This window comes from Haliotis rufescens, unplaced genomic scaffold (assembly GCF_023055435.1).
Source record: "Haliotis rufescens isolate VD_foot unplaced genomic scaffold, xgHalRufe1.0.p SCAF_11, whole genome shotgun sequence".
NCBI classification, from domain to species: domain Eukaryota; kingdom Metazoa; phylum Mollusca; class Gastropoda; order Lepetellida; family Haliotidae; genus Haliotis; species Haliotis rufescens.
In genome coordinates this window covers 24,317,604-24,389,692 of record NW_025963791.1, presented here as the reverse complement: position 1 = coordinate 24,389,692, position 72,089 = coordinate 24,317,604, and the positions used below count along the sequence as shown (strand labels likewise).

General features: G+C 38.1%; 1 protein-coding gene across 4 annotated transcripts; it reads left to right on the top strand.

Annotated features, from left to right (window-relative positions):
* Positions 1-12,546: 12,546 nt before the first annotated feature.
* Positions 12,547-47,462, top strand: LOC124132782 (diencephalon/mesencephalon homeobox protein 1-A-like). 4 transcript variants are annotated; one of them, XM_046496905.2, is made up of 6 exons: positions 12,547-12,688; positions 38,774-38,955; positions 39,547-39,722; positions 42,618-42,948; positions 43,497-43,652; positions 45,268-47,462. In XM_046496905.2, the coding sequence occupies exons 2-6, from the start codon at positions 38,778-38,780 to the stop codon at positions 45,675-45,677; spliced, it is 1,251 nt and encodes a 416-aa protein (XP_046352861.2). In that variant the 5' UTR covers positions 12,547-12,688; positions 38,774-38,777; the 3' UTR covers positions 45,678-47,462. The 4 variants fall into 4 exon arrangements, with proteins under 4 accessions (XP_046352861.2, XP_048248396.1, XP_046352860.2 ...); XM_048392439.1 differs by lacking the exon at positions 12,547-12,688 and adding an exon at positions 31,836-32,034; XM_046496904.2 differs by lacking the exon at positions 12,547-12,688 and adding an exon at positions 37,673-38,057.
* Positions 47,463-72,089: the final 24,627 nt, after the last annotated feature.

Genomic DNA, 72,089 nt, shown 5'->3' with positions numbered 1-72,089 from the left:
CAGAATTCTCCCAAGGAAGTCGATGACGAAATTTCAAACTAATCTGTTGATCGGGGTGATGATAATGTAATATCCTAAGAGAATGTACCTTGCTGGTGTACAGAGTTGTTCCATACAAGCGTACTTTTAGTTAAACAAAAACTAAATAAGCTAATTGAATCCAAATAAATGTCCCCAAGCATGAGTCCCGTCACAAGGATGATGAGGCAAGGCGTCCGTGAAGTAGATGGGGTCACCCCTACTTCCAGTAGTCGTGTTTTTTAGGTGGACGTTTACTGTTTCAGACATTCATTTTGTGTGAAGATAACGACATCGCAATATCGAAAGTCATGAAGTGTAAAAGAAAATCTAGATCTTCTTTTAAGCTGCATTATGAATTTCATATTTAAAAAATAGTATCATGTATTGAAGTGATTTTCAATGTGCAGTAGAATTGCTCTTTTGCTTTCGGTTTCAAATGACAATTTAACATGTTCTAGCTTTACCGTGGTGTTTCAAATGCGCACTTCAATGTTATATTACATCACCTTATGGTTTCAAATGTTTTATTCAGAAGTTTTAGTTTGTTGTTATTCTTGCCTCGGAACATAACGCGTGTCGGCGAGTGTAGTATGTGATCGATGTCTTTAGGAGGTTGCCTATCACAATTCCAGATAATCGCCTTCAATCAAATCATCTCGCTTAAAGAAAAGCTTGGAATTTCATCACTATGCTCATTCGCAATTAATGGGAAACATTCACAGTAGTATAGCGACATTGAAAATCGATGAATTAAAAGACTTTCTCTACGTGAAGCAACTCTGGCTTGGTTCTAAAAAGCACTCTTCTATTATGACGTTCTACGGACAGGTCTTCATATTGTGGCGCAATACACTTACACATCAATGCGTGCCAATATAGTCAACTTATGTCAACACAGTGGTCCTTCGGGCTTCTTTACGCACACGAGTCGGAATTTCTGCAAGGATTGGCAAATATTTGGCCAAGAATTTTAAATGACGCTTCAGGTATATCGATGATCTGATATCGTTAAATAATAATCAAACCAAACCCTTCCACTGATTTACCCACCTTAGCTAGAAATAAGAGCCAGTGAAAGCCTCATCTGTTTCAAATTTAGATATATGCATAAAGATTCAGAGTGACAAAAGCTATCCGCAAAAATATATGACAATAGGGATGACTTCAACTTTCAAATAGTTAACTTTCCCTTTATGTCGAGCAATATTCCACCAGCTCCTGCTTTTGGTGTCTACTTTTCACAACTTTTGAGATACAATCGAGCATGCTCTTTCTACAAACATTTCAAATAGCGTCATACGACTCTTGCTTAGAAGTTGTTTGATTAGGTTTACAACACTCAAGGCCCCAGCACAGCTATTGTAGACATGGTGAAGACATTTCTAAATTTGACATAACCAAAAGTGATTTTGATTTTGCTTGAATTGTAAATTATAAAACTTCTATATTAGGAAACCTACGAATTCCACCTTCAACTCAGTTCGTTTTAATTCTTCAAATGAAAGATATTTTTTATTTTTGTGTTTCTTAAAACTGCCTGGCAAAAGAAGGTCGACACTTGAAAATAGGGTTGACCAAAAACTAACAAACGTTATCACAGCGTTACTAGGCTGAAACAGACGTCGAAGCACGGCAAAACTTGAACTCCAAAACACAACTGTAGTACCCGTATCAAATACATCACCACCGAATAACTATTTCCTGCTGGGCAATAGAAATTGTACAATAAGATTTGATAATTATATAAATACGTTTCTGGATTGAAAACAGTTGCTGAATCAGTGCACACTTAAGGTCCAAAACACTACTATGACACCCGTTTCACATTACCATCTAATAACCATTTCTTGTTTCATTTTTAGCTACCATCAAACATGGGTGTATACTTTCTTTTGCCCAACAGCTCAGTTTCTATGACACGGTGCCACGAGTGGTCTTCGACTCCATATCTACATGTATGATGAAATTGACTTACATACTCTTCACAGAACGAAGTGAGATTTTCCTGTTAACATCAAGCCTCGTTTTACCGTTCAAAATAAATTAATCCCTTGAAGTGTTCATTATGAGTGTCACTGTCCGTCCGACAGTAGGCAATGTCACAAACGACGATGCACGAAACATACGATGCACTTGAGTAAAGTTATATTATTTCAATCAATACTTCGTTTGTTTGAATTCAATTCCTTGTAATGTTTCCAAAACGTTATGTTTTCTTCAATGGAATGTCAACGGAATCCAGTGCAATGTAACTCAGCTTGCACGTCTAAGTGATGCTTTGGAAACAAGAATTCATTATAGCGCGATAAACCCAATAAGACAGCCATCTGGGTTTACTGCCGTCATTCAAAACATGACCCTACAGTTACCACCAAACAAACATTTCTTGTTTGTTTCATTTTAGCTGCCATCAAATATGGGTGTATACTTTCTTTTGCCCAGCAGGTCAGTTTCTATGACACGGTGCCACGAGTGGTCTTCGACTCCATATCTACATGTATGATGAAGTTGACTTACATACTTTTCCCAGAACAAAGTGTGTTTTTTCTCGTGACATCGATTTCTTTTTGCTTCAATTTTAGCGTATACGCGTTTTGCCCTTCAGTATATAAAATTATTTTGTGTGTTTGCTTGTATTTATGAAAAGGGATGGGATGTTAATCAAATATAGTTCATTGGGTAACATTAATTTGATTTTTAGGGGTGTGTGTGTTTTAAATGAATAGTGTGCTGGCAGTATAGCAAATAATTCATAGTTTGCTTTGTGGAACATATCCAAAGATAGTGAAATTTATCAGATTGTTTAAATAAATATTTTGTTGGATATAGCTGGGAAAAATAGATTGTCCTCAATGGAAATGCCCCCATCCCCATTCAAATCAAACAGATGCTCCCTTAGCATGTACATCTTGCACTGATGTACTATCATGTGTCTTTGCCTTTCGATACTGCTAAAACCGCCTTAAGATCAGAATTAAATGGTATCATGATATTGGCCGTAAGGTCATACTATTTTTCTTTGTTAATTTATTATGAGTGTAAGAATATATATCCCTGTCAATATGCATTGTACTTTAACTACTAAACGTAATATTAGAATGAGTGGTATATGACCCTTGCTTAAATTACCGAAAGCTTACCAAAGTTCCAAAGTTTCTTGTATCTTCTGAATCACATGCAGAAGATATCAAGATACTTAGAAATTTCTGCAACAGTCTTTGAACGTCGCTCTGGAACTACGAAAAAATGAAAAGAAAACATTTAAGTGGCGCGGTTGCCCGCCATTGTTTAGTTTACATTATATTGAGTAGTCTTCACCAGACTTAGGCGTGCTAAGCGCTTCACCAATACCCTTCTAAGCCTGGGAGAAATTAATTCAAAACGAAATTTGCTTCCAAATCATCTTACTGGCCTTTGTAATCGTTTTCATCCCCCGCTGGCCCACTCTCGATCCCTTTATCTAATCGACTATTGTGGAACCATAACTGTTTTCCTATTTCAAAAGAGCCATCTCCAATACACCACATCGGCTATGTTTGTTTCTGCTAGAAAATGAGTGTGCTTTGTTTAGGAATATCGGAAATTAGCGGCGTGATTTTCCCTAGCAGATCAAATATTTTGCAACCAACGATTTTTAACGTAAGCTGTTGACGTACGAATGTATTTGTGTCTTAAACGTGTCTTAACGTGTTATTAGAGCCTGTGATCATGGAGAATCTTAAATGAGAAAACTGAACCAACTTCATTGAAGTTAGCAAAGTGTGCAGAATCAATGACGAGCAAAGTTGGTAACGGAAAGCGCAATCAAACGCCGCAGTCTGCCGCTGTAAGCCCCGTTTGTGCGTTATTAAGCGGCCCTAATATCATTAGCTTAAAGATAAACGTTTGTACAGGGCTCGTGTGGGATAAGACGCGAGTTTGCACATGGCTCGTTAAAGGATTTACCATTACACGAGCAGATTTGTGACGAAAGCGGTTTCAGACTGATCACGGATAATTCTTGATTTCACTTCACGTCGAGGTCTTTACAGGGGAACGGTGACGTCTACCGTCACACGAGTAGCACTACCTGTATTCCGTATGGCCTGGATTAAAGGGTCGATAGTCAGATAATTTGATGAGGCAAATGGAAGTTTGTAAGCAGGGAAATATACTAAATTTACCTTTAGGTATTACCTTTGACTTGGGCTGTTCCTATGTGAGTATGATGAATAAAAACACCAAGGATATTCAAGTTTTTATTTTGAGAAGGGTCGTGTTAACAAAACTAAAACTAAATACTTATATTCTAAATTGGTAACGCCTGCAGTGTTGAAACTAGGGAATCTTAAGCCATACAAACAATTCCACTATTGCAATTGCATAAGCATAAGTGGCTTTACCTTCCCTCAAGGTGGGTTTCCGTGAATTTTCCGATTTTCCGATGATGTACAAAATTTGCCAGATTGCATTACAATGTGATACTGAGTTAAAGGGGACTGATCTCGGGAATGTTGGTATTCAAGCCATGTGAACCCTAATTTACTTTTCAGTAACGTTTAATGTTGTGATTTACATCACACCAGTAGTTCACAATGGACCCATGGCATCGTAACATTGTTCTAAGTCAGTAATTACAGCGTCTTGACGAAGATTTAAAAATGGGCCCTAGGCCCCGTTCCAAGATCCATCTAAGGCGCTACGACTGCGTAAGTCAAAGTGCAAGTCTGAGAGTTACGATCGTTTCAGAGATAGGATCGCTTTGTGGATGGGGCACTGGGCCAGCTTGCACGAAACAGTCTTTGCGCTGCCATTTTTGTAAATTCTTAAGATCGCGATCTTAAGCTTCTGCTTCCACAAAGTGACAGTAGGCTAAAATCATTGTTAGCCACAGTCAAAATTTACAATTGTAGCTATGATCTTTGCAGTTCCTGAACATGCTTGACAAAATGCGTGCAGGAGAGAGTATGTTTCAAATGAAACACCTCCTTTACCTTTAAACACTGACCTTCATTTTGTTAAACTATGTGATTCAAGTCTAATCCCGCCATTGTTTCACCCTTTGTCAATGCTTTCTTTATTCGGTTCACATTTAGAAATGTAAATCTACAATTAGATATAAGAGAAAGTGCAAATTATAAAGCATAGGCGTTTCTCATCGATCTAATATTGAGTGGGAGAAGCGGTTTTCATCATTAAATTTAAAATAACGATACGTATTCATTTAACAACGCAATATGCATGATAAAATATTTTAAATGTATGTTAAATATTGTTTTTATATTTTGCAAAGTAATTTATTTATTTATTAATACACTTGATCATCTTCAATATTAAAGCTAATAATTGATACCAGAGTAAATATTATTTGCATAATTCTTTCCTAATATATATATAAACTAGTATATCTAAATTATTAAAGCTAAATAATTGATGCCAAAGTGAATATTAATTGCACAATTCTTACTGAAAACTGATAACTGCCGATATTAACGGCATAACTTATTCCATTGAACAGAGAAATATATTTCAGATATTGACAGCAAAACTTGAGACACAAGAGATATTATACCATGTTAATGGATCTGGTATTTCTCTTTTTCTTGCGATCTAAGCTATGATCGCGATCTTGAAACAAGCCGTCTTGCAATCGCTCTAAGATCCGTTTGTGGAAATGGAGTTTAAGACTTAGGTATGGTGATTGTAAAGTTGATTGGGCGCGCCTAAGATCAATTGTAACTAGTTTTTGCTCTGGAAGACCAAAACTTTTGACTACAGTTGTTCTCCCAAGGAGCTATCGCGTCTTTGTCTGATATAAGAAGGGGCGGTCGGGTAGCCTGGTGGTTAAAGCGTTGGCTCGTCACGCTGAAAACCCGGGTTCGATTCCCGACATGGGTACAATGTGTGAAGCCCATTTCTGGTGTCCCCCGCCGTGATATTGCTGGAATATTGCTAAAATCGGCGTAAAATTAAACTCACTCACTCACTCACTCACTCTGATATAAGAAAAGAAACGTTTGGATACTTAAACGGCGTAAATGGCTCTTCAGCGAATAATAAAGTAAAATGTTTCCATTAGGTTTCATAATTTGTCCATTGCAACTATCAGAAGTTCAGCAACGTATCGATGTTAACGATTATTTCCTTGTGACCGGCCCATGCAATACATCGATAGATCGATCAGTCGTTACGCCAAATAACACGACATTTGACTTTTTGGTTGATGCAACAATGTGTTCCTATTTCACTGAGTTGTTGAACTGCTGTCACCAGTTGGAAAGGTATTGTTACTGTAAACACTCAAAACAAGTGCATGTGCGATTTTCTTTTTAGAGTTTAATCAGACATTCAGTATGGAACGCTTACATTTTGATTTGTGCCTTATATATAAGTAGATGTTCGTACATATTCTCTCTTTTGCAACATGTGTACGGCAATACTGACGTAATATTTCAACTGCGCGGTAAGAACATGTATGTTCTTATTTTCCAGTTACAAGTATCTTAACATGTCTTTAATTGGTAACGATATTATGAATACATTTATAAGCATAACTCGCTGTTGTGATATGGGGCAATCGGTGTTTAAATAACACTAAAGGTCATGGCAAATAGCAGACATTCGGAACTATCAGTTCAACTAAATATAAGCCTAATTTGTTTGTAAATATAGAGGTGTGTACTGATGGGTATACCGAATGGTATGCCGTTTGTGATATTCCTTTTAAAAATCTTTTCAATGATATATACTTTTCAATGTGAAGTTTACTTGATATACGGCTTTTCCCGTAGACGACTGGTCGGTCGTATGATCGCGAAACATACATTCAACAGCGTATGAACGACATATGTTGACGATCATAATTTTTTGAAGTAATGTATTACGACTTAGTTCTCAACAGAAATGTTTCATCTAATGAACATATGGTTGATATTTATTTGCTGTAACCAAACTACAATGGATAATATTGTAGAGAACATATGTTCGCATACACACGCTCATGTGATTTCTCGTTTTGAGGAACTATTCTTTCCGCGATACAGAGGTGTAAACACGAAGTCATGTTTGAACATCCTTCAAGGACGAAAAAAGGGATACAAATGATATAATCATGCGACGTAATTCACGCAATGTTTGACCCTCACTCTGTGAAGCTTCATATTCAAATAAACTCACACAAAGTGAAAGCTAGAGCTAAAATTAACCACAGCTTCATTTTAGGGAACCCATTCAAGGTGACAATGTCATCATTCACTGTGATGATGTCATCATTCACTGTGTAAACACCTTAACAGAAAAATCATATTGATGTGACATTCACTAATTTTTAAAATGTCTTCCAATAGCAAACACTGTCCGATATACACAGTGCACGCACCTGACAAATGTCAGTTTGCCATGTTCAGTTAAAAAGAATCAAAATGATTTCTAGAATTATTCTCGTTGTATGCAGAATGCAGTAAACGACACAGAGCACTGTCATCATGACAAGTACATATACCGTAGTATACACTTGATTGTTGTTTGTTGTCAGGGCCATCCCTTCATTGTTCATAATTATCAACTTCTCAAAACGTGTTAATAAAACAATATAAATAACATAGAAGTAATTATTAATGATAGCTGCATTACTTTTTTGGGTCCCTATTGCACCAGTCATTTTTATAGAAGTTCTTACTACATTAATATGTTTATACGTCTAAAGCTCAATCTGCATAAACACGTGTCGCGCTGCCTAGCCACCAGCTAAACCCAGACAATAATCAATCAAATGATGAAACAAAAAGTTCAGGGATGCAAATTAATCCTGAAAATGTTGACGGTTCGTTGCAACTAGTCGTCAAGGAACGACATTATGTACATACAATGTGTATTACAGGTGTCTACTCCAAATTGATGCAGGCAATGCCATGGCGAAGAAAAAGTTGAGCAAATGCCGCTGAAACGAACTTCGTTTTCTCCTTCCTGAGAAATGTAAGTAGAAACATTATGCACGATTTCACATTTTTAGACATTTGGACATTCGAGTATACACGAAGGCGCCTACAGGTTCAACAAGACTTGTTTACTATTTAAGGATATAAATTTATTCCGAGCATTTTCAAGAAATGTTATGGTGTAACTGTAATGCCGTTTATTTATTGTAATTTGGGTTTCGGTTTGAATATTATATCTTTCAGTAATTACTGTCACTGCGGGAGGTAGACAATATTATGACTACTCTGTTAGTTGAGCAGAGGGGAGCAATCTAAAGACATGTACATGAAATAAAAAAATCTGTATGAGCTTTGAATGTTGACAAATTGTCTAAAGTAAATGTTCAACTCAAAATGTAGTAGCAATTGAAACCATTGTGTTTTTCAGACTATTTATCATCTTCATGCCACCATAACACAAGGACATGCGCATTAAATGTGTGTTTTCATTAATACACGATAACTATAAGGCTTAGATAAAAGCAACTGGCTATTCACTGATGTGGAATAAAAATAATGTCAAGTTGAAAAATATTATAGAATTAAATTCGGATGGATATTTAGCAGATCATGATATAAACATTACGTGCTTCATAACCAGATACTCATGGCATCATATCATACACGAGACAAGAATCCTATGATGTCTGAAATATATCAACATAATTGTTTCTTAAAATACATACACTGGTTCATATACTACACGTGCATGGTCATGCAGATTAAGCTGTGATCAAATTAGTATTATTATCTCACAATTTACGCAAACCATAGATATATACGTAGATATAGATATGATATATGATCTTCTATGAGATGTCATTTTGCTCTTGTCAAAGGTAAAATACTTTCACACATCTCACCTACATCCTGATGTATATACAAAATGAACTAAATCAGATCATAAAATATACTGTGCCATTATAGCCTCATGGCAAATGTTCTAAGCATAACCAAAATGCTCAGTTTCTCTGGCCAAGTGTACACGTCAGTGCGAACAATCACGAAGCTAATGCCTCAGTATTGACTTCACATATAGCATAAGATCAAATACATTTCTTCAGTAATACGAATAAACTAGACAAGATTTAACAAAACTGACAGTCCCAAAGCCAAATGATACGTATAACTGGACAAACCTTCGAGAACAATAGCCTTAATGTTGGTTGGAATGCCCAAATATTAAGTCTACAGACCAAGTGTTAACACAGGAGATCACTTGGGTACGTAGAAGCCCAAAAATGGTCTTGGAGGATCACAAAAACTTACGAGCTGGGATTGTGGTAATATGGACAATACAAAACAAATGTGGACGTGTCACAGAAATACTTGCCGAGGTTTGAGGTGTCTGGTGATCCGACCCCTAACGGGTTATCGTGTATAATATTCATAACAGGGAATCCTTCCAAACAGTTTTAACAAAGACCCCTTTGAGCCGATCATCTCTGCTTAACAATTTGCGCCCTAACAGAAAATTCCACATATTCTTGGAGCAAATACGGGCAAGGATGCCTTGATTTTGAGTAGAAATTATCAATATTACCTTGCAAAGCCTGACAAAGGCGATTTTTTTCTCTGCCGGGATCATTGTTTAATGCTTTTGTTTGACAACGGAAGCCTCAACGCCCGTTTTGTACATTGACTTGTCGCTTCTCCAAGTAGGAGACCATGTTTGCCATTTTTCTTCACACCTTAAGCATTTGTCAGAAGCCGAGAGATGCAGAGAATCGGGACCTGGACGGGATCTGAAGGGGACCCGATGAACTAATGATCATTCTATGTTGGGTGTGAAATTGAAACTTTAAAACTAATCCATACCGATAAATCTGATTAAAATTCAGAAACCACTTTACTGTCGTAAACGAAATTGTTCAAGTGTTCTTGAAATATCAGAAGGAAAGCCGGTTATGTCTGTTTCTGGGGTGACGCAAACGTTAAAATTACGATCTTCCTTTAAATAAATAGGTTGACATGAGTTTTAACATATTTCTCCCCAAATATTGATTCTTTGAATCTTCAAGAGTGATAGGTTTTTTGCTAGAGCGTAAAGCAAAATTTACATTTAAATAGATAATAGTAATGTATCAGATAAAAACCGAGCGCATCTTGTGCATGTCCGATCTCTTTCACTGTTGTTTTCAATTATATATAAAGCATATGTAACAATAAAATTATATAACCCTTCTACTGATATTATGGTGTGGTTTGTGTCACAGTATACTAGATGCAAGAATGAAATCATTCACCAACGTCCAACGGTTCCAAATAGGCAACCGTTGACATTATGAGTTGATTGAACTATGTCTCTAATCATTTGTGTAACGATGGCTCCTTGCGATCTGCAGTGATTGGACGTTATGTGAAGTTGTAACTATCAAGGCTGGTTGTAAGTGGATGCATCAGAAGAACTGTAGATCTACATCCAAACTTAACATCCTCAAATGGCACTGTCCGGGACAGCAATGATATCCACCAGCGACCAGTAGCAGCATTCAGTATATATTGTGTTGTCCATCGGGTACATTTACACACGCTGCGTTTGATATCATGGCCATTAAACATAATGTGGAACCTACAGTTAAAACATGATTATTTGTTTATGCCATTAACAAATTGGTATGTACACATACACTAAACGACAGAACAACATATACATTATCTGAAACGATCTTCTTTTAATTGTTAATTAGTTAATTCATTGTTATGTTATATTCCTCGACCATTATATTCCTTTAGGAATACAACAATATATAAATACGCACACACAACCGAGAAATCAAATTGGAATCATACATATGTTACTACGATTTTAAACCATTTGAGGTGACAATTACACATTCTTCAAAATAATAATAGTGGAGACGCTTTACCTTTTGGCGGAGATAACTCAAGGATTAAATAATTATCCAAGATACACTTAAAAATAACTCACTATAATACAGTTTCCCAGAAACAAGTAAGATTATTACCCGCAACTTTGTACTATGATAAAAAGGGGATGTTCTCATGTCCCTGTATTGGATTTTATTATTTTAAAATTATTGTACACGACAAACAGTGATAAAATATATCAATGGATAATTGAAAATCAGTGGTGACACCAGATGTTCGCGAAAAAGATAAGATTATCATTATCTACCTGTATCACCCACTACTCACACAATTTTCGTTACACATTGTAAAGGCTAGACAAGTTCAGGAGGGTCACCTTTCTTTTTTGTCTCGTCTCGTATTGCTCATCGATTCACGTGGGAATACAAACGGTTGAGATTCGAACTTAGCATGTCAGTTATATTTCTAGTCGATTATTTCAAGTAAAGTATTTTAAATATTTTTTTAAGGTCAGCATGTAATCAAATCAAATGGTTTTAATATGAATTAGTAAATGCGACGAAAACCCTTTCCATGGTCACAAGAAATCTCTGCTAAAACGATTCCGACTGTCTCATCATCATGTGTTTATGAATCACCATGAAACAGTGATGATACCAGATGTTCATAAACACATTATCAAATCAAAATAAGAGATTGTACATCATCTCACATAACAGCAGAAGCATAGCACGTTAAATGTAGAGTAGATTGATTCACACAAAGATGACACAATCAGATTGTTCTAAAAAGCTAATGTTCAAAATGTAGTATATCAAGTTTCAAGGTGTATACAATGTAGAACGGACGATTCTGAAATGCAGGACAAAATGTGACCCTGTGACCCTGTCCCAAAATCGTCCCCTTTGGGAATTATGATGTAAAATGTATTTATGAAAATGAACAGGTGCCAGAAACGTTTAATTCCTCGACTCAAGAATCGAAAAAAACTTCACAATTGTTATGATTGCATATATCGTTCCTCAATTGACAGAACGAATAAAGATTCCCCAAATTGTATTCAGCGTTAAACTGGATTAAAACCACACAAGTAGCCTAAAAATTCCTTAACCGATCTTTATTTGTTCACCTTGCGTTGTTTTCGTCTTGCATTCCACTGACAAAAGCGAAGCGAAGAGACGAGGGCCAATATTAGGCTAATAAACGGGAGCGGACGATGTAAAAAGTCTTGTTTAAGAGAGGTGGCAGTTGTGTTGATTCAACTAACAGCCATTGCACACAACGTACAATAATATGATTTAGTCACTCGACAGGACAGCAAGCAGATTAACTAGAAACAAAACATTCCATCCAACTCAGAAAGCTGACTAGGCCTTCGAGCTAAGAACCGTTTGACGACATTAAACCATCAGCTGACTGAGGGTAAACTAACATGGGAGTCAATGACACCCCCTTTGTGGCTCTCGTGTGGGTGGGAGGAAGGGGGACATTTAAACTAATATAGAGGTTTGGACAGAAAGGCACTTGACCACGATTACTGGACGGGGTTAGATGGACAAGCCTTGTCTTTAATTGAATTAGTTTGTACCGACGAATCTTCGAATACACAGTCTCGAAACAGACACAATCGCAGCGAAAAGTTTGAAGTTATAGTTGCCCTCGTCTTATGCATAAGCCTGGATGTGCGCATGCGCAGCGTTGTTGAAAACTTGAAGCGTGCGCTTTAGGTTTTCGAGAAGTGACACCTCGCTTTACACTCCCTCTAACCTGAAGAGGTAGTATCGAGTTGTAAGAGATTAGAGAAGTTACAAGTCGGCCTGCAACAATCCACGGAAGAATCCTTTTGAAACAAGATCAACTGTCAACCCTAAATACCACAGGTATGTTGTTAATTTCCACAGCTATTATTCTATGATCAAAGCAGTTATGAGGTAAAACCCTATATGGGAAGCCGCCGATAGTATTAACGGTGGCATTTGGATTGATAGCTTTTATCTGAAAATACTCTTAAAATGATATTATATGTCGAGGATCAATGTTACAAGTGATATACCATTGATCTTAATGTACGTATAGGAATACACACCTGTCTAGTCATCATAGTGATTGTTTTGCTTATTAAGTATGTGGTGAGCACTTAAATTACATATCTGCTCATGTATGAATAAAGGTTCAGCATTGTATCTGATGCTCTTGATGTCTGTATCTAGGTGTACCAGTCTCTTATGTGTAACACCATTGTACATAATCCTTCTATAAAATTTAGAGAACCTCCATGCATGATTATGTTTTATAGAGAGATGGTACACAAGTCGTCCATATTAAAAAAAGCACTGAAATATTCAAACAGCTTGTTTCAAAGAATTATTCACATGGTTGTCAAGACTGAAGTACACTTGACACTTGACATGAGGCCAATAAGAATGAGAACATGGTTCAGTTAGTTTTTATCAACAATTTACACAATTCGCGACCCAGGACCTATTTAGAACTTAATTGATCTGTGCATTAATTATAGACGACAGAAGCTGTGTTTGTTCCAGTTATTCCCCTTTTGTATATTGCCGTTCATACTCAGTCACATACACTGCTTTAAAGGTACATTTGAGTAGAAAATGAAGTATATCGTATACCAGTGTTCCGTGGGTGATATTGAACTCATTCTCTGATAAGATGTCTGACAAGTACATATTTCCCCTGTGACACTGTCATAAAGCAACGTAAGATATTCATCAAGATACTTAAGTTCGTATATGTCTTCCATACACCCGGTTACTACCTGTACTATGTAATCGTTGAAACTTTAACTATAGCAACTGTAGCGGGGTGACCATTACCCGTCAGTTTCATATACATTTTCATGATATATTGGTATGATATATGACGCTAATATATGAATGCATTGTCTTTTTCTTTGATATTCAAATGTATCATCCTTGCTTGTTACCGCGTCAAAATAGCCATAGGTTTATCTATCCATTATTACATTCTTTAGAGCATGTTTAACAGGCGCTGCAACATAAGCAACCCAGTGTTTATTGCATGCTCCTAATGCTTTCTGATGTTTTACTTACATCAACTTAACGGCCTTTTTTTAAAAGGAATGTGTGCGTATGTATGTATGTATATAAATATATAGATATATATAAATATATATGTATATATAGATATAGATATAGATATATATATATATATGTGTGAGTGTGAGTGTGTGTGTGTGTGTGTGTGTGTGTGTGTGTGTGTGTGTGTGTGTGTGTGTGTGTGTGTGTGTGTGTGTTTGTAATTATACATAATCCCTAATGATGACAACTCTCGTGTATTTTCACACAAAATTCAAAATTGAAATATCTATGGTTGTTTGTAAAAGTTGTTGGTTGGTATACCCAATGCATCCAATATTGACTGTTCACAACTTTAGATGATGATTATATAAGAACTGCAGTTCCCATTTATGAAAAGTAGAAAAAGGATTTGCACCTCATAGTAATTTATTTGATGCATAACACATTCATGTTTTCTTGTGTACAAAGCTGCGTTAACAAACGTAAGTTATGTAAAATGTAAATAAGTTGACAATGTTTGGCATGTTTATCCTCTGCTTGACGTGAGTGTTTGTGTCATGAACCAAGACTACAAATATTAATCTAATTAACAAACAATAACCTTTGACTTTCACAAACATCATAAGGTACACGTGGTTCATAAGCAAGGTTTTGCAAATGTCCACTTGTAAAAGAAATGTAAGTTAAAACCATTTAGCAAAACTTTCCATGGAGGGTTCACAGAACGCTGAGATCAGGGAATATATTGATTTACTGATGGATATAATCCAAATAGGAATTAGAGGAAGATTTGTTATCTTTTTTTATCTATTCAAATTTATTTTAACACTTAACATGAGAAATATGCACGTGTTGCACGCGATTCCAACTCCTTCCTTAATTAGGTATTTTTTTTAATTGTATCGCTACCTTAGAAAATGTATTAAAATCGGTTTTAGCAATATTGATGACACCACGTCAAGATAAACCGACTGACGAACAGTTCCCGTATTTCAGAAAGTAGATAACATTAAAACTTTTGGACAAATCAAATCAGGTGATTTCATTTCGATTTAAAACTGGGAGATGTTGGTTTCACTACTACTTAATTTCCATATACTTAAACACAATACTTTCTTAAAAATAAACTACTTTAACGCTGTTGGATACCCTTTTCCTTGTGCAATTTGACTATAAGTTGTCAATTTATATAAAATACCTGTTTTCGTTCTCCAATAAATTCTCCAATAATAATAATAATAATAATAATAATAATAATATATACAATCTAATATGACATCACAGATAACAATGGTACCAATAAGCAGTATGTACGGTTATGTCATTTTTATTGTGTCGTCTTGACGCTTTTGCAAGAATCAAAAACGTTCGAAATTATCATTTTGTGGCACAAGTTGTATGTGTTATTTTTATATCCATAGTTGTAGTTAATATACCTCATGTATCATCATAATCTTGTCATAGAATCCAGTACAAAATGTTACCATAATTTAAAGAAATGCACATGGGTATACATCAACAGTGTGTCATTACATTGATTTCCATGATGAAAGTAACATGAAACAAGTAATAGAAAGAATAGTAAACATGAATTGTCCGGTTTACGTTGTCACTGATTCGTTCAAATGTAACTATAAGGATGGTTTAATACATTATAGGTTTATTATTCATTTTAGCTCAACAGTAAGGGGTGGATAACTTAAGTATATATATTTTCAAAACAAAAAACCTGATGATCTGATGAATTCGGCACAGGTTTATTTGAAACTATGTTGGACACACGAAACTAAGAAAAACCAAATCAAACAAAATGATATTTGTAATTAGAGAGAGGCTGGCAAAGATGACAATTTAATGATAAAATTACTGTCCTTATTTCAAACATGCAACATCCGTCATGAAACTGCGACACATAGATGTACAATAAATGTCAGTAAATACATATCCAATAGTATTTAAACAACACAACCGAATATATGTGGATGGATATCACCATATCTATACATAGTGATTCGACAGGCACGGACATTATGTATCTTTCAAATTTGTTTTTCGTATCATTTTGAAGATTCCTTATTCAACACTTCGTGCATGGATAATTAATATATTTTCATACTTGGAATAAACTTTGTAAACACCTTGTGAAATCATTTTTACTCGTGCGCGTTAAACATACAGTGACCCATGTTAACCATTTTCCTATATGGGAACACTCGGTGGTAAAATCAAATTGTCACTGGTGCGAATTCCGTGATGGCTACTTAGATGCAAGATGGGAATTTGGATCAATCAACGTGGAGATATCCCACATATGAATGACGGGCAATGATAATGCAATATGTTGGTGATAAAATTGATGATAATTAATTTCGTGGGCAAAGGGTTTTATATGCCCATCTATTGCTCTCTGATAATTCCTGTAAATGTATAGTAAATCGAAAAAATACCACATTTTTCCTCTACATAATATAACTCGTGCGTCGCATAAAATTTAACGGTGATTTTAATGATCAAGCAAAACCCTTGTGTTTGCAGGAAATATTTGTTTGACGCCGTTGATAAACCGTACCTTGTGATGTCATGCCCTTGCCGAATAATGATGCCTATATTTGAATAAGTGTGAAGTACATGTTTGAAAGTTTCCCAATAAGTAAATGATTATGTACAAAACAAGGGATTCGTTCTGCAAGTGATTAAGAGAAGAGATTGAATTCACCAATTCACAAAATATGTGCAAAACGAAAATTAGATTTATTTCGCTCTGATTAGGATATAAATTTCCGGAAAAGTAGGGTTAAGCTTGAAAATTGGATATCCCCCCAAAAATACAAACGGCATCAAAACGTTACTTGGCTGAATACAGTCGCCGAAAGACAGCAAACTTGAGGTCCAAAACGCAAAGGTGATATCCGTATGAAATACCTCACCATCCAATAACCATCTCTAATTTGTTTCATTTTTAGCCACTATCAAACGTGTGTATGCTTCTCTTGCCTGGAAGATTGTTAAAGCCGTGTATCATCGACAAGCACCATTTATAAAATTAACTGTTAATTGCTATATTCATAATTATTGACATCGAAATTTGGCATTGATGTTTAGCCTTATATTCATTTTCACTAACCTAATGGCGACATAGTATCAATAAATTTGGTTCATTGTTTTGCACTCGGAACTTTAAGATTTTTGTTTATAGTTATGTAAAACAAAACTTGAATTAATCAAACTTTAGGTAATGGATATCATCTTTTGTTATGTAAATAGAGCTCTGGTGCAAGCACCAGTCATATCATTACAGTGACTTGGATGTTAATGCGCATGTGTAGACACGTCGCCACCTACCGTCGCTGGTCAGACTTCTGCTTATCTCCTCTTGGAATGGACCCGGATCATCTCAACATAAGCAGCCATTATTATGGTATATAAGGTTACGCATTAATTAAAACTCTCCAACTTAAAACTAATCTTAGGATCAGAAAGGATGCGTGAAGTCTAATCGGGACCTCTCCTGTAGAAATAGCATGAAATATTCATGAGCAGAAAGAGCTTTCATGGGATAATTTTCAAATTTATTGAATAATCCTATCTTCAATTACTCCGGCACATAATGTTTTTTACCCTACCTAAAGCCTCTTTGGAAGGATTAGAATATCACGTATTTACTCGTGGGTTAAGTTAATGGTATAGGAATGTTTATTTAAAGGGATTTTATTCTTAGGTAAAAAGTATTCCTATGTATTTAAATATTTTCTTTAAGACTTCAAAAGACGATGGGGGTAGAGTTGGACTTACCAGGATATTCGTAAACAATCACCTGATTTAGACCAAGGACTTGAACCCTAACATATTTTGTTCAAGATCCATTACCAATGAATATATCAAACTGGGTTTACTTGTTATGAATTGAGTAGGTAGCGTTCGTGAATGTTTGACTGATTTTTTAACTCCACAATTAAATATCACATGCGTTGGTTCGTGTAAAAATCAACTTGTCGTGTTGCAGCACTTTGGATTCTTGTCGACGATCGTATCGTACTTCAAACTACACCGAAACCCCGTTAAACTGGATCCCCGTGAAATGGTGAATCTGCATTGATACTAATCCAGATAAACGAGTCATGGGAACTTTGAACTGTGGCGATAACTATAGGTTCTGTGCAGACTATGTCCATATTAGCGGGGTTTGAACTAAACCGATGTATATGATAAATATCGTGTGACAGTTCTATGTCTATATGGAAATGGAATGGGATTATCATCTTCGTGATACATCACTGAAAATTGTTTCTTTTACAATAATGAGAACCTGCGACACACAGCACAGCTGGTCTCCGCTCATACATTATTGCACCAATATTTACACTTTTACTGTGCAACAACTTGTTATGATCGCAATGATCGCTAAACTACATATCATCACGTTCTCATTTACACGGAAACATGTCATTAATTAATACGTTGAGTGCTATCTGCCAAACCTTTTCAAGGCTACATAACACCCGATAGTGCGAGTCATAAAATACTATTATCGTCTCATAATTATCCCAAACACAAATTGTTCAACAGGTCAGAATATCTGACAGTGATATGCCAGATTCATCGTCTTCTTTATTTAAATATTGATTCATACAAACTCCGCCAAATTGTGAGAAACATGAGAAATATGACGTTTATATTGATTTCCCCCGTTGTCTCATTTCCCTTTATTATTCTCGAGCTAATATTATGAATACCGCATAGAGTAAGAGCTTGCCAACCACGGAATGATATCATCTGTAATGTCAACTAGTATTGGGGACGGGGGCCACTTAGAACCCAATGTTAAGACAAGTGTTTTCCTTTCATTGTCGACAAGTGGTCTGGCTTTCTCTTAGCGTTTAGCTGACGGTAAAACTACTAATATGGCGTCAAATTGCCCCAAACCGTCACTGCATGGATACCCTGCTTTGTTTTACGAGAGCGTACACAAAATCCGTCAGACGGATTCTAGTGATGTGTAAACAGGATTAGGCATATTAGGGCGAGGCACTCACTGTTTGGGTCCAATGTCAAAATCTCGTGAATATATAGTACCACACTGGGTGATCTGCGAATCGAAGGGGACTTAACAGAAAACCAGCTGCATGGCATGTCTTTGTGTAGCATTTGTACCTAAATGGAAAAGACCAAAACTATCATGTAAGTATTACTAGAATGAGCAAAACAGTGTTATTGGCGTTACCTCAAACACGGTTAAAGTGAAACCTGCTTATCCCGAACTCGATCAGCTTGATACGTTGTTTAAGACAATGTAACATTATGGTTTCGGGTGAATCCTTATATACTTTTGGTTTGACATTAACAATCCGATGTTGTCCAGATACGCTCTATAGTATCTGAATGCATAGACAATATTGACCTTTGCGAGGCCTTACGCTTTTCTGCCTATCATTGAAAACTTATCATTCTTCTTCTGGTGTCCTGCTTCTTCTGGGGATATTGCTGGAGTGTTGCTTGCAATGCTCGGTTACCCACTCACCAATACACCCATTCCCCATCCCCAATCTATATATGCACTCACACACTGATCCACCTACTCATTGCTGGAATGTTGCTGAAGGCGCACGCACACTCACTCACTCATACACACCACTCACTGGCCCACTCAATCATCTAACCGCTGCGTCACTCACTCACTCGCTCATACATCAACTCATACACAAGCTCACTCACATGTGGTTGGACACTGCAATTCAAGCAAACACATAGTTCAAATGATCCATTTAGTGCGTTTGTAACGTTGGTGATACTAACAACGATAAACATAATATACTGAAACTTGGGGTTAATCGAGTTTTGACGTGATACTGTAAGCTGAAGTGATCATGATCCCTGCATTTCCTTAATCATAAGAAATCTCCAGTAATGATTACATTGTACGATTCCGACTATATCCGACTATATACTAATACAACATAAAAACATCGATAAGCAATGATAAAATAATTCTCCGAAACATTATTTTACATACATTTCAACTTTATTTGAATATTTGTTTGACAGTTGTTTAATGCCACGCTCAGCAATATCCCAGCTATATGGTGGTGGTCTTTAAATAAGCGCGTTTGGGACAGACAATCCAGTGATTGAGACAATGTCCCGCGCCATCAGGCTGCAATGACAAGCAATCAACCAAGCCACTGTACCTGACCACCCGGTTCTGGGTAGCCTCCTCCATAGACTACTGTGGAGTTAGTCAATACGGAAGTCCCACTGCGGACCTCAGTATGAATATGCTTGCGTTTGCGATAATAACTTAACATTCTCTCTTGTAGTCAAATAATGAAAAGTAAATTTATTCATATCAATATTGAATTTTGGGTATTTTGTTTATTTTTTTACGTAGCTCATATTGCTCAGGCATTTGTTTTCACATTCTGATATACTAAGAAGTCACATATGCCAACACATCCTGTCATCAATATGTGCTTTTGATTTTCCTATATAATGACATATTTGTCATCATGACCCGAATACATAAAAGACCATCGTATCATTTGTTCTCTTTTCCGAATTTTACTCTCTCCTGACATATCATTCATTCCGGGTATATCGTAGTAATTGTCAAAGTAATAGCTTTATCTAATATAAAAATTCGACACCAAAGACAAAAACAGTATCGATTATCCGCCGAAACAGAATTGGGCGTAAAGATTATATGAATGGATCACTGAAAATCAGTGATATTACCAAGTGTTCGCGAAAGTGGTTAGCTTCTCCTGTTCCACCGGCTGCACCCAGCACTCACACAGTTTGTATGAAAAAGCAACTTGGATAATACACATCACTACACTAAATATGTACATCACATATATATTATACAATTTAATTGTTCCTCTGTTTGTTAAAATACCTCAGCTTGTTTTAATAGCATATGAAATTTGCATATAAATCCGTTATATACGACAGTAAAAGTGCAAAGTACATATTTTTTCAAAATCTGTTTGACTACAATGACCACAGCCTGACATTAATGTATGCACATAAACATGTGTAGATTTATGACTTCTCAACACAAAGCCTATTCTTAACAATGACTTTCGGACAGGTTTTATTTTGAGTGTCAAGTTTTACGCTTTTAACGTTTTAACCTCTGTTAATGTTGCAATGTTATCATAATAATTCGGAACAGTAAGTATTGAATCCACAAGGGACAAATGTAGCTTTACTTAAACCTTCCTTGCTAGGCTGCTCATCCACTTCGCGAACATCTGGCGTCATAGATGTCTTTATGTATACGTTTTCGAGATGACATTTATTTCATGTGTCACTTCCGGTTTCATTGAATCACTTCATGGCAAACTTGTTTAAATATGCATGTCGCATACGCTTGCAGCAATGAAACAATTACGCTGTCTTGATGTTGATGCTTAACTATCATGTAAGCTTAACATATATTTAATTTATTGGGGATACGATCATTCTAATCTTGAAATTGCTGTTGGTGTCTTTCATACGTTAAATGGCGGCAGCGTTCAGTGCCTTGTACACTGCTAGCTCTGGTGACAGGGGAGGATGTTATACAGAGTTGTACAGAGTACAGAAAGGAATACAAATACACTCGAGTCATGGAGAATACAGAGATGTTATACGGAACATACATAAGCAGTACATAGGGCATGTAATACACAATGCGTCAGTACCCTATACCGACACGTACATATGTTGACATGGTATACACACGTAGAACACAATACAGATATGTAGTACACAATACAGTCACGTAGTACACAAAACAGCCACATAGGACATAATACAGTCACGTAGTACACAATGCAGGCACGTAGTACACAATAGTCATATAGTACAGATTACAGCCAAGTACAGTAAACTACGGTTATAACGAACTCAAATGGACCACTAATTTAGTTCGTTACAACCGTAGTTCGTTATAAGCATATAAACAACATAACTACAGCAAATAGTCGTGGCAAAAAAGTAAGTTCGTTATATGCGTCAGTTCGTTATAAGCGTGTTCGTTATAAACGTAGTTTACTGTACACAATAGTCACATAGTACAATCAAGTAGTACATGATAACAAAATCACGCAGTACACAATACTGACACGTAGTACACAATGCAGTCACGTATACAATAACATCGTACACAATAGTCACGTCGTACATCACACAATCACGTAGAACATAATAAAGTCAAGAAGTACATAACACAATCATGTAGTACAGAATACATACACGTAGTACATAATATAATCACATAGTACGCAAGTCACGTAGTACAAAATACTGTCAAGAAGTACATAGCACAATCATGTAGTACACAACAGTCAAAAAGTACATATCACAATCACGTAGTACACAATAAAGTCAAGTAGTACATAACACAATCACTTTAGTACAGAATACATACACGTAGTACATAATACAATCACGTAGAACACTAGTCACGTAGAAAACAATACAGTCAAGAAGTACATAACACAATAAGTAGCACACAGAACAGTCAAGTAGTACATAACACAATCACGGAGAACACAAAACAATCAAGCAGTACATAACATAATCACGCAGTACATAATACAGTCGCCTAGCACAATACACAACCAAGCAGTACACAAAACAGTCAAGTAGTACATAATACAATCACGCAGAACACAAAACAGTCAAGTAGTACATAACACAATCACACAGAACACAAAAGTCACCTAGTACATAACACATTCACATAGTACACAATAAACTCAAGTAGTACATAACACAATCACGCAGAACACAAAACAATCAAGCAGTACATAACACAATCACGCAGTACACAATACAGTCACCTAGTACAATACACCACCACGTAGTTCGCAACAATCAAGCAGTACATGACACAATCACGCAGAACACAAAACAGTCAAGTAGTACATAACACAATCACTTTAGTACAGAATACATACACGTAGTACAAAATACAATCACGTTGTACACAAGTCACGTAGAAAACAATACAGTCAAGAAGTACATAACACAATTAGTAGCACACAGAACAGTCAAGTAGTACATAACACAATCACGTAGTCCACAATACAGTCAAGAAGTAGATAACACAAACACGTAGTACACAATACAGTCAAGAAGTACTTAACATAATCACGCAATACATAATACAGTCGCCTAGCACAATAAACAATCAAGCAGTACACAAAACAGTCAAGTAGTACATAATACAATCACGCAGAACACAATACAGTCAAGTAGTACATAACACAATCACGTAGTACACAATACAGTCAAGTAGTACATAACACATTCACGTAGTACACAATAAAGTCAAGTAGTACATAACACAATCACGTAGTACACAATACAGTCAAGTAGTACATAACACAATCACGTAGTACACAATACAGTCAAGTAGTACATAACACAATCACATAGTACACAATACAGTCAAGTAGTACATAACACAATCACGTAGTACACAATACAGTCAAGAAGTACATAATGCAGTCACGTGATACAAAAAACAGTCAAGTAGACAATAACACAATCACGCAGTACATAACAGTCAAGTAGACAATAACACAATCACTCATTACATAACAGTCAAGTAGTACACAATGCAGACACACACTACTCAATACAGACACACGTCGTCCAGAACTCAATAAACAGAACAGAATATAGACAAAGTTGGCTAACCGGACTCGATGAGGACGGTTGAATCCAATGTGTTTTACAATAGATTCCGGGTAATTTTATACCAATAATCGTATTTCCTAATAACTGAAACCAAGGGAGGTAACTCGATTCAGGGCAATGTTCATTTATCCACAATATTTTCAAGATCACTTTCGTTCAAGTATAAGAGATTTGCGGTCGGTTTAAATGAAACACGAAAATTAATATACAGAGTAGATATCATACTCATTGACTTGTGTGGGTTTTTAAACTTTTTAAAATATATCAGACATTTTGATTCATGCTTTACCTAAGCACTTAATAATAATATATATAACGGATACTTTTACAGAGCATAATAAATTACCTCCCCTGAGAAGATCCGGGTTATTAACACATGCTTGTAGCAAGACTAACGGGATCGGATGGTCAGGCTCGCTGACTTGGTTCATTGTATCCCAAAGACATAGAGCGATACTGGTGTTGTCAAACACTGGATTGTCTGGCGCAGACACGATTATTTACAGACCGCCATCATATAGCTGGCATATTTCGTGCAGCGTTACACAACAAACAAACACACAAACCTAATACCTTCACACTTGATCAATATACCTTCCACGATTATGTAAGCTTACATAAGCTGTGTCCTTGCCCTTTGAAGAGCTTTTAGAATGACAAAAGAATGAAAACATTGAGACCTCACTTATGTTCCTCACTGAGGAATCACCCCCTCCACGGGATATCTAACGTGAACGTCACATACAAGGGACATTACTCCGTATTATGCGCTTGTCCAGTTACTGGTATTTGTTACTCGGGATCATTGCACTGGGATTGATCCTCTGTCACCGTCGAGTGGAGATGAACTAATACGGTTGCACTTGAGAGTAGTGATATCAAAATACCAGGCTAGGGTCATGGTTCAAGGCCAGGGTCGCTGATGTTTTGAAGAGGCTCCTTGAATTGGTACTTGATAATTGGCAAATCTCATATTTTTTTTGGTTCACTTTCTGTTAAGTTTATTGTCTGTTTAGTTCCTTCTCTATTGACGACGCGCTTAATATTTATATACGGACCATCGACTGTTTGCTAATGACGGATGTTCTGATTTTAATAAAAGTTTTCGTGCATCGTAATTTGTAACATTCGTTTATGATATATTCGGAATCGTACAATGGTCTGTGCTTTCAGCAGAGATTCCTTATGATCATGGAAAGAGTTTTGTCGCCTATATTAATCAGATAATTATAATTATTCTTCTAATCGGAGTGAAATAAAGTTCATTTTCGTTTCGCAGGTAGATTGTGAATTGGTGCATTCAAACATTTCTCATAATCATATATTTAAATACTTATTTTGCTTAGGTATGTCGAATGTATATCACTTCTTTAAGAATGTTTGTTTTCAGTTTTACTTTTTTTCTCTTTTCCGTTTGTATTTGAAAAAATGTCTCATCTCGGGACAGCATGTGAACAATAGTGATTCTGTCCCGAAGGAGATCCGATAAGAATCTGAAATTTGAGACGGAAAACCGGCAAAAACAGCTGGAATTCCAAAATGGAATCAATGTTCAACGATGGTTGGGCTACACACTGTTAATTCACCAAGCGGTGTACTTGTATTTTTCAATGACATGATTTCAAAGCAACGTCATTCGATAAAACAGGTTAGTTTCCAACAATATTATTACATATCTTCAACTTATCTATATCCATGTCGACGTGCGAGGGATGGATGTTTGTGTACATCGGAAGATTTTCAATTGCACAGCCTTGAAACCAACTTCTTCAGAGAAGACAGTATGGTCACTTGGGATACACTCACATGGCCCACGACTGATGACTAATGTTGCAGTTACCTACAGAACCAATGGTGGGGTAACTCACGCATCCAAGTCGACATTTTGAAGGATATTGTATGATACAAAGAGGACTTGAGCTGAAGTAATTATGTAAAATCGTATGCACGTAATAGAAACTAGGATGGAACACAAGTTTGATCCTAAAATGCCATCTGAAACTATTATTGTCATCAGAAGACAGTAAACCTGGGTCCACTTGCACAAAGCGATCTTAGCGATAAGATGATCGTAACTCCCATTCTTTAGCATATGCTTACAATAGTCTTAGCGCTAAAATCGCTTTGTGCAAGTGGGTCCTGGAGGATAATTTCGCATTTTCTCGGGTTAAGGTAACAATCATATTTATTCGTTTTCAGCTCTACGTGGCCTATAAGACAACATAACGTTCACACAAACACTTAAGCACGTCTAAATTAATATTCTAAAATCACATTTATGTTACACAGCAAGCGATGTGAGAAGATGTTTTTGAGACTAACATACTTTTGAATGGAGGCATTTAATATTAACATATTGGTTCTTAAACAAATCGATATAAACTGCCGGGCAAAAAATAGTATACACTGGAACTAAGATTTACAAACATCATGAACATATCGCTAGGCTGGAAACAGTCGCTGAAATAGTGCAAACTTCGAAAACACAACGGTGAAACCCGCATCAAGTACATCACCTTCGAATGAACACTTCTTGTTTGTTTCATAATTAACCATAATCAAAGATGGGTATGTACTTTTATTGTGCACGGCAGCCTAATACAAAACATCAACGCCAGAGAATAATCGGTCTCACTTTTATGCCGAAACATTCTATTGGGCGTCAAAAGCAAAATAGCGGTGAAAATGATGTGAATGGATCACTGAAAATCAGGGATGGCATGTTCGCGAAAAGAGTAACATGGTATCCATCTTCTGGAACTAAACACCCAGGTGAAAAACGGAGATTTCAGATTGGATGTTTACCTTTCCATTAAACCATAACCTGACTGCGTAAAATAGGCCCATATAAGTTGTCTCGGGTTATTCAGTCTGTGAAACGACTGACGGAACGAACAGATAGAAAGAAACCAGGAACTGATATAAAGATGTCCATGAAATGTATGAACTGAATACGTGATAACATGCACATACATATAGAAATACGTGTATTAACATATCGGTCCTTTAGTTCTGTAGGATGCATATATAAGTCCTTCAACTACATAGCATGCATTGATAGGTTCTTCAGTTCTGTAGATGTGATTTCACCCCAAATTAAGATAACATCACCAACTGTATGTATTAATATATGCACAATAATACATATTTGGATGTATAGGTCCTTCACCTCCTGGGTGTACTCGTGCTGTGTAATTGTACGTTGAACATCTGATAAACATTTACCTCAGATAACGATTACATCAGACGATATGTATTTGTCAAGTGGCTACATGCAGGTACATATTTGGATGTATATGTTCCTTCAGCTTTGAAGACCCTGGCTGTGCTCTTTGCGATGGTAATGTCTGCATGTGATGCATTCTAGCCCGAGATTAAGATTACATCAGTATATGTATGTATTGATAGGTGCACACCAATACATATTGGGATGTATAGGTCCTCCTTCGGCTCTGTGTATCTTGTGTGTACTCTTGCTTTGCTATTGTAATTCATCCTCAGATAAAATCGAACCCAAGATTAAGATCAAGGTAAAAGTATGTAAGTATAAGTGCCTACATGCACGTACATACATGAATGCATTTATTGATACAGTTTCTTAAGGTCTTAACGCCAGACGTTTTGCTTTGTGACTGTAAGTTCAGACGCACTAACCCCCAAAGCCTTCACCTGGTTCCATTCCTCCATGCAGATAATTCCATCCAACATACCATGAACATCTTCTTAATCTCGTGGTAATGGAAATACAAGTCATCTTTATTCACGCGCGTCCTAAAAAATTGGACACGCTTAAAAAAACAAGCGCTGCCCCATCTCCAAGTTCCTACAAATATTAAACACCAACCTGTAGCCGTTTATTGTATGCATGCGACTTGGATTGCCTGTGCCTTTAGCAGGTGTGGTGGTCAAGGGTTGCCTCGTAACGTGCAGTTGTCGGTTTTTAACACACTAAATCCCTTGTCATTTCCTATTATTCTCGGACAAAACCCTAAGTTGCCCGAAATGCCGCTAAGCTAGGATAGCATCGAATTTTCTTAGTCGTAGAACAATCCCTATGTAAATTTGCCTTTCTCATTGTCCAACTTAGCGTTGTTTTGCGATCTTTTAACTGTAAATTTGCACATATTACTTCTTGGCTGAGCGCGGCGCAGTCAATGTACCGCCAGCCGCACGGATGCGGGATTTGCCGGAATTTGCAAAGCTTACGGCATGGCGATTTTCGTAGTACGGGCAGCGCTGGCGTTCAAACCATTTTACAAACAACTTCGAAGTCGGTCGTTGTTAGGGGACTTGAGTCATTTCATACAGATTACGCCGTCAAAATCCTTGTATGGCACATTTAGTTACTGTGGAAGGTGCAGGCAGTCCCGGGGGAATAGCTACAGTCAACAGTCACTGTTTACCTGCCACTGAGGGCTTTGTTTTCCTCTCGTGTCGAGCAGCGACGCTTTCAGTCCTGGGCCAGCCCCTGGCGCCATGAAAACATGAATTAATATTTGTTTTTGTTTGTGACACCTTGAAGGAAACCTTTCGCACCATTTAGGAGTCATGCTTAGGCAGAACTAACAGGGGTGCGGAACATGCGGACACCAGGGACAAGCAGGGCTTGGCCTAGGGAGGGGGAGATATGGCGTGGCGGGGAGGGGCGACGAGTGACCGGCAGGCGGGTGAGAGGGAGGAGAGGTCGTGGTCAAGCCGACGGGGACGAAAGCGACACTAATAGGAGCAGAAAAACGAAATTCTGAATAGTATAGTATGACCATGACAGTTGTCGAGATCCCTATTATTGAAACAGTGCTTGGCTAATTGCATGTGCGTCCGTGACACTCGGTCTGCTGTGAAGGAGAGGCCGGTCATTAGTGATCAGTAATTAAAATGGGTACTCGTGAATAATGCACTTTCTTGCAGATGGATATAGCAAATCCCTTTTGAATTATGCGTACAATATAAACTACTTGGCAATGAAAGTATATACTTGGAAATAAGATTTGACTAAAACTTTACAAACGTTATAACAAACAGTTACAAGGCTGCAAACAGCCGCCGAAACAATGCAAACTTGATACTGATACCCGTATCAATTACATCTCCATCGAATAATCATTTCTTGTTTGTTTCATTTTTAGTCACTATCAAACATGGTTGTATGCTTTATTTTGCATTTTTCTGCGTTTATTTACAAATAGTATGCTTTGGAGGATGGTAACATGGTTCGTACCCTCATAGCAAACGTTCCGGATTATTAACAAATACCACTCATTGAAAAAAAAGTGTATCATATTTTTTAAATATTTCATACGTGCCCATAATGGTGTTTGTGATCAATGATAATGAGGTCTCACTCCGCGGATTACATGACCAGCACCGGCTAAATCAAGATGACATTACTTATAGGCTTCCTGTAGCTTAGCCACATCCAGTGGTTACTTTAACACCGGGCTGTTGTGCGATAAGATGGACACAACAATGTCGTACATCGTTATCGTCGAGATATATTGCGGTTACAGATAAAGGAAAAATGTAATGATGAAGTATGACATACCTATTGCCTTTCTGAAAAGATTGAAAATAAACAAGTGTAATTTATACTGTAATTTACAGATGTATTTGTTTGAACAGTTGTTTCGATAACATTTTGTATTAAAGTGTTGGGGAAATTGTTGAATAAAAAGGTAAAACATCGTTGTGATCATTATGTCTGGTAGGCATTTCATGATTTAGTTACATTCTGTGACTCATTCATATAATTGTCATCACTAATTTTCCCTTTACCCCAATGGAATCTGTTTCGGCAGATAATCGAGACTGGTTATTCTCTGGCGTTGACGTTATATATTTACTCGAGTAATTACCTCTTACAGATTTCATTACTCAGGTAAACTATCTGGTGGCCTTTTCATTACTGGAGATAATTATCACAAATGTATTTCATCTTCTTGTGTAACAGTCTATAAGAAGTACTCAAGAGCTCCACGAGTACATCTACGAATGCTTTACATGAAGTGGTTTGTTGAAGTGACGTCGACAAAAAACATAAAACATTTTTAACATAAATATTATCAATTTGTTAGCTATAAGAATGTTTAAGCATGATAATGCACCCTTCCTCATTACAATTCACAATTTTGTTTATGCCTATTTAGATAACTGATACATCATGTTGACAATTACAGTATTCGTCATTTAAAGGCTGCCACAGCCAATCCATTACCGGAGTTACGTTTTTCTACTCGCGAAGTGACTTCAGCCGACGCGAGTGTAACCGGGTGCCTTTTCATCCTTAAAGAGTATAACACGCAGCTCCTGTCTGTACCGACGGTTATGTTTATTTTGTTTAAATAATGTACATGATCCAATCTCATTATAAGACCGAAGAGTGACTTATCTATGTCATATCAGTATTATAAATTATATATATTGATGATATGTAGATAAGAGAAGTCGCTTTCACCCTATTTGGCGTGTTCAAGGGCGACAGTATGACAATTTGCCTATGTCTTTCGTTGCCATATTTGTTATCTTGCAGTAAATAGGAGTCAGGCAAAGTAACATTGTCAAAAAAGATTATGTAACAATACGGCAAGCTGACGCGCATGTATGTTGCACTTATAACATGTCAATCCTGTGCAATTTTCATTTTCTTCCATTCTACCTGGAATTAAATCACCACAGCAATGTAAGGTTTTAACAATCTATTTGCTGATAGGCCAAACCTGATACTACGAGGTTCTTATAAAATTAAGTCCGTTATATTCGAAATCAAACTTTTCCTCCGTACAACTTGACTTTTAAATCGATATTATGTCATGATACTACCTGAAACAAAAAGTATTTCAGCAAGTGTCTGGTAGCTCACCATGAGATCTAAGAGAATAACACATGTACAAGCACATTTATTCATTGTTGTTCACATTTCTATCTAACATTAATATACCCAGTTTATAAAGGCAATAAATCAGTCTTATTAAACAATTAAACAACAGACAGCTTTGTTTTGACATTTCAGTATTCGTGTGATTTTGCTAATTACGTTTGGATATGTTTTCAACCAGAACATTATACGTTCATAATTTCATGTGTCGTTTTCGTTTTGTTATTAATTATTCATAATTCACAAATAAAATATTATCATTTATATAGGTACATGCTAATTGGATGCTGTTCTTAGGAGAAATATTGCAAGAAAATATATGTGACATATTGGTGCTGTTGATGTCTAGTTAAAATACAAAAATCGCTTCATTCGGAGAAATGTTTAAGCTGAATGCAAAATTAAGAACGATATTACTCCTGACTGTGCCAGACGTAATTGACTTCCCCATGCTGCGCTGTATTTTTTTATTGCGAGGTTAGATACGTATTTCTCATAAATAACGCCTTTATGTCGAAACATTCAAGTGTTTGGAGATTAAACTTTTTTTTAATTTCCCTTAATATTGTCACCAGCATATTATTACCTTTGCTTTTACTTAATATCCAGATACCTACTTGGATTACCCTGTTTATTTGCTGTATAAACGCACAAAACCATGCTCTTCTGTTGACATCCCCCTCTACACGTCCCCGACCTCGCGACGTTCTGTCTTGTTTGAGTGGTAATCAACGATCAATTATTGAAGGGAGCGTACCCGCTCTAAGATCACACTGCAAGTCAAAGGTTCTGCAAACCAAATCTCAAGTACCTCTTCAATGTTACCTTATCAAGATACTTGTTTTAGCTTTTGAAAATCAGCTTGAGCATGGATCAACCCTATGATTGAGCAGTTTACATAGTGTTCCGCTGCCGGGTACTTCAGCCGGCGACACGTGGAAAGAGATATGGAAAGGGGAAAAGACTTTAGACATGCTTCGCGATATCTCTCTAAAACACCCCTTTCCTTCACAATATGGCGACCGATCAAGTGTTCACTTGCTCGTTCATCAGCCAATCAAATCACACATTGATATTTACTCCCACTAATCCGGTTGTGTTTTGGGTAAATATTTTGTCATATTAATATACTTACCCTACGTGAAGTGCTTAATGGTCTTAGAGTAAACCTGTCAGGCCCAACTAATCCGCCGTTTAGCATAACAACCTAACGTCTATTTAACCACTTAGAAAAGCTTAAATATCTGATTCTCGAAGCATTGTAGTCAACTCGGGACCAAAACGTTAACAAGTTTGCCAGCAAAAAGTGTTTCAAAAAGCAACACATGTAACCTAAGGTTATATCGTCACACGCTACCCCCACGGCCGTCACGCGTTCATTTTGCAGACTTAACAAAGGTGTAGAGAGACTTTCAGCGTCTTAGCGGCCCTATGAGGTATACTCCACATAGGTAGACGCACTGAGTTACACTGCTAGGGGTCCAAGGACGATCGCTCGCAGAGTAGTCAAGTGGGGGGTCAGTCTAAGGCATTCCTTCAGGTGCAATTGCACAGACTTGCAGTGAACTCCGTGAACCAGAGCTGTTCAGTTGATTCATCGACCTAGGTAAGTATTGCCGTGTTCATGATAATCCTGTATACTAGAGGATGTAAAATTAATGTATTAATCTTTAATTAATTTCTATAATATCCATTATAAACATGTTCATCATTTTATTTTGATGTGTTTAAATATTTATATTATAATAATATATATTTTGTCATAGTTTTATCCTTATTTTCTAAAACTAAAAACTAAATTTAGTTGTTTTTATGTGTAACTAAACATAAAATTCATACAATGTTATATATACTATTTAATCATATATACTTTATAACCGTTATTGCATTTTAAGTTGAAAATAAAGGGAGCAGGAAACTATCTTTAGCACAAGATTGTGAAGTTGATATTTAGGTTAGCTCAGCCACCCATCGTGTTAAGATTTCATAGGCTGACAATAAATGTTTAATGTTTCCATTTGTTTTAATCAAATAGGACATGATATTAATCCTGTTCATGCCATAAACTTCAGCTTATGCTTCACTCTATGTATGTGTGAGGCGCAGACATCGCGTAGACGACGGAAACTCAGAATCCTGTCATAATTCATTTCTACGATTGTCGGGTCAACGCACGAGAACATAAAGTAGGACTTAAATAAATACATATGCAAAGCTATTGCTCATATGACATGAGTGAATGCAAAATTTGCAATATTCGTTATGTTTGAATTAATTCCTCATAGCTGCTTAACAGCTTAACATATTACTTATTAATATTTAAATATTATTATATATTTAAAAAATGTATTAAAAATATATTTTGCAAATACGTATCCTCTGTACCATTTCTGCATTGATGGCATCCAATGCTGACGTAGTACGTACGTAAAAACTGGTAAAAAATATGATACTATATGGTATACAAAGTTGATATAATACCCATTCTTCTAATTTTATTCAACTTCAGTATTATCACAATGTGAAGATTATTTTTAATAATGTAAATAATACAACTGTTACTGCATTGTTAGCCATTAACTTCTAAAAAGTGGTGTTAGAATAGGATATATTCCCATACAATACTACAATTATATAGCGACATCAACTGAATGTTTTAATTATTTATTAGAAAAAAGAAATGATTGTTTCAGTTTCTGTTTAACACTTTAAAACTATGTTACAAATTTGCGATACCTATGTGTGTGGTACACAGTAGTGGAGCATACCAAGTATATGATTGCTTCATCTGCTTACATGCACGAGACATATCACTGTAATATTTGCAAATCATTCTCTAGACAGGTTACCATGACATTAAGATTGAATCTAAAATCTGGGTGACTGCGCCCATCATGACAATGGATGTATATTGACAAATCTTTCCAGCCAATTTTAAATTATCGCCCTGATGTAGTGGTTAGTGATAAATAAATAAGTAAACGCGACAAAGGTATTTCCATTATCACAAGCAAATCTCTACCAAACGCGTAGTGCATTGTGCTATTGTCCATTGTATCATGAGCATGTGGTCTTATTCACTTTCAAATAGTGGCACCGGTCACAAATATGAAAATCAGCTTTTCACCTGATAAAACACGGAAACTTCAAAATAGGGAATTGCATCGGCCATCATCTTTGTCGATGAAGTTTTACTGAGGGCTTGATTGTTCGAGCCATGATCAAACATCTAAGATTATAAAATACAAGTATATTAACATTATATCACCTTCATTTTACCCTTTCGTTTGCATGCGATATGCGATATGCGATATGCGATATGCGATAACAATGAAATCCATATAATTACATAATCAAAAATCTCATTTCGCTGATGATTTTAAAAATAAGACAAATAGGGAAATGGTTGAAAATATAGACAATGGAACGGAAAGTTCTTGACATTTTCAAAATTTCACGAACATTTAGGAAAGAGTGTAACCGTGGGTGGTTTGCTGTGCCACAACTAGTTAAAATCACGTATTGGCAGGTGTATAATGACTCTCTTATTACAGGATATGTTTCTGTGTGACCCGTATCTTTACAGAGTTTTACAACTTGAATCTGATTTCACTAGGAAACGATATGTTCCAATTAGACCATGCGTCTTCCTATTTCTATTGTGAGCAGTTAGGGCGGCGAGAAGGAGGGGAAACATGTGACTCACTCGATTTAATTAGTGCTAACCTATTGAAATACGTGTTACGGGTCCAACACCCCCTTTTCGCGACTTGTATATGACAGTATTATCAGGAATTTGTGAAAACATGGTCGTGCACGCCTGTTTGGAAGAAGTCAAATATTCCATTGAAACCTGAGCCTTGTTTTGGTGGGCTGCAAGGGTACTACCTTAACCCGGTCCCAATGGCGGACAGGTGTGTGTGACCCATGTTTGTTGCTAGAGACACTGTGTCTAAAAGTAACCACGAATCGCCTATTTTACAAGTTTACTGTCTGATCGATGAATGGTTTTCATTTGCTGGTCGTTTAGCGCGGGGTGTCTGGTCGTGAGATTAAACATTACTAGCACACAATTATCCAATGAGCTGTGGTCAGGTCTAAGCCCGGGATGCAAGGCGCCAGATGACACTTGCCAATGCAAACATATATACAATGCTCTGGCAAGTGCAGAACTTTTAATAACATTTTCCTTCCATATCGAATATCCAAATGCGAGCAAAGCTGCTCATCTCGCGTTGGCACGATAGAATTAACTGGAGGTTACAAGTGCAGTCTGTTTCAGTACCATTGGGGACATTTTACACGGCTCACGACAACATGGCGTTAGGTCAACAGCAGAATGAAATCAATATCATAGTGTAACTATTGTCATAACTGAAACATCTAAACATTATTAATCATATCACAACAGAAATACACCCTTCAAACACCATTAACCCCAGAATGCAGAGTTCCTATTGGGAGACATCATATCACCTTGCTGGTTGGAACCATTTCATACAGCGTATTGCTATTAATTAGCCAATGTGCGTTGTGATACAAATCTGAAAGGATATTTACTTTCTCTGTGTTGGTCGATGTACGTGAAACATTATCTGATTAACTTTAATGTAATTTCGTTTTTTATGTTCGAACTTCAATAGATGAATCATGTCTTAACTGAGGTCTTTTATAGAAGCATGTTGGTGAGGAAATAAACGCAAAAAAAGTGTGTGACATGTTATTAATAGTTATATCTATAGATACAACCTTTGAAATAATCATAAAGATTAGCTTTTTTTTAAATCACATTCGATATGTACCCGAAGTTGAGCTGTAAAATTAGGTAGTGACACACAAGATGCTAACTTTTCATCTTATTTTATTGATGCATTAAATATGTTCCATTATATTTTTCTCTGAGTATATCTTAGAGTTTCAAATAGCCTATTAACCCTGACGAAAGTTTGAATTCTGTCTGAGACATTTGTATTATACGAAGTGAAAGACGAAAGTTGTTCCAGGGCGGCAAGTGCAAAAACTCAATTATTAGTTTTTGTCTAAGAGGTCTCTCAGGGCAAATGGTTTAGGAATCTTGTAAGATGGTATTTGAGTCCCTGTTTCATGCTTCACGTCCATAATCCGCTAGGTTTTAGAAGGCCTCTGTAAATCCCTGTTCGCCACCCAAGAACCTACCCGTCCAATAATAGAGTGAGCAGCTTCTCCATTTACAACTTTTCTTTTGATAATGTCACAACAATAAGCATATAATGATTTGATGAAACCCTAGATACCATCAAAGTGGATTTTGCCATGTGATACTACAAGACAGGAGTTGTTCATCGAGGACCGGACAAAAATCCTAACTCTTAATCGTCCAATACCGACTCTGGTCTCATCCGCTGATAGGTGCAACGTCTTAGAGAGAAGATGTACCTCGTCTCATTATAATGGTCTTCGTTCCCACGAACCGACTTAAGAGTTGTTGCTTTCAGAATACATGCACGAGACGATACCTGATAGCGCTCGGGGACGGTCTACGCCATAATGTAGAGGTGGGTGTGGCCCTGTACCCGCTACCACCACGTCTTAAGAGGTGTTGGTCCACAACCCAAGACCCACAAGCCGCGGTTAACAAAAGCGAAACATTAGACGACCAAATGTAATCAATCAGTACTGAAAAGAGGCACGTAAGAAAATTTGTCAAAACGCGCCGTGAATCGGACAAGAGAAGCCCAGTTGAGGTATTACTCGCGTAGCATTAGTCGTGTCGCTTGTACGAGTGTAAGGCTGATATTAACACCTTTGCCAAATAGATTACACCACTGAAATGCTTCCTAAGTCTTGTCAAACGCTATTCTGTTCTCTCACGTTCGTCCGCTACACATGACGCTTTTAAGGGGTTAGTAATAAGAGATGTCCCGCATACAAGTTCTAAAGCTGTTGAAAAAACTCTTGCTTTGATAGTGAAAATCAACTCCAGTTTGGCCTAGCCCAATTAGACGTATTAAATCTACACCCTTTCAAATGTCACTGCAGATTCGGTGTTCGACTAAAAGGGTTTCGGCGGGGTTATTTGCTGAGTCCTTCTCTGTTTTGACCACAATGCTATGCAAAACAGTTCCTTATTTACTTTATCTAATCTAAGAGATTGGACACGGTTGGAATCGATATTCAACTCAGCTCTGGCAATGTTTTCTGTTTGATTTGATCATAATAGTGTTAGATTTTCCCCTCTTGACTGGAGTTCATCTGGTACTAACACTATGTACATGTGTACACCCTATCAAACCTAACCTGGAAAGTCGTGATAAAAGACGCATTAGACGTTTGACAACCCGTTTAATAGGAGATTGCATGCGGTTCATATAAATATGTATCATAAAAAAATTCAACTAGGTGCCTCTCTTGTCTCACTGCTCTCCATCACTTTAGAAAATATATCATGTGACACACCCATGCATAGGGGCATTCGTGAATGACCATGATTGAAAGTGGAGAAAGCATTATATATATTTTCATTTATTTGCTATTCATGTCATGTACATCTCTCCCGGGGTATTACACCAGTGACCATGAAGTAAGGAGCTTTCGCTGGTTCGCTTCAGCCAATGGGCTTTGTATTATTTCCGTTACAATTTTGTGTGTGCAAATGTCAATGTTTTGTCTTGAGCGTATTACATGCGTCTGATATAACAAGAAGACTACCAAAAATAGTTAGGTACACATTATAGCTCTCCTTGTCCTCCATACACACTAATCGGATCTGGGTGTAGCTGGAACCCTTTAAATGACCAGAAGTGTGCAAATCGCCTAACCCTGAAAGCCTACTGCTCTACTACCTGTGAGCAAACGTCTAAAGTCTGTGACAACTATGCGGAGTTCTTACATCATTAAGCAGTTCTCATTGTGCACTGATCGGATGAGATATTTACTCGTGTTCCATTACACCATCGTGCGTAACATGTCCTACGTGATTCCAACAAGACAAACATTCTCAGTAAATTGTTGACCGTTTGATTTAGGTAAGACACGAGTGTTTAACTAGCCAAAATCTCTGACTAAAGCGTCATCATTCAATGTCAATCTCATTGAGTTGAAGCCTACGGGCAACACTAATCGCATCATTGTTTTAGCTCTCCCATTTCAATCCCCTATTGGCCTTCCGAAGCTTCTGCACCAGACACGCTCGCCAAAGGTTCCTAATCAAAGACTTGAGTTTTCTGCCCATGTTCACTCCTGTTAAGCTAGAGTTGCGCGTGTACAGGACAATAGCTTTGATTATTATTATCTCCCACTCGGCCTGTAGTGGCATGTTGCAAACATTCTAAGCCCTCGCAAATCTGTGCCCGAATCTGTCGCGAGTAGACCGGAGCATGCCTAGCCAGTAAGTGACACTGTCTTGTTGCTATCAAAGTCAATTGGGCTGTGATGAACGTAGCCTAGTGAAGGTTCTAGTCCTAACCGTCCACCGTCAGTTGTCTCATGAAGCTTGTTGGACACGCAGGGCCGCGCCAGGGCTCTCTACTCAACCCGTCTCTTTCTTGTTTGTCTGTGGTCAACTGTCTCAACGACTTGGTCTCAGAAGCAAACTCAGGATACTGTTGTGCTTGTGACCCTGTTCATGTCGGTTGTTGGATTAGACAATAGGTAGGACAGTGCATTATTAGCTGTTTTATGCTTGCCTTTATAACCTATTAGACATTGTGGTATTGTTGCTAATGAAATAACATATTACAGAGATATAATGCATCGAAGTGTAGTCCTTGCATGTGTGATTCAACGTACTAATTATAATGGACATGAGCATCAGATCGGAGTTCCGCTTACAGTGCATTTTTCTTAACTTTTCTCAGTTCAGATGTGGTGCACGTGTCTTTCGTCGCAACGTCTTCATATATATGCAACATGCGCACATATGTGAACCTTTTAATGTTTATTTTAATATGGGTAAAATGTACCGCACATGTTAAAGGAACGTGCGGGTGACAGTGTGCTTATATTAAGTGACAGTTTGCATTGTTTGCTTCAAACAGGTCTGACACAATAGAACCTTCAACTTTACCAAAATCTGCGAAATGAATTCCATTAAAAGAGCATTATCAAATCCATTTAATATAATTTTACATTTTGTTCCGACATGTTCATTTATTTTTGATGAATGTATAACTGAGGGTTATAATATATAAAACGAGACCATAATATAAGAACAGTGCCAATATGCTAATTAATATATTTTATTTCTAGACAAATACCCATACACTTTGCCATTTGTCGTTAGTTATCAGGAAGTAAGCCCGATCTTTAAATGAAGCACTTTAAAGAATCTTCCAAACAAGTTAATCATTTTTGTCTGCACGTTTCAGAAGCATGCAGGGATACGGAGGCTTCGGCATGCAGCTGCAACACCCGCCACCGATGTTTGGTCTACCAACCCATGCGCAGGCAGGACTTCCGCAGCCACTTTATATCGGAGGACAGTTTCCGGGTATGCATCCCAACCTTCACTCGTCAGTGCAGACATTAAGTTTAGCAGAGAGGTTGGCGGGTAAGTCAAGCTGGTCTGCTGGCTCCCCATCTCTCGATCTGCCTCTCTCAGTCAATCTTTCAGTCACTTCGACTGTCTTTCACTCCATCTTTCTTTCCATCTATCATCTCTTTCATTATCGGTGATGACTTCTCTATGCTTTCTTTGCTAAAAGTCATATTTTCCATATGTTGATAAAATTGACAAAACTCTATAGTTAGCAAGCTGCTTTTGTTAGATACTTTAAGTTATGCGAACGTATTCATTAGGTGAATTCATGCATTGATTCGGTTCACTGATACATAATTGTGTACCTATAATATGTGTACCTATACCTGATAATATGTGTACCTATCAATACTTTATTGACTGATATCAGTTTATACAAACAAAAACAAGCATATTGTATCAAAACCATGGCAAAAATCGTAGATCATCATATTCCTGTCAATATTGTTCATGTTTGCAACTATTGAGTCAAATTATGTTATTACAAATAATAATAATGCCATGTGTAGGTTATTCAACCATTCTGTTCTCAAAATGGACGAATACATCTTGGGCAATGACATTAATATGTAGATTGCTTACATTTAAATTCTTTAATTTCAGATATCATTCTTGAAGCCAGGTATGGTGCCCATAGAAAACAACGAAGAAGCCGAACTGCCTTCACAAACCAACAGCTGGCAGCATTAGAGAAGACATTTGCCAAAACCCACTACCCAGATGTTGTCATGCGAGAACGCTTAGCAATGATGACCAATTTACCTGAAGCTAGAATACAAGTATGTACACAGTGTATTATAAAGAGGGTGTGCATGTACTGTCATTCCTTATCGATCGGTATTGCAAACACGCGTGTGACGCAATCGACCTATTGCACAGCTGAGATTAATGTGTAGACGATTATGGCCTTGGTGTGTGCTGGTGGATCGAGAAGCCAACAGGAATATAACATACATTAACATAACATTTACTTTGACATACACATCATCCACGTATGCTCTATATATGTTAAGCGCCAATTTGACTTTCATTGTCTTGTACGCCTGTTTAACTTCTTTGTCCTATGGTTAATTTACATGCGTGACACCGAAAACTGTGGACCTATTTTATCGTTCTCAGGCAGTTATCCAGACAGATATGCATGTTTGTATTTTTTTTATTAATGGTAGATTGTATTTGCAAAATGAAAATGTTAATACCAAATTAAACTGACTTTTATTAGTTCTACACCTGTGTGCCACGTCAGTAGTAATTCTAATATCTCATACTTTGAAACACTAAAACATATTTGTTCTGTTTGTTTATGTCGTGTAGATGCAGTTGACACGTGCGCTGATGATTCATGCGCCACAGTTATTAACACTGACTACAACTACATAAATTTTGTTGTGACCGAGATACAAGCATGATTATCCCTCAAATGTTTTATCAAATTATTGTGTTTGAAATATTACTGAATGTATTTATGTTAAAAATATGGCCAAGCCCCCCACCCCCTTACACCGAAAATAATAATAATAATAATAATAATAATAATAATGAGAAGATCAGCTGTCCTGCAGAGTCCTTCACTTGATGAAGTCGTCTGGCCTGAAAAGTGAAACAGAAGGCTTTCTGTTTGCTGCTCAGGACCAGTCACTTCCGACCCGAAACCGTCAACGTGTGATTTTGCATCAAAATGTGAATATGAAATGTAGATTATGTAATGAATTTAATGAGACTGTTTAACACATTGTGAGTGGATGCCCAGCTAGGGCACAGAGTATTTTAAGCGACATGATGGGGTGGCTCGATTATTTTATTACCGTCTTCGCCAATCTTGTGGTTTTGACACAGAGATCCATCCATGGTACGACCCAGACTATGTAGAGGGCGTCATGGAAAATGATAAATACAAAATCCATTGGAATAGGCCCGTATACAGCCTCAGAAATATCCAGGCCAACAAACCTGATCTTGTCCTTTTTGATAAATCCAATAATCATTTATATCATTGAATTTTCTGTCCCTTGTGACATTGAGTGAGTGAGTTTGGTTTTACGCCGCTTTTAGCAATATTCCAGCAATATCACGGCGGGGGACACCAGAAATGGGCTTCACACATTGTACCCATGTCGGGAATCGAACCCGGGTCTTAACCACAAGGCTACCCGACCGCCCCTCCCTTGTGACAGTAATGTGATTGACAAGATTGAGGAAAAACCTGGCAAATATGCAGACCTCGCTTTCGAAATGTCACGCTTGCATCCCAAGTACCAAGTTGTCCGACATCCCATTGTTTTCGGTGCCTTAGGTTTGGTACCTCCCAATCTGTTGACTGACATTGGGAGAGTACCCGGGTTTGCTACCAGGAATACAGCCCTTCTGCAATCTCGGTACTGCAGAATGCTGCATTGTTTGGGAGTCTTCACATTCTCCGAAAAGTTCAGGGTGGGTTTTACTTGGCAGCGCTACCTTGGAGAAGTCCCATTCGCTGTCTTGGCTGCGTTGAGAGGGGCAAGGGCCCTGAGCTGATGATGAGCCTGACCAGCCTGACTGTGCCAGGATCACCCAAACCCTCTTTGCCGCATTTTTTATTTTAATCTGTAAATAATAATAATAATAATAATAATAATAATAATAATAATAATGGGAATTCTGGAGTTTGTGCCTAATACGTATAGGCCTTAACTTCCACGAGATGGTGAATAACTTCTCCCCCACGTAAACTGAATGATCCTCCCTCTTCTACCTTGCCACGTTTGAAATGAATACAGCCCTTCTGACAATCTCGGTAATGCAGGAGGCTGCAGTGTTGGGGAGTCTTCACATTCTCCGAAAAGTTTTGGGTGGGTTCGACTAGGCAGCACTTAGTGGGGGAAGTCCCATTCGCTGTCTGGGCTGCGTATAGACGGGCCAAGGGCCCTGAGCTGATGATGAGCCTTACCAGCCTGACTGTACCAGAATCACCCAAACCCTCTTTGATGCATTTTTGTTTTTTTAATCTGTAAATAATACTAAACACAAAATTAAACACCAACAACGAACAAAATAATTATAAATCATCTACACCGTATGAAAAGCTGGACAGAGATACAACTAATTTGAACTGTGACATTGCTAGTTTTAAAGCAAAGGGCAAGCCCTTACGGACATTCATAATGTGTTTCTTCCGATAAAAGGAACAACGTCAACTAATTGAAAGCTTACGCTTGCGAGTCACTGCTAAAAAAGTAATAATGAAGCCGAAAACAGCAAAACAAATTGTGTTATTGTTTCTTACTTGCGAACATAAACGCTCAGTATCCAGTTTGAAATGAATGCCAAATCCTGGGACAAATTTATCATTCAAAAAAATGCGATTGAGGGTGCAGCAAGAATGACGAGAACGCCATCGCACTGTAGTTGCTCTGTGTCAGCAAGATCATTTGTTTATAATGCAGCGATCAAGTAACTTCTTACGCTGCCCGTGTTTCCACGATCAATAAGATGTCAACAATATCGAGCAAAATTCAAACATTATGTGTTAGGAGACTAACACGGCGACGCGTTTTAACCAGTGAATGTATTTGTGTTATTATTAACTCATTCTACCTGCCTTGCATGCTTTCCAAGATTATACCAACACTTCGTTTAAACAATTGATTACCTCATTAAGGTTTTATTTTATCAATGCGTGTATCGTGTATTTTCAGGTTTGGTTCAAAAACAGACGCGCCAAATATAGGAAAAAACAACGGGCTATAAAAGGCAAAGGGAAGGAGTCGTCACAAGGAAGCACAAGCTCGGCATCAGCGTCGGAGTCGAAAGAGGAACCTACTGAAGATGTTGGCAGAGATGAGGGGTCAGACAAAGAGGTGAAATCGGCCAACGAGGAGGACGAGGATTCGGATGGAAATGACGTGATGGAGGAAGGGTCTGTGTCAGTAGATGTGGAATCCATGGAAGGGAATGGAGAGTGTGAATCTGTGACAGACAATGATACCACTGTTGACAGCATACATAGCGAGGAACCGAAGCCAAATGGTAAGAAAGTGGTGCAGTGTGTCCTCTCTGTTTGGTATTAGTCCAACAGATGTTATTCAGGTATATCAACAGAAATTCTGCCAATGTATCACAATTAAAATAAACTGTAAAAGAAAGTAAACACCCATGTTTGACAGTGGCTAAACATGAAACAAACTGGAAATGATTATTAAAGGTTATGTATTTAATACGGGTAGCATAGTTGTGTTTAGGACGTTAAGTGTACAGTGTTTCGGTGACTGTTTTCAGCTTAGTTACGTTTTGATAACTTTTGTAATTACTTGGCCAAATCCAATTTTCAAGTGTATGCTTTTTTTTTGCTGCAGTCTAGATGTAATGGATTATTAATGTCTGTTTAAAAAACCTAAGTCATCAAGACATAATAGGACACCATTGTAAGGCAAGCTGTTCTTTGCATGTCGTTCTAAGCATTTGACAAGTGACATTTTATGCCCGTGTAAGTAGGTGTTCAGATGGGTTACGAACCCCAAACCACGTTTCTCCAATGTCAATCTTTGTAATGTGTCTTACAACAAATGACATTTCAGAGAAAAAGCATGCCCACAGCGAGGAAACTGTCACAGACTACCGTGTGCTTGTGGACAAGAAAGTAGACGAGACAGAGAAATCCACCACGCCGCTCTCTCAGGAGCCCACGAGATGTAATGAAATTGACGTGATTTCCTTCCATGGACAGCAAAAAGGTAAGTTAATCATTTCCCCCCCAATTTTCCCCAAAATGAAACTAACGTGAAACTAACATTATCCAATTTGGGGATATTTCATAAACTGAATTCATCTCTCTCACTAAATTAATACACACCTAATAACCCACAAGAAACAAAACTTCTAACATTGTCAGCCTTTTCTGATACATATATTTCAAGTACAATCAGCATGCCAAACCTAGGGGACTTTAATTGTGTAACTATCAGATATGCCCAAGTTAAATATACGAAGGAGGGATTACTGTTACAGTGGATGATAGTGCTTGTTGTGACAAATGTATATATTCAGTTGATATCAGTCAAACTGTCCGTCTATAACAGTTAAAATATTTATGCCATAAGATTTAATTTATGCTGAATACCAATTGGTAACTGACAGTAAAAAACGGTTTTATTTAACATATAGAACGCATCAATATTTTAATCATAATATTACACCATCATTTGTAACAAAGATACACTAGAACTCATAAGAACAATTATTCTTGTCTATACTATGTGGGCAAACTCTAACATTACTGCAAAGTATGTCAATTGCCTATCAGATATACAATTTCATGACGATATGTAACTGTGAAATTTGATTGTCAGACCACGTAGGGTTATACGCTAAAGGAGCAAACCCCTAAAAAATGAAAATATAAAAATGCATTCATTGGCACTGCATGATCTCAGCATGGGACTGACCTCCCCGCCCTCTTACGTATATAAGTAGTTCAAATCGGATTAAACACGATCATGTGAGAAGAATGCCCAACAATACTTCTTAGGGGTTTTATGTTTATCTAAATACGTAATAAGATTACTGTGGACGGCGATTTCAAGGACAGCTTAATTTAAAGGTCTCTCTAATTGGGAAAACGTCAGGAACCGCAAATATTATTTCACTAATGCTGTAACCTTGTGATATAAACTTCTCTGCACAGTGTTTGATGGGTTAAAGTTCATTATCAGTGGAAATAAATACACTGCACCTTATTTCGCATTCCAACTTTGAGTCTTAGTCAACAATGCAAGCACTACCATCCAGTGTATTAAGTGAAACGCATGCTTATTAATATATAAATAGAAATTCATACCCCAGTCTTGGGATAGGCATCCCATATAGTTTTAACATTAATATGAAAGTAAAGATGTAATGTAACAGTTTTATTTCAAACTACTTTTTATTTCTTCATATTATTTAACTCACGAATGCATACATGATAATTGATAGATAAAATAAACCCACTTCCTTGATTTACAGACAAATTGTTCGTAATTCGGAAAGTATCTCCCGCATCTTTAAACGTATACGTCGCAGAACTGCAATAATGTTAAATGACATTAATGAAATGATTATGTTGCAAGAGTTTACATTTGGACTTTTCCTCAGTATGTCCAGTAAACAATTATTTGTTTTGTTAACTTAATGTTCCTGTTTGGCGTCGGGGGACATCACAGTCCCTCTCCAGAAATCAGATCAGGCCCCCTTGTTTCATAAAAGAAACATTGTTGTGCATCAGTGAAAAAAAACTCTTTTTTATTGTTTATTTTTTTTATTAATGATTTTTTGGGCTTAGAATTACATGCAACACTTATATGTTCACAGGTACGGAGAGCAGTTACCATCGAGCCCCCATGCCATACCAGTACCCCATTCCTCAGCTCGGCCTGTTCAACTTCCAACAACACGCTTTCGCAAGCGCCATGTTCCAGAAACAACTACAGATGCAACAATCGGGTGTTCCACAAGTCCCCCTCTTCCCATTCGGCTCAGGGGGAATCAACCCCCTCAACGGATGGCCTTCGTACTACCCTACTTCCGGTTTACCCGATATTCCTGCACCACCAACATCCAGACCGGAGCCACCAAGACTGCCTCCTCCGGCGCATGCGCCACCACTACTTAACAGTTCTCCCAATCAAACGAAAGACGCTCTTCTGACATCAAGTATAGAAAGTCTGCGGTTCCGGGCAAGGCAACATGCTGCTTCCCTTGGATTTTATGACAACGTGTAACATAATGACTATTTGTTCAGTGACATTTGAAAACCTTAATACCAAAGTTGTCATGATACAATGCGAAATAAATCATCTTAGATGCTGTTCCGTAGTAAGAACATCTAATGCGCGGTGAATGCCTAAAGTATCCCCACCAAAATCTTCCACTATTTGCCAGATGCACGGCGAATGCCTAAAACTGCTCCCAACAAGGATCTTCCACTATTTGCCTGATGCACGGCGAATGCCTGAAACTGCTCCCAACCAAGATCTTCCACTATTTGCCTGATGCACGGCGAATGCCTGAAACTGCTCCCAACCAAGATCTTCCACTATTTGCCTGATGGACGGTGAATGCCTGAAACTGCTGCTCCCGCCAAGATCTTCCACTGGTTCCAACCATGCATGATGATTGCCATGACTCCCTTCCCATCAACATCTTCCATTGTTTGCCTGGTGCACGGTGAATGCCCCAAACTGCTCCCCTGAGGTTCTTCCACTGATTGCCCCAAGTACGGGATTGCCATAAGCTCTTCTTCCACGTTTTGTACGTAGCGCACAGTGACAACAACAAAGTAGTGTCATCCATGAACAAGTCTATCGTCACCATTTCCTATTACTGTGGTTCCAATGCAAACTGACAAAACAGACGTTGTTGTCTGCTGTTCCCGGTACCGAAATACATTGAAAACAACAAAAGAGCGCCCCATCACGATTCACCATGTCTTCATCTGCAGAACGATTACAACCTTAGACTTGTTTATTCAAGTACAATTTTCTGTCCAGTTTGCTCCTTTCCTTCCCATGGTCGAGTTCACGGAACTTTATGACTCTTGCAAGTATGTGATATGTATAGGAGTCATGTTCTTTGTGAAAATGATCCTTGGTTCGCTTTGAGACCTTGCACGTTATCTGCGAAATCTTAAGATTCTAAGACATTTTTATTTCCATTTGTTATCTTCAAGTAGAACAAATATTTAAGTTGCAAATGTATTTTGTCAAAGGTTATGAGCTTGTCAACACGAAAGGGTCGAGTTTACTGCCTCGGCCGCAAATGCTAAAGTGAGAAATAAAACATACACCATTGTTTGATGGTTCCTAAGAATGAAACAACCAAGAAATGGTTATTCGTTGGTGATGTATTTGATACGGGTATAATAGTTGTGTTTTGGGCCTTAAGTTTGCAGTGTTTGGGCGACTGTGTTCAGGTTAGTGACGTTTTGATAACGTGTGTATTGTTTTGGTCAAATCCAATTTTAGTGTTAAACTATCGGACAGTTTTCTTTCATAACACAACGACTATGAGAAAACTCGACATCTCGTGTTTCCAGGTTTATAACTGTGAACAAAATAAGCATACGAGCATCACTGAAGAAGCATTCATAGATATGTATAAGCCATTAGTCGGACAGTGAATGCGGTGCAGTACGCAGATACTATTTCGCAGTTAACTCTTACATGACAACACCATTAGTAGTTCGAAGATCGATTTCTGGCTTCCACATAGATCATGCCATGTTGATAAACTCTACGACTCAGCCAAATCGGTGCCATTGTTATAAAGGAATCATCAGGCATCAGCCTTATGTGTGTTTCCATGGCGACAGCAGGTGACTTTAATGTCACTTGAGCAGTATTCATAATGAACATAAACCTACGTTTATGCATTAAAATAAATACCCATCCCTCAGGGTAAAAATTTGTGACATATATTAAATAATACATTGTAGTCGTACCTTGTTCAGGAAATATATGCACATAATTATTGTGATATACATGTACTGTGAAATAAATGCTAACCGTTATATGCAACATATACACGTTTCGTTTTATTTTCTACAATATAATGCTATGTAGATCAGCAATATCTTATGATACCTCACGTGATTACCTCACGTGACGCAATATTGCGGCTAGACGAATGGGCTGCATTTATGACGACACTTTTGTCTTGTGGTTTTGGGGTTATATTTTAACTGCACCCAGCAATAATCAGTTACATGACGACGGTCTGTTAACAATCGAAACTGGACCAGACAAACCTGTGATTGATATAATGAGCAACACCCAACAGATTACGATGACACGCAAACATTCAAGGCACCGAGCCCGACAACCGAATTTATTTATTCGCCCCATACGACAAGGTTTTGGACCTATTCCAACCCGGAAACTGCACGATGGTTAAAAGACGGTGATGTTACAATGAGTGCGTGAGTGAAGTGGGTTTAACGCCACTTTGAACAATAGTCCAGTTATGTCACGGCGTCTCTGTTTGCTGTGGCAGGAAAGCCCGAAAAGATGCAGGTCTCAGACCCACGAGCACGGGTATAGAGCTGACAAACCTAGAAACCTTATCGGGGCGAACCAGGATTCGAACCCACAATCATAGGTTTCTGCACAGCAAATTGCGACGCCATAGACGACTGGGCCACCCGTGCCCCATATGTTACAATTACAGGAATGTGATCGTATCATAATATCACAGTGATGTCAATGAAAACACACTGTGAAGTAACAGTGATAGCGTGATGCAATCACACCTCACTGTTCTATAAGATTTACAGTCATGGTGGCTATAGCTAGCAATTGGATTCTTTTAAGAAATATTCTTAAATTTATTTTCCAGAAGCTCTGTTATAGGTTCTTTGCAATGAACTGGACAGCTGAGTCACTGACAATGACTTTGAAATTAGTCGACAAAGAAATACATCTGGGACTAGGATATCATTACAGCATTTATATTCCTTATAAATGATTATTAAAAAAATGTTAACTGATAAATTTATAATCTATCCAACTTGGATTGAGGTCACGATAATTTGTAAACTTGATGTTTTCATGAAGCTTTTGAACGGATTTAAATATACTGAGGGTCAAAAGAAATTATACGTCTCAGTTAATGTTGGATGATCAATTGAAAATGACTTAGCGATAACGTTAGCGATATTATATCTAAAATATGAACTCTACTGGCGCTTAATCAGCACTCAAAACATTCTTCTAAATGGTTTTATTAATTTTTTGAATAAAATTTGATTTAAAACTGTTAACAGTTATGTAATAACATTTCGCGTACGACCCAGCTTTATATGGATAGCTTAAAATCTTAGAAAATAAATATTAATAATTCGAACTTGGTATGGGTTTTGTGGTTGCAAATTCAATTCTTACCCCAGTCTTCATAGATCAAGTTTAATTTTACACACGATTATCCAGCAACAGATTAAATTTTACAAACTGTTGCAGGAAAGAGTGATGGTTATATAGACATAATCAAATTTAACAACAGCTCTTTCAAATTTCAATTACATAAAAACCAAACTCGCTATACTCCTTGCCCCTCAATTGACATATTTCCTACACAATAACGTAATTGTTTATAAGCATGTTATATACATTAAGATAGCGGATATGTGCAGGACAGAATCTGGCTTCACAGTGTGTTTCAGTCAACACTTGTCAACTCGAGTGTGTCATTCTTATAGTGCACATGTCGTGGAGTACAAGATTACGGTCGTATTTCCTCCAAAAATGGATTAGCCATTGGTCTTGGTGCGTCAACGTATACACATATGTGAAGTGCTGTATTCTTTAGACGCTTGGAACAGTTGTTTATTTATCGATCCTTACTGTGCCAGTATCATTGTTCGTGTGTTTTAACAATTAGATAACAACAAGTTAATTACACGTCTACAACATGTGGACTTTCCTCTCACATTTAAACACACCACCACTATACAACTGGCACCGTAAAGATCCGGGTAGAGAATAGGTCTTCAGCAAGAGGCGACTAACGGGATCGGGTGGTCAGGTTCGCTGACTGGGTTGATCGTATCCCAATTGCGTAGATCGATGCTCATGATATCAATCACTGGATTGTCTGGTCCTGACTCGATTATATACAGGCCACCGTCATATAGGTGGAATATTGCTGAGTGCGGCGTTCAACAACAAACAAATAAACAAAACGATGCAACTGTGAAATGAAGTGGTTGGTATTCGAATCCATGCCTGGTCAACTGGAAGTGCTAAATTAAATGAACATTATACGCTCTGCGCTAACATTGTTGCAAAGGACTATACTTATAGTCCACTGACTGATTGAGCTGATGGCTACAGAACAACTGTGTCTGACGTGGTCCCACGAGACGATATGTTGGAAACTGATAGTACCAGTCACCGGGGCATATTTTGTAATTGTGTACAATGTTCCTTCTCAATCATACGTATACAGTCATTCATCATGTGCATATAAATTCACATACTGCAAAATCATGGTTTGGATGACAGAAAGCACCACAATTACCGTTATACACCTATAAAAAAATAAAATGATTTTGCAGTCGTAGTCTCATACGAATTATTATGATATGTACATGTAGATTTATTGATGATAATTCTTACAGCCGTTTGATTAGCACAAACAGATTAGGTATCCACGACAACAATATATATACATGAACAGCAACAAGTTTACAACACGATGGAGCATACCAATATTTGGTTTTCCATAACATCTGCCCTTCTTTACTGAAGTGCTGATCTGTTACTTTTGGCAAGTGTTTTGTACGAAATTGATAGTATCGACATACGAATACCTCAATAAAATATTTTTCAAGATAATCTTCGGATATATTACTATGATCATATTAGCCTAAATATCCACTTTCTCCAAATCCCTTCCCATTTTTAGCGAAACAGATCCTTTTACGGCGCTTCAGTGAGTGTGGAGACTGTAGATTCAAAACAAAGCGACCAAAACATTACCCTGGTTATGAGAAATCTCTACTGAGAGCAGACTCTTTGGCACGATTCCGACTATAGCATAAGCACTAATTTATGAATCACTTATAAATTGTGATGATACAGGGTGTGAAAAGATGAGCGTATCCTACCCCGTCGATGTACCCCGTCACAAACACATGAAAAGGCAAGTCAATTGTTCACTTGAAAAAAACCACAGGAACCTATGGCACAAGTCAAATAGGGAATTGCATCGGACATCACTTTTGTCAGTAATGGAAATGTCCTCCACATGTCTGCCATAAAACCTTTTGAAAGCTTACCTGAGGCTTTGAATGCCGTAACCTTGATTTAACTAACCTCATTTCACAAACACCCTTGAGTAATCTTAAACAAATAGGTTTATACACGAGTCAAATGATTATATCCCAGTGGCGGTCAAGATTGACCAGAGTGTCCTCAGCAGTGGCCTGTCAGCATTACGTTAACCTGGTGTTACGTGAGTGAATGAGTGAGTTGACTGTACTGTACAGCAGTACTGTTACGGTGCGTCAGCTGTGGCGAGAATAACGTACGCAATACATGAAGATCGTATACGTGTATCACTTAATGAAAGTCATGTGATGCTAACAACCCCAGGATCATGTAGGAGCCAATGCTTCGATCAGAGTCAGTGGGTGAGAAATGTTTGTAGCCGCCACCAGCAATGTCTGCTTTTCGCGGCTGGGAATCCTAGAAACATGAATTCTGACACGGCTAAGGGGAGTTCTCTGCACAGCGACGTGTTATGAGTTAAAATTGCTTACATCCACTGTCAATAAATATGTTGCTAGAACACCTGATATCCCGGTTTATAGAACAAAGTATATTACAATTACACACAAATAAATGAATACTAACACATATACCAATATATATGTATTTTTTATTAAATAGTTCGTCATTTCATTATTTAAACGTATCATAATCATTCAATAACATTTGAACCAAGATTGAAAAACACTTTCGTTGCAAGTTCAGACTAAAATATCACCCTTACAGATAGACGTTTTTTAACAGAGCTAATAAACAAATATAGCACACTTCACACCCCTTTCAACACTATGCACAAACACCATTACTGAGAACTGATAAGCAATATACGATCAAATTGTTTTGCAAAATAAAAACTAAAGCAACTTCCCCCTAATCTCGGCTAGACGTAAACGTCATTGAGCGTAACAAGATCGTGCTATCCCACCTTCGTCTATCCCAGTGTAAAGCTCTTACAAGAGCTGCCCCTGGTACACGCAACATGGCGATAGATTCATCTACCTCAGGTTGAAGAACAGTTAATACCTCTATGCAGGCTACCTGATCAACGGTAAAGAATCCGTAGTAATGCCCGATGATTCTAAACTTCAACACCCTCCTTAAGGAGGTCTCAAGAGGTGTATTGAGTTGCCTGTGCACGGATTTGACCCGTTGGATAACAGGAGTGAGAAAATGACTGCACATGATGAAATTGCTCATTGAGATTGCTTGGTAGTTAGTGTGGACGGTATAGGTGTGATTGAGGGACGTGCTGACTACCACGGACAAATTACCTTATGGTTGCAATAGGTAATTATTTGATACATTTGCAATTTAAAATTGATTTATTTTTAATTAGTCCAGGGGCATGGGTTGCCAAACAACTAAACACATTCCGGTTACAGTTCTATTCAAAATAAACTGTTTGGTTGGAATGAATCTTTGCTAAAATATAAGGACCTAGGTTGTGAGTGAATGAGGTGGGTTTAACGCCCAGAATGCTGGTTACATCACAGCGTGTTAGCTTAATGGTGTGGATAAACATCAATCGCAAGAGTCATAAATCAGAGTGAGTGAGTATGGTATTACTCCGCTTTTAGCAATATTCCAGCAATATCACGGCGGGATACACCAGAAATGGGCTTCACACATTGTACCCACGTCGGGAATCGAACCCGGGTCTTCGGTGAGCGAACAGAGTCAAACGGGGACTGTCCATGTGATATGAGCGTATATGGGTATATGGTTAAAGGGTAGACCGTCAGTAAGGTCACAGACAAAAGTTGTTGTTGTTTTTATTATGGTGGCTTGTTTGTTTGTTTGTTTGTTTGTTAAACGCACACAGGGGTCTATAGATAATCGGGTCTGAACCTGACAAACCAGTGACCGACATCATGAGCATCGATCAACGCAATTGGGATACGATGACCTCAACCATGTCACCGGGGATCACCACCCGATCCATTTAGTCATGGGTTGCTGGGGACCTACATTCGTATCGACCTGTGAAGATCCTGGGTAGAATTGGTCTTCAGCAACCCATCCGTGCCGTAACATGCGACTAAGCTTATCGTGAGAGGCGACTAACGGGATCGGTGGTCAGACTCGCTGACTTGGTTGATGCATGTCGTCGTATCCTAATTGCGTGGATCAATGCTTATGATATCAATCACTGGATTGTCTAGGCCAGACTCGATTATTTACAGACCGTCGTCATATAGCTTGAATGTTGCTGCGTGCGGTGTTAAACAACAAACAAACAAATACAACCAAACAAATCTTACCCGGTCTTCCCACTGGTTTATCATGATGGTATCCAATCAACGACAAAATCATGACCACCATCATGACCACCCGATACCCATTTAGCATCCATCAAGCCATGTTTAGTTGTGGAATCCATATGTGGCAGTTTTAGGGTATTCCTTTCTTCCCACGGGAGCGATAACGACTTGATAGGGTCGATTTGAGAAAAAATGGTTTTGAATTAACATTAATGCTGAATACATGCTGCCATATACAGTGAAGGCCCTCAACAGCGTTCCAGCCTGTGTTGCCCTCACCCTGGATTCCAAGTGTGAGTGGGAACGTGTTTTTTCCCTGTAGTGAGTCCGGGGCCCACTTGGTAAAAGGCATGTGAATACTGATTGTAGGTGAAATGGGGTTTAACGTCGCGCACAAGATGTGTGCGCACGTGTGTGTGTGTGTGTGTGTGTGTGTGTGTGTGTGTGTGTGTGTGTGTGTGTGTGTGTGTTTGTGTGTGTGTGTGTGTGTGTGTGTGTGTGTGTGTGTGTGTGTGGCTGTTTGCACTAGTTCGGACTGATGCCGATTTATAGTGCTAGCACACTGAGATACCATGCCGCAGTTTTACATGAATACCCCACTCAGACACAGTTTACTGACTCCGAGCCGACCAGTCCTTATTTTAGCCCCTTAATGCCGACCATCAGACAGGGTAACAACAAGTTCCATCTTAAAACGTATTTTGTATGACGCGGCCGGGAATCGAATGTCAGACCTTCCGCTCTCCGGGCGGATGCCCTCATTAAATCGCAGAGGCGGTCGGATACTGATTGTACGTGCGCTTAGGGCAAGGTAAATTGAATTCATTACACACACACAATTACAATTAAAATGGGTGAGTGGGTTAGGTTTGACGCCACTTTAAATATATGGCAGTATATCACGGCATGTCAACTTAGTGTGGGAAAGTCTAAAGTGATACAGACGTTTGTCATTTTGGTGAAATCCACGAGCACGGATATGTAGCTGGACAACCTTGAAACACCAGGCCGCATCTGAGATTCCAGCCCTTGCATCTGTCCCTCCACAGCGAATTGCAGCCCCTTACACGACAGCATTACCCGTGCGCCCCATCAGTTTTATTCATCCGTTTGGGCTGAGGGATACTCACGTCCGTAAAGATTCCCAACAAATTATACCGGTCCTCGGTACTCCATGACTGCTGTGAGTAATATGGGCTTAGTGTGGTTACAACCTGTGACCTTGATGTGTGACCTTGTTGTGTGACCTTGATGTGTGACCTTGTTGTGTGTCAACCCAGAATGAAAGTCGCTGTATTCTTTTGAAAAACATTCACTCACTTACTTCAAGGCGAGGCAAATCGATTTACATAGTTGCGTTCCTTAGACTTGTCAATGTCCGCTGATCCAGATTTAAATTCTTTGTATGTCACCACCATACCAACGATGGGTTTCATCACAGTGCCAAACGTCTACGACCTGCGTCCCCTAATATTAAACTGTCACATCTCGAAAAATGAGAAAAGACATATTTTCAAACAATTGTGGTAATTGGTTCTTATAATTAGTCGTAAAACCAGTCGTATATAAACCTTCCTAAAGTGATGATATTGCAAATATTGAAAATGCAAGTTGCAGGATACATGTGAAATTATTTGTTTGGATAAGAACGCAGGATGGCAAAGAAGCGGACGTAAAAGGTCAAATGCGCCTTGCACGGACAATTGATATATGATGATGGCTTGACATGTCCCTATCCGACATTTATAGACTTGGTAATGTTTGGCACGAGAAGAATACTGGGGATGTTAATTGTTTCGTGCAGCTGTGTAGACAGCGTTCGTTGGATTGTGACAAACAATCAGTATCCAGATGAAAATTCATGAGTCTTGTAAAGTAAGGCATTATTCACACGTTAAGATACTATCGGATAAGGAGACCATAGACATATGCTGTGCCTGTTGAGATTAAGTAAACGGAGTAATCTGGGCAGAGGAGAGGATATTTAGTAAGGATAAGATATATGGATAATCAACTTCTTTATAACAATTAGGAGCGACGTTTCGGTGTAGGTTCTAACATCGTTATCAAGCAAGTTGTTCATCCATATATCTTATCTTTTCTTAGTACTCCAACTTCTAAATGCCTCTCAAAGAAGAGAGAATATTGTTTATCCACAACGCTTTTGTCGGCTATGTAACAATGGTTCTATTGAGGACGAAGGTCGTTTTGTGTTTATCTGCCGGTTTTACGCATCACTAAGACAAAAGTATATTCCTTTCAGATTTTATAACAATCCATGTGTATATACTTTAGCAATTTCTGAAATAGTAAAAATGACTGTTTAGTCAGACATATAGCTAAGTATGTGAAGGAAGCTCTATTACAACGTACAAAGACCTAATATTATACCCTAAGCATTGTTTTGCTTTGCACCGTGGGAATTCCAATTTAAAATTGGTCCCCAGCAACCTATGATTGCCATTGTTCATAATGGCAATCTCTTGCGTGTCTGGTCCAGACTCGATTGTTTACATGCCTTTGTCCTATAGATGGAACACTGCTGAGTGTGGCGTTAAACAACAAACAAACAACTTGGATTGCAGAACAGCTGCAGCCAAATTAAAACTGTGGTTTAAACCCATTTGGAAGAAGACTATGTTTTTCTCATCCCACCGGGTCTGTTAACGTTCAATAGTACAAACAACTTGAACGTAGATCGATGGAGGAAGGGACGTAACTCTTTGTCCTGTCGTTCAAGCAGCATCTGTGTTAGCCCACCGAACGTAATTATTATCTACACTTTGGTTTTAAAAGTTCACTTGACCACCGATACGAAGGAAAGTAACATGAAGCAGAGGCTGATTAACCTGTGAATGGCGATATAGAGGCGGTAGGGTATCCTAGTGGCGTTAGCGCGTCACGCCAAAACCCCGGTTCAATTCCACATAGATTATGTGAAGCCGATTTCTGGCTTTCACCGTTGCTGATTGTTGCTGGCGATGTTGAGGCGAATCAAGGAGCATATGAAAACGTCACACAATCACATTCTTCGAAACGTATGCAAGTTGTCAGTCAGAAATTAAATAGTGGCGTGTGTACACCCTGAGAAAGATCATCACTCAGTTACTACATGTACATTGTCGGACATCGATATTCCACTAAACTCAATCCATTCGTGACCAACTCGTGTTATTCCGGGACAAGCCGAATAGCGATCTTCTTGCAGGTTACGGAAAGGGGCGAGTGGTGACGAATGAACTCAATCAAAACAGAGATTACCTCCCTTAATAGCAAGTTTGATTTGTTTACGAGCGACTTTTATAATAAAACAGTAGACTTTATGAATGACAATATCGTGAACTTAAAGACAGGTTACTTCATTGTAAGAAAAGATAGATCAGAAGGCTATTCTCGTCGGAATAACTTGATTTTTGTATGGATTAGGGAGACTCTTGGTAAGAATGTAAACAGAGTGTCGTGGATTTTAAGAGCGATTCGTTGAATTTTGCAGCTGCTGATTCTGTTCATACTGAGAGAGCCCACCGTCTGTTTTCCAAGACAGGTAAAAGTCTCACAGTTGTTGAACTCACTTTCCTCATAGATAAAGTGTTTACACTTGATGCAGCACGAAACATCTTAAAGGGAATGAAACAGCCAGGGTATGAGATAATTATACTGAAGGGATCAGGTGGTTCAGATCCAAATTACTCCAATCTATGAAGATTCCGCGAAGACATAATCTCTTTTCTAAGTCATGACAAGCTGAGTGTTTGTGTATGAGTGATGGTGTATGTCAGGTGGTGATGACTGACTTGGTATGCAATATGATGATCAACAGGATATACGCAAGGTGGGCCAGCGACGTCACTGGACAACTACACCAACTACATCGTCATCCAAGTCTACACTGGACGGGAACAGGAAGGTGACCGTGGTCTTATTGATTAATCCGAGTCAGTTGATCAACACCCAAGTAATGATGGACTTGATATGTGCTCCTGGAATATACATGGGCTTAAATCCTAACTTTTGACACTGAATTTTTGTCATTTGTTGAACAATTTGATGTGTTTTCCTTGATTGAAACTGTGTGTTAAAATGAATACCAACTGTTGACAAATTTATTACATCAGTATGACTAATTTCATAGTGACGCCAAACGATTTGGTAATCGCGGCAGGGTTGCAGGGTGACATTAGGTCTTAATAAGACAGATTCAGCCTCTTTTGAAAGAGTATATGAACACTGGGAAAATTGCATTTTCTTTCAGGTATAACATATAACATTGCCATGTGATGTGTTAACAGGGTTTAAAATAAGTAATCCCTGTTCTCTGTGTATAACCATTTAGAAGGAAATGGGATAGAACTTGGAGAAGGTGAACTTCTGCAGATACGGTTTGAGATTTTGATGAAAACTGTCAGTTTGTTTTGTATGGGGAGTTCAACGCAAGAAAGTCTAATGAGCCAAATTGTGTTAATATTGATGTTTTCTATTTCTATATTCAGAGTATTTTAAATCTCCAGACATACAAGTGATAGTGTTGTGAATGCATATGGAAGATGTATTTCACAAATGGGCAAACTTCTCAATATACATATCCTAAATGGGCGCACAAAAGGGTAATTATACTCCCGCAAATTATACATTCATATCCCATCAAGGATGTAGTATTGTTGACAATATCCTGATTACGCATGCATATTCCCTCAAGGATGTAGTATTGTTGACAATATCCTAATTATACATTCATATTCCCTCAAGGATGTAGTATTGTTGACTGTATCCTGATTATACATTCAAATTCCCTCAAGGATGTAGTATTGTTGACTATATCCTAATTATACATTCATATCCCCTCAAGGATGTAGTATTGTTGACTGTATCCTGATTATACATTCATATTCCCTCAAGGATGTAGTATTGTTGACTATATCCTAATTATAGCATTCATATTCCCTCAAGGATGTAGTATTGTTGACAATATCCTAATTATACATTCATATCCCCTCAAGGATGTAGTATTGTTGACTGTATCCTGATTATACATTCATATTCCCTCAAGGATGTAGTATTGTTGACAATATCCTGATTATACATTCATATTCCCTCAAGGATGTAGTATTGTTGACTATATCCTAATTATAGCATTCATATTCCCTCAAGGATGTAGTATTGTTGACAATATCCTAATTATACATTCATATCCCCTCAAGGATGTAGTATTGTTGACTATATCCTGATTATACATTCATATTCCCTCAAGGATGTAGTATTGTTGACTATATCCTGATTATACATTCATATTCCCTCAAGGATGTAGTATTGTTGACTATATCCTGATTATACATTCATATTCCCTCAATGATGTAGTATTGTTGACTGTATCCTGATTATACATTCATATTCCCTCAAGGATGTAGTATTGTTGACTGTATCCTGATTATACATTCATATCCCCTCAAGGATGTAGTATTGTTGACTATATCCTGATTATACATTCATATTCCATCAAGGATGTAGTATTGTTGACTACATCCTGATTATACATTCACATCCCATCAATGATGTAGTATTGTTGACTATATCCTGATTATACATTCATACCCCACTAAGGATGTAGTATTGTTGACTATATCCTGATTATACATTCATATTCAATCAAGGATGTAGTATTGTTGACTATATCCTGATTCTACATTCATATCCCATCAAGGATGTAGTATTGTTGACTATATCCTGATTATACATTCATATTCAATCAAGGGTGTAGTATTGTTGACTATATCCTCATTTTAAGTTTTATTTTTCACAGTGTCTCTGATTTCATGATTTCACTGACCACATTCCACTTAAATGTACCATAAAAATTATATTACGGTCGTTTCAATAAGTACCACTAACCGATATTTTACTGACTCCCGCGACAAGATGAGCCTGAAAGTGAAACAACCAACTTACAAAACTTGTAATGATGTACTCTTGCTGAACCGGTGGTTGAGGAATACAGAGAATTAGTGCAGTTGCAGGAAGATTAACGGATATCTTTTCGTACTGTGGCAGTGATTGTTTTCTGCAAAACATGACGAGGCGTACTTTTTGACAACATATCTGTTTCGATAAACAGTGCTAGATGCTAAAAAGAGAAACAACAGGCACTTAATAACATCAATGCAGGAAATACAAATGTATTGAGAATTCACACAGCAACTTAAATGCAAAAAACAACTTCAAGGAGTGTTGTAAACAAAAGATATAAACAGGAAGAGGAGATGACTTAAGGGATTAACGATGCTTTTAAAAGTAATGACTGTCAACAGTTTTGGGACACTGAAATTCCAATCATTCTTCTACTATGGTGAAAATGTAGATACCTTTGATATTCTATGTAGATATTGTAAGTTAGCTTCTGTTGAAGATGAGTATCATATTATGTTTATGTGCCCTAGGCTCACTGGTATTAGAATAAGGTATTTACCGTATTATATGACTTTCTGTGATTGTGTGTGTGACATTAAAACACGTTTTACTGCTGCGTCTACTATTACTACTGCTGCTGCTATAGAACACGATGAATCCCGGGTAGAATAGGTCTTCAGCAACCCATACTTGCCCTAAACGGCGACTATGCTTGTCATAAGAGGCGACTAACAGGATCGGATGGTCAGGCTCGCTGACTTGCTTGATGTATGTCATCGATCCCAATTGCGTGGATCCATGCTCATGATGTCAATCACTGGATTATCTGGTCCAGACTAGATTATTTACAGACCGCCGTCATATAGCCGGAATATTCCGGCGTTAAACAAAACATGCCACTTTTATGACTTTATCACGCGTGTAATTAGAGGTAGCATCACTCAGTCCCTTATATTTATCCACAAATATTACACATAATAACACATGTCAACTGTCATGACATAACCTGCCTCCTTATAATGTAGTAGTGTGTACACAGATGTCAAGTAAAAACATCAAACAATTATTCCTATATGGCTTTTCTCTTGTCTTGGGTAATTATTTAATTTAATTAAGGTTGTTTCTGTCGGTGGGGGGTTGATGTGGTGAATGCATTATATGCCATATACACATGACAGTGCATAGGAGGAGTGGTGCGTGTAGTTTACACACAGCCTGAAATGACCTTGCTATTTTAACAATATGCAACTTATGTCATAAACTGTAAATATTTAGTGTAATCTTAGTTTAATCCCTTCTGTGGTTCTTGTTGGAAATTGTACAAATGGTTGTCCAAAGTATACGACATTGTTGTTTAAGACACATATTTTACCAAAACAAGTTGGAACATGGCTAATATTTAGCCATGTGATCACAAGAGGCCGAAAGGATGATGGCAAGGGTTCCATTGCCCGGTCGAAACCAGGTAAAGTCTTTATCTGTTGAAATCGGCAAAACGAAAATAGAGAGAAAAGAAATCCATTTACGTACAAAACATTACGAGAAATTCCAGTCTAATTTCAGGAAAGATTGTGTTGTGTTTATCTCTTTTGTTGGCAACAACATATTGTAACATCGTCGTACCTCCAGTGTATGTATGTGGTTATACTAGGGAAGATGCCCTGGTTGCTCTGTGCTTATGTAAGACGTGTGTACATGTTGTACAAACCCTCAACTGATCTACTGATCGTTGTTATCTAGTGAGTGAGTGAGTTGTGTTTAACGCCGCTTTTAACAGTATTCCAGTTATATCACGGCGTGTCAGCTTAATGTGGGAGGAAAGCCCGAAGTGATGCAGGTCTCAGACGTTTACCACTTCGGTGAAACCCACGAGCACGGGTATGGTGCTGACAAACCTAGAAACATAATCGAGGCGAACCGGGATTCGAACCCACTATCATAGGTTTCTTGCGTGTCCAAGGTACGCAACTCTGCACAGCGACGTTGTTATCTAACACAGTGGATTTGTTACAAGTAAGATGTATATGCGGTTTCACTGGAACACGCATCTCTGTTGTGCATCACCCGACATATCCATGCCGTGCAACCAGTGTTGAACGGATTAATGGATAATACGTTAATTGACTGCTGATTGCTATCTACCTCGATGTGTTTGTTCCACTAACGTGGACATGCTGAATACATATGGCACATGTGCTATTTCAGTTGGCCAATCAGATTTCACACACTTGAAACAAAATAACCGTACGAGTTGGGAAACGGACATGAGATGTTTTTGTTCCGATAAGTGTCTGTACATGTGTGTGTATCTGTGTCTCTGTGTGTATATGTGTGTGTGTCTGTGTGTGAGTCTTCGTGCGTGTATGTATGTTTGTGTGTCTGTGTGTGTGTATTTTTATGTATTCCTGTGTGTATATGTGTCAGTATGTGTATCTGTGTCTGTATGTGTTTCTGTCTGTGTGTGTATGTGTATGTGGGTCTGTGTGTGTCTGTGTAAGTATATGTATCTGTGTGTATCTGTGTCTCTCAGTGTGTCTGTGTCTGTGTGTGTATATGTGTTTGAATGTGTATGTATCTGTGTGTGTGTGCCTGTGTCAGTATGTGTATCTGTGTCTGTGTGTGTTTCTGTCTGTGTGTGTATGTGTATGTGGGTCTGTGTGTATCTGTCTGTATACGTCTCTGTGTTTGTCTGTGTGTGTCTGTGTAAGTATATGTCTCTGTGTGTATCGGTGTCTCTCAGTGTGTCTGTGTGTGTATATGTGTTTGAATGTGTATGTATCTGTGTGTGTGTGCCTGTGTCAGTGTGTGTATCTGTGTCTGTGTGTGTTTCTGTCTGTGTGTGTATGTGTATGTGGGTCTGTGTGTATCTGTCTGTATACGTCTCTGTGTTTGTCTGTGTGTGTCTGTGTAAGTATATGTCTCTGTGTGTATCGGTGTCTCTCAGTGTGTCTGTGTCTGTGTGTGTATATGTGTTTGAATGTGTATGTATCTGTGTGTGTGCCTGTGTGAGTAGTTGTGTGCCTGTGTCTGTATACGTCTCTGTGTTTGTGTGTGTCTGTGTATGTATGTGTCTGTATGTGTCTATGTGTGTATCTGTGTCTGTACGTGTGTCTGTGTCTGAGTCTGAATGCGTATGTATCTGTATGTGTGCGTGTATCTGTGTGTTGTGTCTGTATGTGTCTGTGTGTTATCGGTGTCCCTGTGTATGTCTGTGTCTGTGTGTGTATCTGTGTGTATGTATGTGTGGGTATCTGTGTCGGTATGTGTTGTTGTAAGTTGTTGTATGTGTGTGTCTGCATGTGTGTGGACTGGAACGATGTACATGGTTTCTGTACAAGTCTCATGTTCATGTATATGTTACTCATACGGCTAAATACTGTCGATGCCATGTAAACTATTACACCGCGATAAACATTTTGTGCTTAACCATATGTGTGGGTGTTATTAAGTTTGGTCTTTTCGCTAACAGCAAAAGCTTCAAATATTAATTCGTGGACAATAGAAACTTCATAGCCACGTAGATCTGAACATATATAATGTTTATAGACATTGTAAAAACATACATTTATGGCAAATTCTCTTAGAAATTTCTTATGAATATTTGAAGGGTTTTGTCGCTTTTATTTAGGTCGCTTTCGATATTATTTCACTCATATAGCGTCGTACATTGACGTGTGTGTGTGGCTGCTTGTACTAGTCCGTACTAATGTCGGTTTTATGGACCGGAGCTAGTCCGAATCCGTGTGATACCGTGTCGGAGCTTAACATGAATACCCTACTCACAGTATTTTGACTCCGAGCCGACCAGTCCTTGTTTTAGCCCCTTAATGTCGAGCGCCTGACAGGGTAACAACAAGTACCATCTTTTAACGTCTTTTGGTATGACACTGCCGGGGTCGAATCCCAGACCTTCCGCTCTCCGGGAAGACGCTCTATCCACAAGACCACGGCGCTCTATCCACTGGTGTACATTACTGCTATGTGCACAGGTATAAGATGACATGACGTTACTACTGAATGCAGCGAAATAATCAAACATGATATGTTTCATCGTTGTTGTTGTCGTTGTTTGTTGTTTAACGCCGCAATCAGCAATATTCCACCTGTATGACGGCGGTCTGTAAATTGTCGAGTCTAGACCAGACAATCCAGAGATTGACATCATAAGCATCGATCCACGCAATTGGGATTGATGACATGCATCAAGCAAGTCAGCGAGCCTGACCATCCGAGCCTGTTAGTCGTCTCTTACGACAAGCATAGTCGCCTGTTACGGCAAGCATGGGTTGCTGAAGACCTATTCTACCTATTCACGGGTCTGATATGTTTCAAGCTTAGTCAGCACCACACCCGTGCTCGTGGGTTTCACCAAAGTGGTAAACGTCTAAGACCTGCATCACTTCGGGCTTTCCTCCCACTTTAAGCTGGCACGCCCTGATATAACTGTAATACTGTTCAAAGCGGCGTTAAACCTAACTCACTCACTCGCTCAATTCCATGACCACATAATCGTTCGATGAGTCGAATGTTTTCTTCTAAAAAGTAATCCAATTAAAATAAAATATAATAAAACTGATGACAACGCGACATTCACGTCGATATGCCGAATACATTTTCTACATTGTTTTCAAAGCCATAAACAAGATCGTATTCAGCAAGAAAACTAAGTCTTATACACGGTGAATTGTTCAAACATTTCCCGGCGCACGAGCCACCATTAATATTACATGTTCATCAACTTTGGGATCGGAATCCTACCATGCCCAGCTACTCTGGGATCAGATTTGAGAGTTTGATTTCACGAAACATGAAAATGCGCTAAGGGACACAACTCCTCCTGTCCTCCTGCATGTCTGCACTGGCGCCAGCTGGTCTCATCTGACAATATCGATTGATCTGAGATCGGCCAGGAGGCCCGGATCATTGTGAAGCCGAGTCAAAGTCCTCAGCTGGAGTTATGCCCCTTAGATGAAACACAACCCAAATGAGAACAGGAGCACAATGTAAATATATCCTCGTAACGATGACTAGTATGTTTTTATTTTAAACAAATATGATGACGTCACGCTTTTGTTGTTGCAGATGATCCTGAGCCGGAAATTCACAGGCCATTCTAACCCTGAATTTAAACAAGTAAAACTGATGCAAAATTTAATGATGAAAATTATATAGTAACCATAACATGGTTTAAATCGGAGAAATCACTCGAATCCGGAAGTAGTGATTGATGTAAGTTTTTAACGTTATTTCAGTTTACAAGGCCTCGTACTGCCTCAAGATATATGGAGGAGTGAGTTCAACGTCTCTGTGAACGCTATTCCAGTTATACCACGGCGTGTCAGCCTAATGTAGAGGAAAGCCCGAAGTGATATAGGTCTCAGACATTTGTCGTTTTGGTGAAATCCACGAGAACGGGTATGGTGCTGGCAAACCCAAAAGCATAATCGAGGTAAATCGGGATTCGAACCCACAATCATACGTTTCTGGCCCGCCCGAGTGGCGCAACTCTGCACAGCAAACTGCGGCGCCTTGCACACAGATATGGAGGACTCGAGTCTAAATGTAATCCCTGACAACTTGCCGAGTTGGTTGCAGTAATGCATAATTCAAGTAAGACGTTATAGCGCCATGACGTCACGTGTGCTGCAGTTATCATTGTTGTGGTGCTGTCCTCCTTTCAGGGATTCTTGCCCCCATGGCATCCTGAGAGGCGGCTTACCATTAAGGATAAGTATAGTTTTTGTTTTGTACATTGCTCAACGTCGCACCTAGCAATATTCCTGTAATGGGACGTCATAATATCAATCTGGACCATTCAAACCAGTGATTGATACATTTATCAACGCAATCCATTACGTCGGCTCGTACGACAAGTACATGTTTTCGGAACCTGTCTTCTTGCAGGGAATCGCCATCGAGGAGGGTTATGATACTGATCTTTTCACCAATCTTCGTTATTTATAATCGGATATTACCTATATGTCTTCACTTTTCTAGTACCGCCTCCATGGTCTAATGGTAGAGCGTCCGCCCGGAGAGCGGAAGGCCCGGGGTTCGATCCGTAGCCTAGTCATAACAAAAGACGTTAAAAGATGGTACTTGTTGTTACCCTGTCTAGCGCTGGGCATTAAGGGGCTAAAACAAGGACTGGTCGTCTCGGAGTCAGTATACTGTGTCTGAGTGGGGTATTCATGTTAAACTGCGGCATGGTATCTCAGTGTGCTAGCACTATAAATCGGCATCAGTCCGGACTAGTACAAGCAGCCACACACACACACACATACACGTGCATGCACGTCGCTATATAAGTGCAATAATCTTGGACGCGACGTTAAACCCCATTTCACCTCACCTCACTTTTCTAGCTTGTGTCCGGTTATTTCGTTTTATGTCTGTTCCGACGTCAACACATGTACAAAGTTACAAAGTTACAAAGTAAAATTCGGTTTGCTCATTATTATTCGAGTTAAAAAATAGTAAGATGTTTAATTTGTGATTATCGCAGTCAGTATCATTTATTCAATGTTTCACGTGTTCAGTGTTTTGCTGCTACCTTGAGGTGAATACTTTGCTGAGCAGGATATCTGCTCAAAATCATGGAGTCATTGTCTTTACCCGGGATGATTAAACTCAATTGTTTGTAAGGAGGTTTTGGAGAGGTTTACACTTATTTATCTCTACCATGTATATAGATATTACATAAACTGACGGACAACGGAACGTGTACACTCACGTTTATGGTTGCTGAAATAGTGAGTGAGTGAGTGAGTGAGTTGGGTTTAACGCCGCTTTTAACAGTATTCCAGTTATATATCGCGGCGTGTCAGCTTAATGTGGGAGGAAAGCCTGAAGTGATGCAGGTCTCAGACATTTACCACTTCGGTGAAACCCACGAGCAGTTGCTGAAATAGAAACAAACAAGAAATGGTTATTTGATGGTGATGTATTTGATACGGGTATCCTTGCTGTGTTTTGGAGTGTAAGTTTGCAGTATATCGGCGACTGTTTTCAGCCTAGGAACGTTTTTATAACGTTTGTATATCAAAGTTCAAGTGTATACTTTCTGTTTCCCGGCAGGTTTATTAATCCACTTATGGTGGCTATATGTGTGTTATTTTATACATTGGACGTAGATGTGTGCCATGTCTTACAGAAGTATGAAAAGAGGGAATCGTGAAATATATTTTCTTGATCAGGGCTTTTTTTTGTTCATAATAGGCCAATCAACATGGGTATGCATTAATTAGAGCCTTGCCTGACAAGTTGGTTCTGAGGGCCTCGTACAAGAAAGAAAAGTGCACGTGCGAAAGGCCCAGGAAACAGATTTCACGTGCATTACGCAAGGGCGACTAAGACCGTGTTTCACGATTAAGCAGACATTTCGTGTTGTCTTTTTCCAAAATGAATATCAATACAGCCATTCATGTTGTATAAAAACTGCAAGTGCCTTGGGACACACCTTAATATGGGTGGAATATAGCTAAAAGCGGTGTAAAATTACTCACTCGTTACTCACTCGAATAATATCCCTAGAACTCGGACAAAGGCCCCACACGTACAAAGCTATCTTAGCGCTGAGACCGCTGTAAGCCCTTGTTAAAGTATAGGAGTTACAACAGTCATGGCGCTAATATCGATTTATGCAAGTGGGTCCTGGTATTAAATTGTTGAGATGGTAAAAAGGTAAATCTGTTTCTTGCAAGTTCCTTGATTCGATCGGGCACGGGTGGCCCAGTCGTCTTAGGCGCCTCAATTCGCTGTGCAGATTTCAAAGTCATTGTCAGTGACACAGCTGCCCAGTTCATTGCAAGGAACCTATAACAGAGCTACTTAAAAATGAATTTAAGAATATTTCTCAAAAGAATCGAATTGCTAGCTTTAGCCACCGTGTCTGTGAATCTTATAGAACAGTGGGGTGTGATTGCATCCTGCCATCACTGTTACATTACATTCTTTTCAGTATTGCTGTATCTATTATGAGTGAGTGAGTGAGTTGGGTTTAACGCCGCTTTTAACAGTATTCCAGTTATATCACGGCGTGTCAGCTTAATGTGGGAGGAAATCCCGAAGTGATACAGGTCTCAGACGTTTACCACTTCGGTGAAACCCACGAGCACGGGTATGGTGCTGACAAACCTAGAAACATAATCAAGGCGAACCGGGATTCGAACCCACAATCATAGGTTTCTGGCGTACCCAAGGGACGCAACTCTGCACAGCGAATCGCAGCGCTTTAGACGACTGGGCAACCCGTGCCCCCGTATCTATTATGATACGATCACATTCCTGTCAATGCACAAAGGGAGGACCATTCGTGACAGTGTATGGAAAGGGGCGAGTGGTGACGAATGATGGAGCACGGGTGGCCCAGTCGTCTAAGACTTCGCAATTCGCTGTGTAGAGTTGCGCCCCTAGGCACGCCAGATACCTACGATTGTGGGTTCGAATCCCTGTTCGACCCGGTTATGTTTCTAGTATTGTCAGAACCGTACTCGTGGGTTTCACGAAAGTGGGAAACGTCGGAGATCTTCGGGGTTTCTTCCCACATTAAGTTCACGCGCCGTGGTATGACGGGAATGTTAAACCCAACTAACTCACTTAGTACTCACTCACTCACCCCTTGACCCGACACTTGATCCATCTGATCATACCTGCACAATATATAAAGGTCATTAAACAATCGCGACATTCTACAGAGAGTGGAGAGTTCGGGAAGTGACGTAAAATCCTTACACCTCTCACGTATTCTTTCATCTAGAGGCCACTCCAAATTATTTAAAGTCGAACAAATGAAAGCTGGAACCGACTTTGAAAACTATCTAAACACTATGTTATTATTACATTGTTTCCTTTTTGATTGTCATTATAGATGTTGACGTCAATTGTAATAAGTTATCACTTTATAACAACTAGTTTATTCACACTTACGTTTGGTGACGGATAGTAGTACACTGGACAGGACTCGTTTCATTACGAAGCGACATTAGTTTTAAACGTTTTACTTCCTAGTACCTCCTTTAATCCGACATTGAGCTTATCAAAATGAATTTTTTTTATTAGATTGATTCATTCAACTTTTTGCCATTTCGTTTTTGGTGGCAGTTAATCACAAATAATCGTAATTATGTGGAAAGTCGCAATTGGGAAACAGATTCGCTGCCAAATTTATGAAAAATAATTAAATGTATAATGATTGATTTTTAGTCTGCAAGCTCCAGTGTCAGTTACGGATTCAGTCGTTACAATACCAATATGGACATCTAACGAGGTCGACGCCTCAATATAGTTCCTATATGTTGTAAATATGAGTACAAAATAAATTTAGAAAATAAAAATTATATTATTATAAAAAATAAAAGTATGAAGATACGGCTTAGAATAATAGGTTTATTGTTGCCTAATGACTTAACCTTTCAAACTATAAAATATCCGCCATCAACAACTGTGGCAAGATAAGATAAATGATAAAATGCATTGTTTGACAAGTTTAACATTACATGTAACGTGTATGTGCATGTACACGTCAGGTTTAATATGACATTAATAAATGCTTACAGTTGAAATTTAAACAAGGGCGACCTCAATGCATTATGCATTTGTGCCGTCAGCTGTATCTATTTTTAGATGAGTGAGTGGCTCATACCAGTACAGTTTGTAATGTTAATATAGCAGTTTTAAACTATAAACGTGAATTCACATTTGTAATGGTGTCGATAAGATTCCACTATTTATATAACGACATCCACTGCTTCCGACGAAGCGATGTTTTCAAAGCTCAATGTACAATCTACACGAAGCGTCATAAAATCTCCATACTGACGCATTGTCAGCATAATAATTCGAGCTTAAAACCACAGCGGTCATGGTATAGTGTCCATAAATTATGATCATGTTAAACATTAAACCATAGCTTGTAGTTAAAATCATATTAGGTTAATATTTTGTGGCTTAAAATATAAAAGCTATCACCATGCGCTTATAATGCACACACTTCATAATAACGAGAAATTAACATCAGAAGGGAAAAAGCATCCGATTCAGTGTTATATATTTTCTCATTTATGTTCCCGCACCAGTGCTGTTGTCCCTTTCAGGTAGCTCTTCAGTCTGTGATTTTAAACGCAAAGTTTTCCAAAACCGTATGCAAAATAATATTTGCTTCCACTTGTCTAAAAGACTATACGACTGATGTGTGCATGTTAACTGCCGGGCAAAAGCAGGGAATCTGCTTTAATGACACAATTTAAATCATAGAGTCATCTTTACCCGGGATGGTTAAACTCAATTGTAAGTAAGGAGGTTTTGGAGAGGTTTAAACTTCTTTATCTCCACATTTGTACAGTTATGACATACACTGCCGGACAATGGAACGTATATACACCCATCCCTGGTGGTTGCTAAAATGAAACAAACACGACACGGTGGTTATTCGGTGGTGATGTATTTCATACGGGTATCATAGATGCCACTGGCCCTTAAGTTTGCAGTGTTTCGGAGATTGTTTTCTTCAGCCTAGTAACGTTTTGAAAATGTATTGTATTTGTAATTGTAATCCTATTTTGCAACTGTATACTGTCTTTGCCAAGCACTTTAAAATATAATGAACGTTTCAAACAAATACCAGTTAACAAAGAGAGTGACCAATTAAAAAGCAATCCCAAAGATGTATAAAGTTGCTTCTTTGGTTTTCAAAATAACTCTGCCTATGCTATCATGATTCAAACACGTGAAACTGTGAACACTGCACTTTTCGACGCTTTTGGTTAATTTGTGAAAAACATATACAGTGCTCACACAAGGTCTCAATAATAACACAAGTACAATAAGTATAAATAACATGATTAGCAGGCTTTCAGTTCAAATACTGTATTTGGTTTTGAAAGAACTAGGATCTTTAAATTACAAAATATGTGTTATAAACTTGATACACCGTTTGTTTTCACACACAAAACAGATACGGTAAACCCCTGTTGATCCGGGCGCTGCCGTTCTCATTGAATTAGTCCGGATTAACGAATGCCTGGATTAACGAATCATGGACCGGCAGGACAGTTTTAGCTCACCTTTCAGCGAATACCTGGCATCATCACTATTTGATAATGATAACACATACACGTGATGAAAGTCGGAACAGTACAATGGTCTCTGCTTTCATGCAACGGTTTTCTTTTCGTTTTTATTTACATATATACGGACCCATGATTGATTACCCGGAAAGGAGGAATACCGGATAAACTGATGTCTCATTTTTCAACTATTTGAAGGGTAAATAATTACAAACGCTAACAGTCATCTATATCGGACGTAGATGTTTCAAGCCATGTATAGTAGATAAAGCTTATTACATATCCTGTAAAATATATTCCTAGTGAGTAGTTGAGTTGGTTTCACAGGTATTGTATTTCTGTCATATACGAATGCTATACGTGGAAAATGCTTCTGTAACCTCACGAATATTTTTTGCCTGTGGTGATAATTCGTTTTAACATAGAAATATATTACATATAAAGGATTGCAACGTGAGAGAGTGATAAATATACCAACACTTTCACCCTTTTTAATGCAATATCTAGCCAGATCTTGAGTTTAGACGCCCTCCTGTCTAGTTGTATGTTTTACCTATCTGTCACATTCAGGTCGTAACTGCTGAACTATGACGTATCCGTTATATCTTGTCTCGAAAAAACTCAAAATGATTATTTGTCATGTCGGTGCCTTTGAAAAACTTCGTTTAATCGAATTAATTTAACTCGATATATGATTTAAGACGATGTACTTTAGAATCCAGATAAACTCCATACAAGCAATGTGATGAATTAGAATTATAAAATTTATATTATTATAATTTCATCCTGGGCATTAAAATTGTTCGCGAAGCAGGTAAAATATATGCGTATTTTATTTTACCTCTTTTGGTGCTACAAATTGTATTCAGTAAATTAATTACAAGATCAATACAAACATATTAACAAAAATTATTATTATAGCGATGCCAAGTCGTTGTAAAATGCTACCCTTTGATAATATAGATTAGACAAGCGAATGATGTAATGTTTCTGTAGTCAACAGTTACACTTGCTAGCTGCTTATTATTCTGTATATGTTATTCTCATATTAATCATATTATACATCACGTTATATACAAATTTGCGACATATAATGCATATTAAATTGCTATAGTGCAATATTGTGATTTATATATTTTACCTCTGGAGGATGCATTCATGTTACATTAGAAACAAAACTGTCATAGGTCTTCGATAGGTTATGGAGGTTTAATGTGGAATAGACGCTTTAATATATCGCGGTATAGTTATGTTGTCCCTGGAGCTATATCCAGGTAGGGCTAAAGCTAAGGATGTAATGTGAAAAGTCCTATAGTCAGTCACTGACGCAATATCAGTTTTCCTTCTTTCTGAAGATTCAAGCAGAATTTCCTATCTAGTAATTCTATTTATTCAATCCCTGTTCTAGTCGTCAATCCATCGATGACAGGTTTTATTTAGTTTAAATATGTGTATTAAAAATATATTACTTCTCGTCACGATATGGCTGAAATATTGCCGATGTGACGTAATGCATAAACTCACTCACTCACTCTAATCGTCAATCAAGTTTTCCAATTCATTCATATTGTTCGCATCTATACATTTACGGAATGTGGCCCGGTATTGATGTCCCACAACAAAACATTTAATTACAAACACTCTTTATTCATTAAATTATACATTAATACAGTAAACTACGGTTATAACGAATTCAAGGGACCACTAATTTTAGTTCGTTATAACCGAAGTTCGTTATAAGCATATATACAACATGTATACAACAAATGGCCGGGACTAAAAATAAGTTCGTTACATCTGTCAGTTGGTCATAACTGTAGTTTACTGTATATTTACTGTTATTCCGTGAAATAGTGCGTGACCGTTTGTCCACACGATTCATTGATGACACAACGGTATAGGTAACAGTAAAATAGGCTCATTAGCTATAACTGTAGATATCAGTTTAATCTTTATGCTGCACACATGTCGCATGAAGTATGACGCTATGCCCAGGAAACAAAATGTTTGTCATTCAGGCAAATTATCCTTTACAGACATGAATCGGTATGATACATGTTTATTTTTTATATTTAATTTTTTATTATTTTTCGAGATGACTTTTTACACATATTTGAAGCCGCTAGTGAAAAAATAGATCG

Coding starts and splice junctions, on each gene's coding strand:
- LOC124132782 (XM_046496904.2), top strand. CDS start 38,032: ATGTCGGTTGTTGGATTAGACAATAG. Junction 39,723..42,617: donor TACCTGAAGCTAGAATACAA/GTATGTACACAG, acceptor GTGTATTTTCAG/GTTTGGTTCAAAAACAGACG. Junction 42,949..43,496: donor CGAGGAACCGAAGCCAAATG/GTAAGAAAGTGG, acceptor ATGACATTTCAG/AGAAAAAGCATGCCCACAGC.